This window comes from Pituophis catenifer, unplaced genomic scaffold (genome assembly GCF_029215685.1).
Source record: "Pituophis catenifer annectens isolate HBS135680 unplaced genomic scaffold, rPitCat1.0.hap2 SCAF_3, whole genome shotgun sequence".
Lineage (NCBI taxonomy): Eukaryota > Metazoa > Chordata > Lepidosauria > Squamata > Colubridae > Pituophis > Pituophis catenifer.
In genome coordinates, this window is record NW_027256883.1 from 93,792,359 (window position 1) to 93,864,447 (window position 72,089).

Here is a 72,089-nt window from a genome sequence, read left to right on the forward strand (position 1 = left end):
GTTCACCTGGTGCGCCAGTTGCGCCCTTTCCTAGACAGGGATGCCCTCCGTACAGTCACTCATGCTCTCATTATTTCTCGGTTGGATTACTGCAATGCCCTCTACACCCGGAGGCTCCAGCTGGTCCAGAATGCGGCCATGCAGGTTGTTACGGGAGCATCCCGTTACTCCCATGTAACACCTCTCCTGCATGAGCTGCACTGGCTGCCGGTGGCTCTTCGGATCCGCTTCAAGGTGCTGGTATTTATCTATAAAGCCCTTCATGGCATGGGCCCGGGGTACTTGCAAGACCACCTCCTACCGGCCTCCCACCGCCCAGTGCACTCACATAGGACTGCCCTTCCCCGGGTGCTGTCGGCCAGACAATGCCGGCTGGCGGCCCTCAGGATGAGGGCATTCTTTGTGGTCACACCAACCCTCTGGAATGGGTTACCCACCGGGCTCTGGACGGCCCCCGACCTCCGCACTTTCCGCGCCGACCTGAAGACATGGCTTTTTCAGCAAATTCCCTGATCTGCCGCGAGGTTTTAATTGTCTGGGGATTTTAGATTGGCTTGTTTTAGCACTATTTTATTGTTATGTTGTTTCTATTCTGTGAGCCACCCCAAGTCCTACAGGAGAAGGGCGACATATAAATTTGATTAAATAAATAAATAATTCTGCTGTACTTCCTTCTGCTTCTTATATTCAAGTAAGTATACTCAAGTCTTATACTCGCAGGAGGCATCTGCTTGAGCTGCCTCTGAATGTTATCTAGTTTCTCTGGCTTAAAAAATATTTTTATAAAATGTTTTACAGATGGCATTTAGATCCCAAGAAATTATCCTGTATGTATCCTAATGTTCAGCCAAAATGTTGGAGATGTGATTGTTTAGATGCTACATATTACCATGTTTGGTGGAATTGTAAGAAAGTTAAGGCTTTTTGGATAAAAATATAGTGGGTTATGCAGAATGTTTTGAAGAAAAAAATTCAATTTTCTCCACAATTGTTTCTATTGGGTATAGTAAAGGGTTTTACATTGGATGAAACTAAGTTGATATTGTACATGATAACAGCAGCGAGATTATTGATAGGTAAATATTGGAAAAATGAAGCTTTACCCACTATTGAAGAATGGACTCTGAAGATGGCCAGTTTTGCAGAGATGGCGAAGATTTCAGCATATTTAAAAGATCGCTCACAAGAGACTTATGAATGGGAATGGAAAAAATGGATAGATTATGTGCAGAACAAATATCAAATTAGGAAGTATCAAATAGCTTTTCATTGAAAGTATTATATAAAAATAGAAATGTATGAATTTTGTGAAGATAAAAAATTATAAGGGGGTTTGAGGGGTTCAAGTTTTATAAAAAGGGGATTTTGATGGGATTATACTCTGTGGAAGTCAGGGGGGGAGGGTTAGGGGGGTTTGGGGGGGTTAGGGTGGGGTGTGGGGTGGGTTGGGGGGGGAAAATGGGGTGAAAATGTAATTGTAAAACTTTTGCAATAAAAAAAATATATATTTTCACTTCCTTTTGCTTTGGTAACAGTTTTTGTCAAGGTCATCTTCTTTGCTTTCTACAGTTAAATTGCAATAATGAACTTCAGAGCTGTCACTTGACCCATACTTGAATTGTTAAGCATGCTCTAGCAGGAAATTTCAGGATTGTGAGCAGCTGGACATGTGTTCTCAATCTTTTCTGCCTCCCAGGTCTTCTCTTAGCTTCTGATGAGACATTGCAAGGCACCTATTCCAGATTGGCTGATATCACAAAAAATAAAAGATATCTGTTAGTTTTGAAAATAAAACTGCAGTACTCACAATTCTTTTAAATTCTTTGTATCCATTGCTACAGTAACTGTGAGCTTCCAATAATTAGTGTAACTCATATTTAGATGCCTGTCATTATAACAACCCAATGATAAATGCAATAATAACAACTACTCTGTGTGTGTGTGTCATTATCACTTTACAAGAAGTATTTTATGTGTATCTTAGCTTTAAAAAAGGATCAATAAGTTAATACTTAGCAATAGCACTGATACCTATATACTACTCCATTGGACTTTACAGCACTCTCTTTTACAATGTTTACAAATGTTTGTAATTAATAAAATATAAAGTTTACAATGTCAGCACCAACAATTTGAGTCCTCATTTTACCAATCTCAGAAGGATGGAAGGCTGAGTCAATCCTGAGCCAGTTAGGATTGAACTCCTGATTGCAGGCAGAGTTTGCCTGCAATACTGTGTTCTAACCACTGTGCCACTAGGGCTCTTAAATTCTTCTTTAAGTAGAAAGTATGTATTGTCTACAGGGCATAAGTTATAACTATAATTACAAATTTTTCCCATAGGTGGTAAAGATGGATTATGACTAATATGGTAGGTAAATTATTGTTTACAGCATTTTTCTTTAAGATTTTTTTTAAAATTATATTTCTTGTGTGGTCCTTGATGCTCTCTAAGCTTGGCTGTTTTCTTGCAAATGTTTCTTTACCAAACTAGGCAACTTCATCAGTGTCAGTAGGGAGGTGGAGTTTGTTCACATTTTAAATATTTGTGAGTATTTAAAGTGGTGGGTGTGGTCTTGGTTGTTCCTTGATTGGTCTGTTTACTGTTAGGGTTTTTTCATCCGAGCTGGTAGCTCTTCTATCACCTAGCTTCTTTAATTATGTCCCAGTCAGTATCACCTTGCAGATACATCAGACTTTCAGACAGGAGATTTTGCTCTTCCCCACCCCCCTCATATTCACCTAGCAAGTGGCAGAGGCAAGCAGTTTTTGGCCCATCTTGAAAGCTAAACAGGATTGCCCTGATTAGTATTTAGAGGAGATGCACTCTGGGAATCCCAGGGACATTAACTGAAGTGGAAAATTAAAGAATTATCCCAGAAAAAGGCACTGCAAACCACTGCCATAATCCTGTCAAGCAAACTACATTGCTACAGTCACCGGAAGTCAAGCTCAGCTTGAGGATGTCTTTACTTTACTTCAGATACACTGTCAATAATTGATGGATTTTCTCCTAGGTGTGTAGAATCCTGCCTATTAGCTGAAAGAAGATTTATAAGGAAAGAAATGGATCAGAGACATGCATAATTGGAAGCTCTGTGACATCTAGGTTAGCCCTGTAAGTCACTATTTATGTATCTAACCGCTAACATTTATACAAGGCATAGTAAATCTTAATGTTAGCATTTTAAGTTAAGGTTGTTTAAATGTGGATCTGCACTAACATAACTTTCAAAAATGAGGCATGTGAGTTCAATTCCCATTGGGGGAAGGCACAAAAATAAAGCAGGATGACTTACCAGTTTCTGCCAATCCAATAATTTCTTTATTGCTAACACATTCTTCAAACAAAATGACGCCTATGCATATGGACATTAACAGATGGAGCACACCAAAATCAAACTGACTATATTATTGATACAAGGAGGTAGAGAGTTCAGTTATAACAGCAAAGATATGGCCAAGGACTGATTCTGGGACACATCACAAACTGCTTGCATGCATGTTCCACATCAAACTAAAGCAGAAGAGGCCAACTAATTCCAATAGTATGATCTTCAGCACATACTCACCATTTTCAAGGGATCATTTTGAAGTCCTGAACTTTATTGCTAGAGAACTAGAGGAACTGTGGAATGAAATGAAAGAAGCTGTTAAGGATGAATGTGAAAAGAGACTACCAAAAAATAATAAGAAGAAGAAACCAACCTGGGTGACTTATTGTGTCTCAACCATGTCAAGCTGTGAAATGTCGTTAAGAAAATGGGAATCCCAGAACATATCATTGTCCTCATGAGAAATCTATACATGGGACAAAAAAAATCACAATCCAGTGGAACATTGTGAAACTGACTGGTTTAAAGTCATTAAAGGAGCAAGATGCATGTGCACGGCCACACATACAGACATTCACACAACCAGCCTATGTGAAGAATATATATGAGGGGTGGATTGGGAGAAGGTTATTGTATTTATAAAATTGGACAAAAAACATCAGTAACCTGTGTTATGCTGATAACACAACTTTGTTAGCTGAAAATGGAAATGTTCTGGAAGTTCTAATAATAAAAATCAAGGGGCACAGTGAAAAAATGAAGCTATGATTAAATATAAAGAAGATCATACTAATGACAATAGATGCAACAACTAGCCTTAAAACTATCAATGGAGATATTAAAGGTGGATACCTGGGGATACCTTTGTGGAATCAGCTATCAACCATAAAGGAATCAGTGATCAAGAAATAGGCCACAAAGAAGAAGTTGGTAACAATGAAAGCCTTGGAAAATATATTCTGGTGTTGTGATATATCTATACCTATAAAGATCAGAATTTTGCAGGCACTACAAACTGTTTTTGGAAACAAGAGCTGTACTTTCAACCAGTAGAATAGGAAAAATATTTGCATTTTTGAACAAAAGCTGCTGTCAAAGACTCCTATAGATAGCCAAGAAAATAAGCAAGTGGATCATAGGAAAAATGAATTCAGAATTGTCATTTGAAGCCTAAATGACTAGACTCATATTATCTTATTTTAGGCACATTATGCAAAAACCTAGCTCTCTTGAGAAATCTGTAATGCTTGGAAGGTAGAAGGAAAGAGAAGGTAGAAGGAAAAAGAAGAAGAGCATATCCAGCAGCAATGTGGATGGTCTCAGTTGCAGCAGTGATGAGTACATTGTTGGAAAACCAGAAGGAGCAGGATAGGAACAGATTATCCTGGAGAAGGTCTGGTTATATGAACACTGGCTTGATGGCACATCAGCATTCAATCAAAAACAATCGAGAAAGTTGTGTATAAATAGCTCATGTGTTATCAAGCTGTGACAACACACAGCATTTAGTGTCTGTGTTACATCCTCATTCTGTGCACAATAATCATATTACTCATCTCTTCAAGTTTTGAAAATTTTCCTTTAAATCTAGAGTTTTCCAAAGTTGTTTTCTGTCCAGATATCTAGATAAACTCACTACAGACATTTTTAAATAAAAAATATTGTGGTTCAAACTGCCTTCAAATTTTTCTACCCTAACAATTACTGTTCTTAATGCAATTTTTCCCCCAGTTATAATTGTCATCATCTTTTCTAACAATCTTTTCCTGTATTTGATCTTGTTTTAGTGCTCTGTATTGCTATTGCTTTCTAAGGAGATGAAAGGAGTAGTGCGTTACTCCTGCAGTCTTTTAAACTACCATTTTATGTAATGCTTAATACACTCTATGATCTTTCCATAAGAAACATAAACGCAGAATATATATTGCAGACACACCAACATTGCCTGAGTCCTCTGATAGGTTGTTGTTGACAAAATCCTAGTGTTGTAGTAGACATCATGGAATAGGAAGAGGTTCAGCCTTCTATTAACTTGTAATAACTTCCAGCAATTTCAACTGAACTTGCGAAGAAGATATGCAGATTTGCTTCTACTTCATCATGTTTCGGTTCTTTTGGTCCAGTTAAGTAGAACGAGCACTCTTACCTTCACATAAGACTTATTCTGCCTCAAGATGGTGCCTTCCAGATGTTAGTTGAGAATTATGGAAATAAAAGTCAAACACATCTAGAAGCTACTTAGTTAGGGAAAGCTAGGATATACTTGTGGCTACTATTGTTTCTGCAACTACTGCATAGCAACCCTTACTAGGTTCTTATATGAACCATCATTTTACCATGCACTCAAGATGTTTGTATATAGGATTTGACCGGAAGTGTTGCGGCGAGACAGTCGGGGATTAGTGGGCTCTGATGAGTTTTGCGAAATCCCAGGCTGACAAACCGCTGCAGAGGGGTCTTTGGACCGGATCTGTCCTGTAGGGACAGGGAAGAAGGAGGGGCACCTCGGAAGACCAAGAGGAACAGGCAAATTCCTCGGAGGTCAGAGGAAACTATCCCTGACTCTGTGGTGAGGGGCGGCGGCCATTGTGATCACCAATTAAGCTGGGGCAACCAGATCAAGCACTGAGCAGGAGTGGAGAAGTGAGCAGAACATTGGTGCTGGGTGAGTGACAGCTAAATCACAGGCAGAAGAGAGAGAGAGAGAGAGAGAGAGAGAGAGAGAGAGAGAGAGAGAGAGAGAGAGAGAGAGAGAGAGAGAAAGGGACTATTTTTAAAATAACTATAAAAGTCCAAGTGGTTTAACAGCGGCTAATAGGCGTGGAGAAAGAACGGAAGAAGAAGAGTAAAGTGGAAGCTACAAAGTGGAAAAAAAAAAAACCCGATTAGAAAATTGTGTGCTGGATTCAAATATTTGGAGAACTTAAAAAAAATAAATTAGAAGAACTGACAACCCGCAAGATTTTTGCCTAATTAGTGAACCTTAAAAGAAGTTTAAAGAGGAAAGAAAAGCAGTAGAAAGGATTGGTTAAAGATTTTAAATTGAAATTAATTTGGAAAGTAAAGTTGGAATTTGGACTGTGTAAATTTGGACCGAGTTTTTAAACTGATTTGCAAGAAGAAGGAAAATTAAATAAATTTTGTTTGCGGATTGCAAACAAAATGGATATTTTTCTAGGTTGCTGATTGCAATTGTGGATTATAGAGACCCATCTTTAGAAGAAGAAAAAAAAGACCATTACAATGCTGAATTTCTGTTTTGGAAAAAAAAGAATAATAAACCTTGAACTTTGAAAGAAACAGCTGTGAATCTTTAAGGAGGCTTGGTTTGACTATCAGTGTGACTTTGACGATTAAAGGAGGATTACAACGCAATTTGAAACTGGAATAATATTAACTGAAAAAGTACAAAATGGAGGAATTTAAGGAAATGATGAAAACAATGTACTTATCTGTTCTGTCCCCGTCCCCACACACACACAAACAGCCAGCCGGGGGTTAAAGAAGTACTCGGCACACACAAGGTTCGTTATCAGAAACTTAGCAGCAATACGATAACCGTCTGCCAAGTGCTTTACTACAAGAAGAGGGAGTGTTCCTCCACCAGATAACACCAACTAATACACACAGTTTTCAAAACAGTCCAGCTCAAACATGAAACCTTCAGCAGATCAGGCGTTGTACCAAGTGACTAGCCAGAAGTTAGCTTTGTCCGTCACAGAGTCTAAATGGCCACCACACTCTCTTATATAGCCTGTGGGGTGTGGTCCAGTGACTCAGCTTAATCCCTGGCACTCCTCCTCATCTGCTGCAAACGTTTATCTCGCCTTCGTTGGCGTGGATCCAGGAATGATTTATCACCCACATCGCTGTCATCGGAGACACCTGGCTCCTGGTCAATCTCCTTTCCCTCGGCAGACACCTGAGGCATTGCCAGAGAGGAGGGGCCTGGAGAGGGAGGCCTGGCCGGCTCCTCTCCTTCATGTTTGGAGCCTTCTTCCTCCAATAAGATGGGCTCGGGGATCGGAGCCACAACATTATCATTGGAGATGGAAATAAGTGAAATGACTATAATATTGCATGGAAAATCGAAACCTGATGAACTAAAAAATGACTTAGAATTTATTCAGATGGACAAGGAAATAATTAAGAAGCAAGAAAAAGAGACTAATAATAAAGAAGAAGACAAAGACAAAGAGATTGACTATGGAAAACTAAATGATTATGGGGCTAGTAATAATAAAAAGGAGAATTTCAGAGATTACATTAAGATTAATAATGGAAGAAACAGAAAAGGGGGAAAGAAGCAAAGAAAAAGAGGGTGGAATAGAAAGAATATAAAAGACTTAAATGATTACGCTGGGATTGTCAGTGGGAAAATAAGAAAAAGAGAAAAGGGATGGAAAATAAGGAGAAATGCAGAGAAAAACAGAAGAGTTTATGACTTTAAAAGACAAAATGATTACACTGGGATTAACAGTGGAAAGATAAGAAAAAGGGAGGAGAGAGTTCAGGAATTTAAAGCAAAAAAGAAAAGAAAGGGAAAGAAAAAAATACAAAAATGGAAAGGGAGAATTGTGATATTAACTAAGCAATTTAACATATGTATGTATGATGAATGTAATAATTGGGATAGTCTTAAGTAATTAGGAGAATGGTAATAATTGGAATACTTTTAATTATATATTTGGAATTGAACTAAAAAAGAAAAGAAAGTTGAAATAATATGGGACAATGAACTAAGTAGAAAAAAATCATACTTATTTGGTTTCTATAAAGTTGTTGAATTGTACTATTGGGAATAGAGAGAATTTAAGGAAATGATTTGGAATTGCATTATGGTGTATTATTTGAATTAAGATTTTTACTTAATTGATTTTCTATTGAATACTCTTAATTAATTAGGGAAACTATAACAAAAACCTGAAATAATTGTATTATTTGGAATATTAGATAAATAAATTGGAGATTATATTATGTTGTGTGAATGCAAATTTAGGGGTTCAAATTTTAGGGGAAAAAAGAAAAATTGAATTATATTAGGAATAGAAGTTAAGAGGAAGGGCAAAAATGTATGGAAGTTTAAAAATTGCAATAAGATTTAGAAATATGAATAAATTTAACATATAAGACTGTAATAGTTGTCATATTGGGGGTAAGATTTAGATTTAATTGGTTTTTATTAATATATTGAATGATGTAGAAATGTGAAATAATTGTATTATTTGGTACATTTGATAAATAATTGGAGATGGTATTATGTTATCAATGCAAATTAAGGGGATCAAATTTTAGGGAGGAAAAAGAAAAATTTGAATTAAGTTAAGATGAAGGGTAACATTAGAGTTTTTTAAATTAGAGAGAAATAAATGTTATGCTAAAAATTGAATGTACAAAATTGTGTTAAAGATGAAAAAAAATTGACCGGGTCAATGTTCTGTTCAGAAAAGATGTATTGTATGTTTGTCTGTTTAAAAAAAATTGAGAAAAAAAAGATGCTTGTATATATATTACTTAGGAAGAAAACTAACAGTTCAGAAGAATATATCAGAAAAGAATCATAGCAATTCCATAGCATAGACAGTTAAATCAGCTCCCTTTCAAAAAGGTAAAGAGAAATATATCCAAAATTATGAAATTAATATGACTGTGGAAATTATATTGCCTCTAGGTTGGCTCACACATAGAGCACTTATCTAGCAAAATTCTCTTCAAATTCATATGGTATCCATTAGCATTGCACTTGACTACTGGAAAAATCTAGCCCAAATAAAAGATAATTTTAACTGACATTTTAACACTGTATTTCTTTACTATCTTGCATCCATTACGCATATACTTTGTTCATTTTCTCAGTCCAATTGACTTTAAGTAGAAGATGGTGTTGCTAGCTGGAAATCACAGAACATCCACCATAACCAATAACCAAACAAGATGCATCATACATCCTGCACGCATGCACACACACACAGAGTGAGGGTAATTCAACAAACAAGTCAGATATTGGAAAAATATACCAGTGTTTTTTCTCTATTTATTATTTATTTGTATTGGGTTGCTGTTACTCCTTGCATACATTTACTGTTAAATATATTAAAATATTAAAAGCATTTGTTTATATCAATTTATATGGACTAATCTGGAATCCTCATGGACCTTCTAGCCACAAGGGGACAAGAAAGTTTCACAAAGGCTTGGCAATCTATGGAAAAGCAGCCAATTTAGAGTAACTGATAAAATTTCACACTGATGAGAGAATTTTTACAAAACTATTGGGAATGGAAAAATGTTTCTCTTAACTAATATTTTAAATATTCAGTTATTTTGTGTCTGAACTATCTTGTCATTACCAATGGATGTTAAAATGGAGTAAAAACAGTTTTTAGTTAATATGGTTCTCGTGAAATCTGATTAACTATCATAAATACACAAAAATGAATCAAATCTATACCCATGTAATTCCATTCCTTTTCCACCCTCCTTCAGGGACCCAGAATTAATAAAATTATATACAATTTGTATGGAAAGTTATAGTAACATTACAACACTAAAAGAAATTCTCATCATTTTAAAAATAAGCTCAGTGTCTACTAAGCTACATACAGTACATTCAGACACTAAACTTAGGAACTGAGTTATGAAGACAGTGTACACAGAACAACTGAGTAGCCAGGGGAGGTATCAGCATGTTCAGGAAAACTCCAAGTTTTGAAAAAGTTTAAAAATAGAAAAACAAGTTCTAAATCAAAACTGCCAGAAATCTCTCACAAAAAGAATTGAGTGGGGGTACTCACATCATTCCAGGTTTTGGCTTGCTGGTTACAGGGATTAAGGGAAGAGAATGACTTAAAAGAAGTCATGGGTACATTCAGCACTCAACAGGAATATTCTGCCTTTCAATGTTTGATTGAAACTCTCAAGTCTTTTTTCTAAAATTCAATAATTAAATGTATAAGTAAGAAGTAAGAAAAGTAGTTAAAATGCATGCATGCATACCAGAGGTGGGTTTCAGCAGGTTCTGACCAGTTCTGGAGAACCAGTAGCAGAAATTTTGAGTAATTTGGAGAACCAGTAGTAAAAATTCTGACTGGCCCCACCCCCATCTATTCTCTGCCTCCCAAGTCCCAGCTGATCGGGAGGAAATAGGGATTTTGCAGTAACCTTCCCTTGGAGTGGGGAGGGAATGGAGATTTTACAATATCCTTCTCCTGGAGTGGGGTGGGAATGGAGATTTTACAGTACCCTTCCCCTGCCATGCCCACCAAGTCATGCCACTCCCACAGAACTGGTAGTAAAAAAATTTGAAACCTACCAGTGATGATTACATACAATTGTTTCTACAGGTCTCAAATTGCATCTCCATGAAACCATTACATGGAAGTTAATTTTAATTAACAGACTGGTTCCTTGGTTGCAAATCCAGATGTAGTCATGAGAAAATAATACGTCACAAAACATTTACTGGTCCTGAATATGAAAAATATCTCCAAACATATCAAAGAACTCATCGAGCCATCAAGAATTGTGAGAATACTTACTGAACCAAAGCATCATGGTTCTAGAATTAGAACAAATTTAATATCCAAATTCTGAAGTTATTAGGTTGTTATTCTTTCAGAATTTCTATGGGCTCACTCACTGGGTAATACTCATTTCTTACTCAATAAATAAAATCTCTATTTATTACAGGTTTATTCCATTGCTCCCCTGAGAAATTTTAGATCATACACATTTTCTTATTTACAGAGGCCTGACTCAAATTTACAACTTCCTTCTAAAATAAGTTTGGCGGAAAGATGACAGTGACTAACTCTGATTCAGTGAAATTCGGGAATATGCAAAAAAATGAAACCAAGGTGTCTGGCTCTTCTGTCATATCAATATAAAATGGGAGGAAAATAAGTTTGACTTTACAGTTTTTATCTGTGAAGATCAGCATATATTTACATCTGATATTTAAGCAGTTTTAAAAATGATAGTTATATTTCATTTATTTGAATATATATTTAAATATATACTTATATTTAACATCTAATAGTGTTAGTTAATTAACACAGTTGTTTTTGGTAATATATAACAAGTTATGGAATGTTAAAATTGATGGCTATCCATGTAAATCAAGTTTATCAATAATGCTAAACTGTTTTTGAAATAAAACGGTACATTTCATATTCAAATGCTGTGCTTCAAATTCTGAGTCATAAAATTTGAAGTTCTGGCAGATTTAAAATATTTGAGTGTGTTCCAGCTATTTGAAAATCCTACTGAAGTCATCTGAGTTTACTGCGGTGCTGAGTAAACATGGTTAGGATTTGGCTGTAGAAGGACATTTAGTGGCAACTTTCAAGGAGACATCATCCCCCAACACACACAACACAACACAAGGGAGATTGTTATTCATATTTTATTGGTTTGTTACAAAAATATAAAATCAGGAAAGATTGTTATTGAGTTGCCATTTTGCATTAGAAGTTAGCAGCATGTCTATGCCGGCAAAACAGGATTTTAGCAGAGTGGAACATCGGGCAGAAGTCTTGTGAAACCTGTTCAAGGAAAACATTTTGGAAATATGAAGGGAAGGGAAAGGCTATGCTAATAGTTTGAGCAATGTCCTTCTTTTCATTTGCCAGCTCAGGTTAATTGGTTTGTTTAACATGATATACAGCCAATTGCTGAAACTTTTCATGTCAGTTCGAAAACTTTTCACAATTAAATTAGAAGGAATTTGAATAATTGTTCAAAAACTACCAGTATATTGACCGTCAAACCTTCATTCAGTTTTGTAGAATTTAATCTTGAAGGCCTTTTTAAAATATGAACAGTGCAATGAGATGGGATAGTAGCTCTTTTCATTTAAGAGAAAGACTCCTATAGTTGGCTCTTTTTTAAAATATATATATATATATATTGGTAGCTAAGGGCAAGAAAGTGTTTCAGTGGTAATGTGTCTTGAAACGCAAAATGAACTTTGCTGTCAGTGAAGCCAAAAACGCAGCAACAACTATACATCCAACCACCCCCTTTCTAGACCCGAAGTACATTACAGGCCCAAAGAACCGCTCAATGGGAAGGTTGTGCCTTAAAATCTGCCTCTTTGCTCTTGTTCTCTCTTTTGCTTAGACAAAAAACACCGTCCGCCATCTAAACGAGTTCGTCCATTACACTCCCCCATCAAAACCTCCTGGACCGCGCGTGGTCTCCTTGGGTCACTCTCGGCTGCGTAAATGGGGGAAAAAAATGTCCTTCCTCCATTTCTCCACGGCGAGAGGTAAACCGAGGCGTTGTTTTTTTGCGCTTTCCCCGCCTGCGCAGAGAAGGCAAAGCGCAGGGCCCGTTCCTCCGCGTTTGTTTGGGCGAGAAGGCGCCGTGAGAAAACGCGGGCAGACAATGGAGCCCGCCCCATCGGCGCGCCTCTGGATAGGCTGCAGGTCCAACTCTCCCGATTTAAACCTGGCCTCTGGGAGAAAGGAGAATCTCCTCCGAAATCTTCCCGCCTCCGACGCTGTTTCCCGCCTTTCTCTTCCTAGGACGAGGAGGCAGGAACAGAGAGTCCGTGGATGCCGGAGAGGACGTCTGTTGGAGCTTTGCTCCCGGAACCGGTGGCCTGTTGTTTTCTGTCCCCAGCTGCAAGAAGGAGCAAAGAAAGAGATGAAGGCACGTGGGTTGATCCCGCGCTTCCTTGCCAGGCGCCAACCAGCCTCTACCGAACCACTCGGGCACTCGCCGGGGTTTCTCGTGGGGAAAAATCAAGGTCCCAAAGCCTGTTGGGGTTACTCGTGGCATAAGTCTCACGGAGGGGAAGAACCGGTGTCTGTGCCATCTCAGACTGCAGATTGCTCCCTTTCATACGAGACAAGTCCCTGCACGTGGAAACTATAGCTCACCGCCTAGTTTCCCCCCTGCTGTGCTAGTTTTTCTATTCCCACTGGCTGTTTTTCTTTGTTGTTGTTGTTGTTGTTCTTTTTGTTAAAAATGCTTTATTTGGAAAAGTGTACCGTAGCTAGTCTGAAATGGCAAAGCAGGTTTACCAGGTCAGTGAGAAGATATACCCCCGATTAAAAAAACAATTAAGTTATTTCTTCAGTTGATTTCAATGGGATATAATAAATATATTTTCAATTAAATACGTTACAAGTGATTGCAAGCAGGTTAGAATGTCTCTACCTGAAACCATTATATACATACAGTTGGTCCACTGAGGAAATAATCTTGAACTTTATTTCACCTCCACCTTTACATAAAGCAGCATTCGTAGTAAAAATAAAAGATACTCCTCTTCATTATGTATGACCGGGTTTGCTCTTTTGAAAATCTCAGTGAAAATAAAACTCCGAGGCAGTTCAAGGGATACTAGCACAATTTTAAAAGTGCTTCACCTGCCATCCTTTTCTCAGCCCTTGATAACTGATGGGCATGGAATGAGTAATCCTTTGTGTAAACTGATACAGTATCTCTTTTAGAGTATTTGCTCAGATAAGTTTATTCACACATGCAAGCCACTACTTGGAAGCAGTTGACCAAGACTGAGCATGCATGTTCAAAGAAAATAATTGCTTAGCTAGGAACCCAGAACCATCAGAATATGTATGATAAATATGGAAAATTCAGGAAATTTGGGGCTGGGATCCAAACTCCAATGGAAGAAGGCTCTTCCCTCATTTGAAAAAAAGCTAATATTTGTCCTTTGTGTTCCACAGAGTATTTGAGAATACGTATTAACTTCAATTTCAGAGCTGTGAGATCTGTTCCATCAAAATATTCCTCCAATTTTACATCTTTATGTCTTTGTCTTTTTCCTTTCCTGACTCACCTGAAATAATTCTAGTTCCATTTACCCGCAATGAGTCTTTGGGATGAATTTATTCTTATCCCTACCAAAGTGGGTTTATTAAGATTTTATTACTCCTGGACTGAACTGAAGCTTTTATTATGTTGTAAAATTTTTATTAATGTATATTTAATAAATTATTTGGGTTATGCTTTATAGGTTAAAAGTAATAATGTCAGAAAAAAGAGGGTGGAAGAAGACAAGATGTGAAGAACAAATTCAGAACTACTTTGAGGTACCATCTAGCTGTCTCTCAAATGACTTTAATATCTTGTTATCCAAGGATTTTTTTCCCCTAGATATTTGTAAAACTGAGAAGCACTAAAGATGCATTATGCTTCTGTGTTTGATTTTTAAATCCTCCAGCATTCATCCTAAAATTATTTACTTTGAAATAAGATCTGCTAATTCTGTGAGCTTGTTTCAAGTGAGTCATTACTACAACTTCTTTTACTCATTTCCTACATTAAAAGCAGGCATGTAATGAGTGCATACTTAGTGTTTAAATACTGCTTTTTCCAATAGCTCACTAAAGTTTCAGCCTGGCCCCATATATCTGTCAGAAAAGACCAAGGTCAGGGAACCTGTTTCACAGTTCTCTCCCAGAACAAGTATTCTGCTTCTAATGTAATATTGTCATAAGACTTTAGAATTGAAGGATGGCTTGGCTTATGCTGACTTCATCTGTTGGAAGATGAAGTCACTGTACTTATGATGGAAAGACAACCCAGTCTGATGCATCAAGCTTACTCCTCACTTTCCTGACAGAACTTTGCAATTAAGAAATAAACTGAAATATATATTTTTTTCTCCAACTTCCTAATCTCATATCCTTGTAAAATTATTTATTTTATCCTAGCTAGATGGCAGCATCTAGTCAAACTTTGCTGGTCAGAAACAACTAAACTGGGATTTGGTTAATATTTGGATGGGAAACTACCAAGAAATACCATGGCTACAGAATAGATTGGGAGATACATACATACATACATACATACATACATACATACATACATACATACATAACTTTCATGCAAATGTATTAAATGAGATGATATAAACCAGTCAATGTGGCTTTATTATCTTCTCAAATGCTATAATGATATACAATGATAAAACTGATTTAAAACTAAGCTGACATATTCTCATCTCTGACTGAATTATATCAAGACTTTAAAGAAGCAGTTTTACCAATGTCATATGTGTATCTAAGACTTCCTTTATGAATAAACTGGCTATTTAATTCTCAGCTAGGTCACACCTTTAAAAACTACTTGTATATGGATTAGAGGCAATGTAAGTACTCAATTGATAGGAAGAAAAACAAATAAAGGCAAGTCTTAACACAATTGTCAACACAAGAAAAGTCAGACCAACTCTACTTTTGAATTTATTTAGAATCCCAACAGTAATCTTCCAAGGAAGAAATGATTTGGTTTGATCAGAGTGGCAGCAGTGCACAAGGATGTACAGTAGGGGACAGTTTCTTCTATGTGTTTCATTCTACCAGGGTAAAAGGCAGTGGTGAAATCCGAACCGGTTTGCTACCGGTTCTCTGGTCACGCATGTGCACTGTGCACCAAACACATTGTGTGCACACTATGCATCAAATGCGCGCTCTGCCTGTGCGCATGCACAGTATGCGCCAAAAGGAGGCTTGGCAAGATAAGTAGAAGCGAGGGGATCAGCTGTGGTGCACGATTTAGCTTCGCTAGAAAGCAGGATATCCTGCTTTCTAGCAAAGCTAAACCGCTGCACAGCTGATCATTGCCCTCCCACTCTGTTCTACTTACCTTCCCAAGCCTCCTTTTGGCACGTGCGCAGTACGCGCCAAAAGGAGGCTTGGGAAGGTAAGTAGAACAGTGAGGCGGGGATAAGCTGTGGTGCGTGATTTAGCTTTGCTAGAAAGCAGGATTTCCTGCTTTCTAGCAAAGTTAAACCCTGCTGCACAGCTGATCGTCGGAAATACCAGTTTGGAGGAACCAGTAGCTTTTTAAACGGCTAGTTCAACAGAACCCGTAGCTTTTTTTTACTACCGGTTCTCCCGAACCAGTAGTTTTTATCACTACCGGTTCGCCCAAACCGGAGATTTAATAGAAGATAGATTTAATAGATTTGATAGAAGGGGAATGTAGCCATGAGGGATATTTAAAGCAGGACATAGAACATAAAGTAATAGAGCTGTAATGGGACCTTGAAAGTCTTCTAATCCAATCCCCTGCTCAAGCAGGAGACCCTATATCATTCCAGGCAAATCTTGAAAACCTCCAGTGATGGAGCACCCACAACTTCTGGAGATAAGCCATTCCATTGATCAATTGTTCTCACTGTCAGGAAATTTCTCCTTAGTTCTAGGTTGAATCACCCTTTGGTAATCTTCCATCTGTTACTTCTTGTCCTGCCCTCAGGTACTTTGGAGAATAGGTCAACCCCCTGTTCTCTGTCAGAGCCGCTCAAGTATTAAAACACTGCTATATCACCACTGCTCTGTCTCTTCATTACACTAACCATATCTACATCCCTCAATCGTTTGTTTTAAGCTTCAGTCCCTTAATCATGTTGGACCCTGATATTGTATAGCTATGAATGAGTGCAAATATCTGGGAAGATAAAAGTGGACAGATATTCCTACAAGGTAAGAATTGTTTACTGATAGTGACATTTACACTGGGATATGCCTTTATTAGTCGGAAAACTGTACTAAGGTCTGCTGCATTGGGAAAAGAACTTTAGATTAAGTTGTTTAATTGTATACGTTAATGGGGTTAGAGTTTTATTAGGAGAAAGCAGTATTCTTGGATAGTTATTGTTTTATTTACCATTTTAAGCTACAGTTTTATAAACCTACAGTTTTAGGTGCATTAGGACAATGCTGGAATGGTCCATTTGCAAGACACTAAATCACAATACCAAATATTACTTAGATATTTTCCTCTTATAGAAGCCAAGCACAGTGCTTTCAATTATTCGCTGCATTCACTTGGTGGTTGAATTTGACTTTAAATTAGAAAGGAAAAGGACCCTATAGACAGATTTACAGACACACTTTGAAGCACTTTGTTAGTTCCTGAAACACGAGAGTTGGGTCTTACTTTGATGCTACCAAATGGACAGTAGAGTGGTTTGAGTGATTAATTTTCCTTAAATTGTTTCCAATTTTGGTAGTGACAGTGGGCTGATGTGCCTACCAATATAGCAAACTGATGTGGTAACCAGATATTTCAGATTATAACTGCAAATAGAACATGTCTTGATAGAACATTGTAAGCAGATAGGACATATAAGGAGATTAGATAAATTGAAGCCAAAGGAAGTCTATGAGAATAGACATAGTAATAGACATAGTAGCACTATGAGAATTTGGAAGACTGAGACTGAAAGAGCTGTCCTTTGCCCCCAACATTAGAAGGAGATGTCACCAGGTATATCAGAAATGCAAGGGGTGAAAATCGAAGAAGAGCTTCAAGTTTTTGCAGCTTCAGTCCTATACATGGCAGTATGCATCATTAAATTGTAGAAAGGTCACCATTTATTCGATCAGTAGGGGGTGGATAGCCTTGGTTTTTCTAGCTAAAATTCAGGAATGGATAGGCAACCCCAAGCATATTAGATTTCAAAAGACACTAGAAAGATGGTCCTATGAATGAATCATAAAGTCAGATTGTAAAGTCCCAGTTCCCCCAAATATACAGAAATGTTTAGCTACACAGTGGTTGAATATTTCCTCCATAATTAATTATTTTTGGCAGCAAGCATTGTGCTTTGGGGTGGTGCATTTCTAACGGGAATTATTGACCCAATTTGAAATGGGCAAATCTTAGCAAAGTTTTAGGAAGCAGTTTGCCTCCTAGGAAAACCCACCAGAAAAGCAAAATGACCTCTCTGCTATTACTATTGACAACTGAGGATACAGATTTTTGTCATGCAAAAGTTGGGTGTCTCCTTTCTGTGTTATTAATGTATATTAATGAACAGTCTGTGATCAACCACCACTTTTGATCAGTAACTGAGTTCTGATTGCCTTCAGAGTTTATACATCACATTGATTCTGAATTGGGACTACAGCCATGGCAACTGCATTTTGCTTCAAGAAGATTCATTTTGTGAGATAATGTTATTTGGTGCTTTCAAAAAATATATATGGCCCCTGCATCATTGATGATTCATGCGGCCAAAATGGATAGTTTATGAAAAGTTCTGATTTTTGACAGGAAGGTTGCCTTCCCAGGAACAGGTACAAATCCTCAATTTGGTCCTATTGTGGAGTTCCAGGTGAAATGGAGGCTGCAGGGTATTGTAATTGGACCTTGTTGAAGTGGCACTCATAGGCATGTAAGCAGGCAAGCAATGGTGACATCTCATGACCCTGCCATCTAAAAAAGTGGGTCAGCATCATCGCCAAGATTAAGGCCCTGAATGGCCTTAGAGGAGGATTTGGCAAGTGTCTTAAGTGCGGTGGCTGAAGATATATAGTCTAGTAGGAGATGCCACCCAGAATAAGATGAAAAGTAAGGGGGTAGGTGTGGAGATCCCAATTGTTTAAACGGAACTCAACATATGTAAAAAAAGGGTTTTAGAAACTTTTAGAATGTTTAAAGGATTGGGCACTTTTTGCAACATCCAAGAATTGCAAAAACTTTATGAGAAGCATGACATTAATTTGTTGAATAAAGGAGATCTGCATATATTTAGACATTTGCCATTCTGCAACTGTTGAATAAACCAAGTTAGCACTAAAAGCTCTTTTATGGTGTATGAGGGTTCTTGGGATCTGTAATCTAAGATTATAGATAATAGGGCAGAGAGACGCTCTTTGGTCTTGAATATCTCATCTATTTAAATTAGGCAATTTAACAGGTAACAATATAGGAGAGCACCCCTCAAGTCAAGAAGGGATGGCCAAAGTGTAGGAACAGATTTAACACTGCCTTGATTCATCCTTAGGCTAATTGTAGAACAAAAATTGGGCAGGGGGCAGGACTGGAAGACCTCCAAGGTCCCTGCCAAATCTATTCTGTATTCACACCAGCACAGATCTCAGTAGCAGTTCTCCTTGCATTAATGCAAGTAAGTGCAGTTTCTATATTGGTTGGAATTTACTTTCATTTTAAGTTTTATAGGACAAAGGGAGGAGTGGGTGATTTTAATTTAAATGTATTGTTAGCGTTACAGTTGGTAAGTATAAGTAGTCTTTGACTTATGACCACAACTGAGCCCAAAATTCCTGTTGTTAAGCAAGACATTTGTTAAGTGAATTTTGTCCCATTTTATGACCTTTCTTGCCACAGTTGTTAAGTGAACCACTGCAGTTGTTAAGTTAGTAACACTACTGTTAAGTGAATCTGGCTTCCCCATTGATTTTGCTTGCTAGAATGTCACAAAAGGTAATCACATGACCCCAGGACATTGCAACCATCATAAATATGAGTCAGTTGTCAAGAGTCTGAATTTTGATCATAAGACCATGGGGATGCTGCAATGGACCGAAGAATAGAATAGAATAGAATTTTTTATTGGCCAAGTGTGATTGGACACACAAAGAACTTGTCTTGGTGCATATGCTCTCAGTGTACCTAAAAGAAAAGATACGTTCATCAAGAATCATAAGGTACAACACTTAAGCATCAAAAATAGCCATAAGTCACTTTTTTTTTGGTGCTGTTGTAACTTCAAACAGTCACTAAATGAACTGTTGTAAATTGAGGACTACCTGTACTTGAAAGGTATATTCCAACAGAGGTAATCTGGAAAATTATAGTGAAGCACAAAAATTTTGCATAAGAACCTTCAGTGTTATAGATTCAGATTTCACAATGTTTATATTGCGTTAGAATTTCCAGGACCTATAGGGTAAGTCCCTATTCAGAAAGTGTTAGAGGGGTAAGAGTAAGAAAATGTTATGCCCAAAACTCATGACTGGTTAGGTAATAAGTGGCAGACCCCTTTGTCAGATTTTTGCTGCTTTCCTCATGTGTGAGGGCATAATTGATATTAGGCTCATTGATATTAGCAGATTGTTTCTGCTGGCTCCATTTAAAAACAAATGGCACTTCATTGATTTTGTACACATTGCCTGCATCGTGGAAGCCTTTCAAATAAAACAGCAGCCTGGCATAGCAGTATCCTCCAAGCCTGGCATCAGAGCTTTCCCCCAAGCAGTTTTGTACTCTTGCCAAGTTTTGTGGATTGTGCAAATTGCAAAGCCCAGCAAAATAAATATGTTTTCCACTGAGTTTTATCTAGAACAGATGATACCAATTGGAAGCTTAAAAAGAAACATACTTTGAATTTATGGAAATTCATCTTCCTATCTAATCCCCAAACAACTAGGAGACGTTTAGGGAAAATCAAAGAGTCTTCACTGCTTGTGAAAACCTTTGCTTACTGAAGTCAGTGTGCATAAGTAAACTCAAGTCAACATAGAGCAACCTCATTTAACTTGGCACTTCTCTCAGCTCAATGTCCCACCCCTAAGCCTGTCCTGCTTCAACATTTACCAGCAGTAAAGAAGCAAGGCTTACTGGAAATACCAAACAGTTTGTGGCACCTACTAGATTTCCACAAGTGAGGAAGGACACTTTAAAATGAAAAAGATCTCCTTATAGCAGGAAAAATGCACAAAAGCTATCCACCAAGATACCATGGATAATTTGTATAAGGCTGATTTTTTAAAAATTATATTACAGGAGAACAAGAAAGGGAAAATGAACCACATTTTCTTTAAAATAGTTGATCTCTATTAATTTCCAAAACCAGTTGGACCACGCTGTTAGAAAAAAAAAAAAAAGCTCAATTTGATATGAACATTTCAAAGATACTAACATTTCAGTATTAACATTTTAGGTAAAATTATTAGTTTTAATAAATTATGCTTTTTTCTCCTCCAAACTAAACAGAGAAATTGAAAATTCACAAATATGTGAAATACTCAAGTAAATGTTACTCACACAACCTTCCTTCCAAATGAAGATTATCTCCCTGTGAATAGGGTGAAACCTCCAGTCAAATCAAAAGCATTTTTATAATCCAGTGAATGTGCAAACTGGGCCAGTGAGGTAGAAATGTTAGTCAGGAAAAGCTAACAGAATTCAAAGCAGAACTATTTGAAAATATGTCCTTCAGTGAGATTTACTTCCTCATAAGAAAAAAAAAATCTGAATCTATGAACATGGAAGAGAAGGAAAAGAAGCATACAGGAAGGAAAGATCCATAAAACAACAAAGTAATATCTAATATGCTTAGATTTTAAAAATAAATGTATTGTTTATTTTAATTCAAATATTTTTAAAAAGTAGCAGTTCTCCTTGTTTATTGGCAACGGAACTTTAATAGGACTGACTAAATCTTGATATTTTTATTGCTGTAGAAAATGTCTTTCTCTTTGTGAAGATTAATGGTGGATTTGTTTCATGAAAACAATAAACTTCTGTATATTGCAATTATTATTTTTTAAATCAATTAATTCTTGCATTTGTGAAGAGATGTGGTATATTCTGCAGCTATTTATTTTTCTTTCGTGAACTGCATAAATAAACATGAAATACATGCTCCAATGCTACTTTGCTCAATGCATTATAAGGGACTAATGTTTAGGAATGACTAGAAGACTGAAGTTTTTGCTAGACTGCTTTTCTTTTATATAAGCAACTGACAATTATAGTCAGGTATGTGTGTGTGTATTACATATTTTTGTACATATTTATAATTGAGGAAGGAATGATTTTATTGTATTTTCCAAATATGCTCATAGTGTATTAATGTATTAATGTGTGTTAATGTATTAATACTGTTGCCTTATTCTTTAGGTCAAGAGTATTAGTCATAGAAAATGTAAGAAATAATATACAGACTTTGTTATGTAGAATCATGCTTAGATTTGCACCATACAGTTCAAATTACTGTAATAGAAACATTAAGAGATGAGATGTATGAGAATTGACCTGCTTCATTTTGACTGGGACAAGCTTCAGCTTACAAATACTTTATAGTACTATCTGGAAGGCAAGAGCCATAGAACACAACACAATCTTTGCTCAGGCAGCAATGTTTTTTTATATCGGCACCTTCCTTTTTATGTTCCTGTTTCCAAAGTCTTAGAGACTACTTTCACATGTGCAGGACACTTCATTTCAGTGCCATCAATCAGTGTCAATTATCTTGCAGCCTAAATGACACTTCAATCTAATACCCTAAAAGGGACCACACGCAGCTAGTGACTATTGCATAATAATTGTAAGGAAAATAAAAGGTGTAGCTGTTTTTTGAGAGAGAGAGAGAGAGAGAGAGAGAGAGAGAGAGAGAGAGAGAGAGAGAGAGAGAGAGAGAGAGAGTAGTTCTGTGCAAGGGATAAGAAAATATTTAGGTAGGATGGAATTTCTTTTTCCAGTCAGAAAGCACCTCCAATTATTTAACTTCTGATAACTGAATAGTAACAGCACTTTCAACAGAAGGAAATTCTTTCTGGTGAGGATAACAATAATTGACAAGAAATCACAGAGGGTTTGTTTGCTGAAAGCAAGACTCTGTTTCAATGAAGTTAAAAGTATGGAACATTTTCAAAAGACACTTTAAAAAAAAAAGACCTTCACCTGCCATGTTTTACTCGATACTTGTTAACTGATTATCTGATTGGCTTCCAATGAATAATACTTTGTGTAGACCAATGCAGTATTTCTTTTAGAATGTTGCTGAATGATACTTTATGCATACATAATAGCCACATCTTGGAAATAGTTGACAAAGACTGACCACGCACATTCTAAGAAAGGTATAGCTCAGCTAGAAATTCAGAACCACCAAAATGAATGATAAGCATAGGAACTACAGGGGACATGAATGTACAGTAGAACATAATGTGCATGAAGTCTTTTTAACCCCTCTTGCCACTGCCCAAGAAAGCTGTGCCTCCCTTTCATCTTTGCTTACCTTCTCTGGAGAGATGTTTGAAAGCCACAGTGGAAGCCAGTTCTGTACCATGAACAGCTACTCCAGGTCCGTGGTGATGAGCCAAGGGGTTACCTTGGGTCTGCCAGTGGTGATGAGATGGACTTAAGTAGCTTCCTCCTGGCCCTCCATAAACGCCAGGTTGGTTTGATGATGGATAGGCACAAGGGGACAGGAAAGGACTCACAGCCGAGAGCCCTGGAGGGGGCTGCAAAGAAAAAAAAATGCATGTGGAAAAATGGGGAGCTTTAGGAAGAGAGGTCATACTCCAGCATGGATTTGCCATTCCTGCTCTGATTCTAATTACATGAATGGGGAACTAAATTAAATTATCTTTTCAAGTTCACTTCACTTCCAAATAAGGATCTAGAGAATGAAATTAAATTGAAGAGGAATGCGAAAAACCTGCACAGCAAAACATGCACTAGTAATTCTTGATCTCAGTTCATGCAGTTCATGATCTCAGTTTGAATAATCACGGAAGCTGGTGCAAGGAAATATATAGATTATTATCCCAAAAAAGGGTAAATTTTATGAAATTATAAAGCTAAATATATCAATAACAATAACCAGAAGCTGCTCTAGGGTTGTGCCTGTGTCATTTCCTCCTTTGGCTTACAAAGCAGAAGCCTCAGTTGTTGCCAGACTAATTTACAATATTTTAAATCTGATATTAGGAGTAATCATTGCTATAATCACATTAAGTACATATAATTTCAATTCAAAGGTGAAATTAGTCTTTGTTGGGGGCATCACCCATTGCTTTTAAAAGCAGCCAGCAGCCCTTGAGGGACAACGCTGTGCGTATTCTTGGTGCAAGGACAGAAATCAAGTAGGGCTCCATTCCCTCCACTTCAGCCGGGTGCCATCAGCCTGCCAGTCCCTAATATGAGTTCGCTTTAAAGGGAGAACTAGATTAGAATAATCTTGTGGGAGTTTTTTTTTTTATTGCAATTTGTTTTGTTTTCCGGGATCTTGGCTCAATACCTGTTTACTGCTATTTCAGAAACATAGTTTTCCTTATATGATAAAGATTTTACAGGATAATCCCTGCTTTGCTTCTCCTTTTTCCTTTCCCCCACGCCCCACCCCACTCCACTTCCTGGCCACAGACACAGCCCTGTGCAGCCCTTCCTGCTATTGTATTCCCAAAGGGCTGGACTGTTACCTGGGGGTATTTAATGTCTGCTTCTGATGCTGATTTGTCAAGTGCATTGACACCGTGCCCAGCAGGAGGGAAGGTGGTTCTATTCACACTTGGCCAGTCTTCGAGTTTGGGAGGGTAGGCAGAACCATCTGTCCCAGCTAGAACACCTAGGATGGGAGAGATTGGGGGATATATTAGCAGCCAGAAAAGTGATGGCCTGTCCCAAGACCCATTGGCTCCCTTATCCACACTTACTTCCTGGGTGATAACTCACCTTTTCAGAGATCTCTGTTAAGCTCTATGAAGTCTCTAGAGGTCAATAAAAATAACCCATTAGGCTCCAGAGACATTGCCTGGGCCTCACATCAAATCAGAGTGATGTGGGCTTTTTAAGGATGCAGGTAAAGAAGAATCTCATGCCAAATTGCAGAGGAAAAGATAACATCAAACATTTGCTTTATTAGAGAACTGGAAAGAGATTCAATGGTGATCTCTTCCTTGCACCCCACTCCACTCCCAGAGTTTGCTTCCCTTCTCAATTTTCCCTGAAGCTAAAGGGTTTAATGTTCCCTAAGGCTAAAGGATTTGTATAAAATGGATTTTTATTTTGCCCGCACTGCAATGCCCTAGCCTTGTATAAAAAACTAGCAATAAATTCAATCCAGATTTATTTATGAAAAACTAATTCCCTTATCACTGCTGATTCTGTTTGGGTGGGAAGCATTTCAACAAAACACATCAGTGGATGGAAAGGAAACTGAGTTTACAGAAGACACTTAGGGTCACAAATGTCTTATGACTAACCTACATATTGAATTGGATCTGCACAGTAGGTAAAACTCAAGGTTGGAAATGAGAGAAGAGACAGTTAAAACTGCAAACAGCTTTGGCCAGCATTTCATTTAAAACATACTTATCCACCTCCGTGCCTATTTCATTACATGAACCAGGTTTTTTGGCTCTCATAACATTTAGGAGACTCTCAAGAGAGTGTTATTATAAATGGAAACAGGATTATAGTGAATTAGATACAAAGACCAGATATGTCCAAGTGCTTTTGGAGTGAAAGTGGGACGGAGTTTGTGTTTGGCATCTTTTTAATAGAGTTTTGGCATAGTTAGAATTAATTTACAGGAGAAGCTGGTACTGTCTGATCATTCTTTTTCTCTTTCTTTCTTTCTTTCTTTCTTTCTTTCTTTCTTTCTTTCTTTCTTTCTTTCTTTCTTCTTTCTTTTAGCAAACTAAGCCTAAGCTATGTGAATAGGTCCATTATATTGATTTTCTTTGATTGTTCTGGTTGAGGATGATGGAACTAATTGCAACACATCCAGATACCACTGGAAATACCAGAATCAAAGAGCTGATGGTATAATCTCTAGTATCTTTATTTATCGATCAGCCCTTGGGTCATGAATAAGGATACCTGAAAATCTGTAATCTAAAACGTGGATGGCACTTTTGAAAACATTACACAATTATCTATTCAAAGATGGGTTATTGAGTTATATAAAAGAACTTTCAAGTGCCTCTCACTGGTTTCATTTTGAAGCCGCAAAGTAGAACATTCTCTTCAGAAACTCAACAATTAAATTAAATTAAATGGCAACTTAAGGTTTCCTAGTAACAAAACAATGTAGATAACTACAGTCTAAAAATAGAAGACTCCCTAACACTAGCAGCCTCCTCTTTCTAAGAAAGAGTTTGTGAATACTTGGGATCTCAGTGATTGTAAAATCCATAAGAAGACAGAAATATGGAATGTAAAACAACTGAAAGACAAGTAATAGTATAAGAAGTGGAAAAGAAACCCCCTGTCAGATATTTGATCTTTCAGAAAATAATTGTGATATGAATTTGTTTCTGGAGACCACTTTTTCTTTTCTTTCTATTTTTCTAAAGGGAGAGGGGAGTGTAAGGGCTCGGAGTTTGTGGTTGGCAATCTCTCATCGCTACGAAAATATTTTCCACATTTTTTCATAAGAAGTTCAAGATGTCCAGGCCTTTTTTGCAACAGCAGCCAGAGTTCTGTCTGCTGAATTTTGTCCTCCCAGGTTGTTATAGCAGCAGCAAAAGCTCCCAGGAAGCAATGAGACATTAAGCAATGAGCAACTATGAAGATGGGATGTGAGAGCCACTTATTAAGCCCTACTTGGTTTTGAAGCTTGTATAGAGAACGGGTTCAACAATCTGAAGAGGTCATCTTCCACACCAGGCCTGCATGGCCCAGGGATCATGTCCTCTTATGGGGGAAACAACACAGACACATAAAGGACTGTCTTTTAGAATGGCCTGGAGAAGCAAGTCATTGCAAGCTGCACAATTATTCTTAAGGAATAGTCAGAAGTTTGACAAACTAAATAAAATATGTTCTTGAATTTGGTGTGCATATCAAAGGCATACATAATTTTGTTTAGAGCAGAAATGAATAACAAAACTACTAAGAAATATATAAAATATAATTGTGACTAATGCAGGCTTATTTTAGAATGAATATATTCAAAACTGGTTTGTTAAGACTTCCTGGGAATTCCAAAATGTGAACCGAGATACACTCGAAATGTCTCTAGTTATAAGCCAGATCTTTTCTTCTGCCTGCAGTGGTGATTGATGTCCTATAATAAAACCTATGAACTTAGAATAAAGGCTTCACAGTATGCATGGCCTGTGGACATGCTCTAGGAAAAAATGATATTAATCAGAGGTATTTCTCAAATTTCTTGGGTAAATTTCATTTGCCTTCTAAGTGACACTTGGTTTCTATGAGTGATAAATATACAGTCTTGATGGAGTTTTCAGGAGTTAAATAATTAGCCACCACATGCCTCATAGTTGGGAATAAACTCATAGTTGGGAATTGTGCACATGCATAAGACAAATAGAAAGGCACATTGTTTATAGTATTTTCAGAGCTCCAGCACTTAAATATAAAATCAAAGCAAGAAAACCCAATAAGGATATCCCAAATTTGTATATAATCCGTCCTCTTTCTTAATTGAAAATAAATTCACAAAACAGATCTACGGTAGAACATAGTAGTTTTACCTCCCTTAAATCATAACTCTCTGTCTGCAAATCAGGGACTGCTTTTCTTTTGTATTCTATAAATCGCCAGGAAAACCGAAGGCGGTTATTAATGAGCCTGATGGAGACAGCGACTCCGTCCTTTCGGCTGCTGGAAGGGGTGCTTCTACCTGGAGCCCCGCATCGCGCCCCATTCCCTGCTTAGGCCCCGGAGGGCCGGGTCAGATCCACTCACCGCTTTGCTCCATGAAGGTGCGGATGCCTAGGATGTTGCTGACCGAGTGCGCGGAAGGCCAGGAGCGGGGGAGGCTGACGTGAGCCGCGGAGACGGGAGCCGCTCCGGCGTGGCCGCCCATCTTAGTGCCGGAGGCTGAGACGGCGCTGGGGTAAGGGTACTGGTAGATGTGGTTGTAGGGCAGGGCCGGCTGCGGGGCAGGTTGTTTGCTGCCGCCGCCGCCGCCACTCGCGTCGTAGGGCGCGCCGGGCTGCGAAAGGCTGCCGATCTTGTTCCTCAGGATCCGACTAATGGAGCTCACCGAAGGCACGTTGTACTTGTCGCAGACGCCGTCGGCCAGCAAGCGGTCCCGAATCTCCCAGGCGAAGATCCCCGGGTCGCCCTGCTTGTAGTCTCGGATGTGCTTCACCACGTTGGGGGTGGTGACGCGGGGTTTGCTCCCGCCGATGGCGCCGGGCAGGATGGAGCCCGTCTCGTTGTAGCGGGCTAAAATCTTGCTCACGCAGCCGTGAGACACCCGCAGCTGCCGGCTGATGTCGCAGGGTCGGATGCCGAGCTGGGCCAGCTCCACGATCCGCAGGCGGATGGCGTTGGGCAGCGGCCTCCCGTTGACAAAGACGCCGCCGAGTTGGTTCACTTCGCCGTAGGTTTGCTCTGGAAAGAGCCGGAAGAGAGAAGGGGAGCGGGAGCTGACTAAGGGCTTGCGACCCAGGCGAGGGAAGGAGGCAGCGCTGCAGCGGGACGGTGGGCCGAGAGAGATTGGGAGGAGGGCGCCGGGGGCTCTTACTACGCCTAGGTTCAGCGAACGGATCTAGAGACTCGCCTGGGGCTACGGGAATGGACTGAAAGAGCCTTGGAAAATCAGTTATCTGAATTACCATAGACCGATAGATATTAGTTACACCTTATATATACCTGTGTGTGTGTGTGTGTGTGTACGCATATGTATGTGTATACACAGATAGATAGATAGATAGATAGATAGATAGATAGATAGATAGATAGATAGATAGATAGATAGATGCTAGATAGATAGATAGATAGATAGATAGATAGATAGATAGATAGATAGATAGAGTAACTCATGGAGTATATATCTGTGCTAATATATATAATAAGGAATAACTCATGGTATTCTCTGACTATTCCTTTTAAAGGGCAGGGCAATATAGTTTAAATGCTATATGTGGACGGAAATCTAATAATTGGTTAGAATAAGTCCTATTCCCAAACATGTCTTTCCAAAAGTTTATAAATAAATTTTAATTTGAACGTATCACTTGAATTCTGGCAACCTCTCAACAAAGTTCATTTTACAAGGAATGCCAATTCCTGTGCTTTCCTATATCAACCCCTGCGTTCAGGTACATCTGCTGCCTTCACACCTCTAGGTTCTCCACCACTTTAGTCCCTTCATTGGAGGGCTTTTCTAAGCGGGTGTCAAAATAACAAGTGTAAATATTAACCTCATAGTTTAATATAATGAATCCTCATGAGTTTAAGAAATTTCAAATATGTGATGTTAACCAAAGCCAATGATATTAATGGGTTATGATTCAATGATACGAACCTATGATCACCTGCGGAAAATGATTACATCTGAAATATAGAAATAAATTCCTATCATTGAAAGATAATCAGAAATATATATGATTCCTTAATAGGTTGAAATAAAAGGACAGAGCTCCTTCAAGACAACAAAATTAGAAATATCTGAATAGCCAAATAAACGAGCGATCTTTTAGGGTGCTTTTGATTGCAAATTAAAAAAAAATTTGTGGAAAACAATTTACCCACAATATCTAGCACCATATGAACTAAATATATTTAGAATATATTTAATCAGTCTTATACTGTAAGATGGCAAGCATATTATATTCTTATTTTGAAATATGTCTACATCTTAAATAATTCTGAAATGATGTCTTATGCAGTATGATAAATTCTTATAATGGTCATATGAGTACTATGTACAATCTACAGATTTATATTATTTTTACGAAGTGGCTAAAAGAAAAGGGCCCAACTTAGATGAGTAAACCTAAGAAAGCAAATGGAAATGCAATTGCTAACTGAAATCTCTAGGTTAGGAAAGGGTTTTCCACCGAATTGGAGTTCCTGGAAGAAGAAGGGAAGTTCTCCGGAGACAACTCTACTCTCTACTTAAAACGGATTTCTCATCCAAACCATCTCTGTTTAGCCGCCACACCGCGGGCACTCTATCCCGCATGCCCCCTCCCCCCACTTCTGGAGGCAGGAGCGCCTCCCCACTTCCTACCGCGGCTGAAACTGCGCCTTGCCAGTCGAGAGCAGCCGGCATCCCTTTCTAGCGGCTGGTCCCAGGTCCCTAGAACCGAAGAGGCCGAGGAGGACTCCCCTCCGCCTGCAGCTGCCTCCCTGCCAAGAGCAGCGCGACCGCTTCCTCCTCCTCCTCCTTCCACCCCGCCGCCCGAGCGCCTGCCTGCCCGCCCTTACCCATGGCCGGCGAGAAGTGGCGCCCGCCGATGTCCGTCCGCCCGGCGCATAGAGAGGTGAGCCGCGCTCCCGGGTCAGTTGGGAGTCGAGACCGGACTACACCCGCGCGTGGAGCTCCACGTCTGCTGCCGGGAGGGAAGCGGCGCAGCCGGTTTCAGTTCGGCTCAACTTGACGCGTCTCCCACGTCAAGCCGGAGGTGCCGCCGATGCAGCCCCGGCCCTTCATTGGCTCCTGCCGGCAGTTCCTGGTCCAGCCGGCCTGCAAGGGAGGCCCCGGGAGGTGCTGCGGGGCAGGGCTTGGCTGGGTTCCGCCCTGGCGGGGCTCGGAGCTCAGCCCCCTCCAGCTGACTCCGATTCAGAGACCCTGGGCGCCACAGCCAACGTCCCCCCCCCCAACTCCCCGGCACCAAGAGGCTCCTGCGGGGAAGGGAAGGGAAGGGAAGGAGGGAGGGAGGGAGGAGTGCCCCCCTTCTAACTCTTTTTCAACAGGGGGGGGGGCTTGAGCAAACTATCGTCCCTTGCGCTTTTCTTCAAGGATAGGAACAGACGTCCATTTGATGGAGCCCCGTCTTTGGCGGCCTTGCAAAGTAGGTAAGGTGATCAGTAGCCACCTGCAGGGCAGAGGAACCTCGACGAAAGCCTGCAGCGCTCCCTTGCACCCGTTGCTGCGTCTCAGCATTCATCGGATGACCATGAGGTCCGAGTGGAGCCCCTCATTTCAAAGGGGCTTTGGAACTATCAGGGATAACGGCCTTTCCTGCAAAGGCGCCTCACTTGTTTCTTGGGTTCCCGAGTTTAAGATGCGTTGAAAACACAAAGGAGGACGCTTCGCATTAGTTCACTCCTCCACCCATGGAGGTAAAGGCAAATAGCCCCTCGCCTGATTCTTAGTCTCCACATCCCACCACCCAGCTCCACTTCGGGCATATCTACTCACACCCTGCAGAGATTAGTGTCCATCAAGCTACGGAGAGTCGGAAAAGATACTATCACTCCAGGAGATCAGTTCAGACTTCCTGCCAGATAATGACCACCGGGTCTTTCTTCACTCCTCCCATCCCCCACCCCCACCCTCCGCTCCGTGCAGGGAAGTTTGACCGACTGCGAGGCTGCAAGTTAAAAATTGCATCCCAGCTCAATTCCTCAGAATAACGGCGGCTTTGATAGGTCTCCAACTTCTTGGCCGTTTTAATCGTTTCTCATCCTCCGAAGCACAATTTAAAAGTCATCTTTCTCCTGGGAAATTATACTTTCGGACTCTTCAGGAAATGTGGATGGAAGGTTATAACCATCACCGTTACCACCAGCACCCTGGTATTAAACATTTGAAACCTCAAAAAATGCATATTCGTTAAAGTGGAAAGGATTCGGAGCTAACGAGACGCCCTTTCGAGCAAAATCTCATTAATGCAAATTACCCTGGAAGTAATAAGGGTACTTACTGAGAAAAACCATATATCTATAAGGCCCCTCTTTTTCTAAAGGATCTAGGTATAATAAAACAGGGGTTTTGGAGCCTCTTGTAGGTGTTAACTTTGCTTTATTCGCGTTACTCTGGTGTAAGAGCCGGGTGGAATTGAGATTCGCACTCCGAGGGTGCCCGCAGGACTTAATTTTCCGCGGTTGCTTTGGATAGTAACCCAAAGCCTCCTCACTTGCACGCTTTCCCGTGTGCAATTGCTTGATTAGTCTGGGACCGCCTAACCATCCTGCACTGACCGCCGGCCACGAGAGACAGCCTTGTAGGACTGCGGGTGGCTTTCGGCAGAAGCTAAGGTTTCTGCACGGAAACCTGGTGGATGGAGCTTAATGAATTGCGGCATCCGTGGGTCACCGTGGCGACCCGTTGCCTGGGACACTAGCGCGGGTTATCTGGAAATCAGGATGGGGACAAGGAGATGGGAACTGAAAAACCGAGGAAATAGACGGACTGGAATTTTCTATTCAGACAGGCAGGTAAGAAAGAGAAAAAGAGAAAGATTCAGGTAAGCAATTGTGCAACACTGAACTTGTTGGGAACGCTAATGGGCGAGGGTTAGGGCCACGGATTTCATGTGTAACCTTTATTTGACAAGACGCGCGAGGACTGGTCTTGTCACCTGTCTGCCTCTAGAAAAGTCCTTGGGCATTCGAGATTGACTCGGTGACGGTCCCTAGATCTGGTGTAAACTTTATTTACATGCATAACTTACGCAGATGAAAGGACTGAAAGTGGCAAAATGTTCCAGTCGAGGATATCGATTATTTATTTTTGCAAAGCACACGTATACAGAGAGAAAAAGAGGGGCTCTTTTTGAAAGGAGTCAGAATGAGGGTGGGAAAGCAGAAATCAATATACTGAGCATCAAAATAAAATTAGCCAGGCCCGAAATCCATCCTCAGCAAATTTCTTTCATGGTGACCTTTTTCACGCCAGTAACGTGCTTGGCAGTTTTTTTTCTTTTTCCTTAACAATTATTCCTATTGCTTTCCATTGAAGGCTTGAATAGCATTGTAGACTTCGAGGTTTCCTTTTCCTTCCTCGGAGGATAATTCAGGGCTGCGCCTTCAGTGGAATCTATGCCTTCTCATTAAATGTGCACAAGATTTGCTCAGAATAATCCTTAGCCTAACTTCATTCTTTCCATGTTGCAATCCAGCCTCTTCTTCCCCCAATTCATTTTTATTTCGGACGGTGTCGTTTTTCCTCAATTCCCGGTTTATTACCTGGAGAGTGTGATCATCTAAGGCTGTAACATCAAATCTGCACTTTCTTGCCTTGAACTGGATCGTGACTTTGACTTCGGTCTAGACAAGCACCGGACTGAGCTTCATTTGGACTGTTGTGAGTTGCGGGCATTGGGCGGAAGGTCTTTCCGACAAGGTACGATTTCATCCCTGAGTGTAATTCCCAGGGCCAGTTTCCTCCAGCCCTTTTGGCATTAATCAAGTCAGAGAGGACGCGTGAGAACTCTGGAGGGTCGTATTCTCCGTTCTTTGCTTCGGTCCTCCGGAGGCTTCCCTGGGAAAACAGCGGCCCTGATGCGCAAAGCAGGCCCTCTCGCTCTGGATGGTTGGCAGGCCTCCCCGCCCTCCTACCGCGGCAGAGAGCTCCTCTTGCCGATCGGGACCCGATCAGCGCCACGGTCGCGCGAAGTTGCCCCACAACTGAGAGCGGCCTTGGGAAGGTGCGCCGATTAAGGCTTCCGCGGTGGTTGCTTCCCTCCCGCCTCTCCGCTTGCCTGGCGGATAGCAGCCTGAGAAGGCCACGGGCTCCCCCTCCTTCCCGCCGCCGCCCAACCGGCTGCTTCTTACCCATGGCCGGCGAGGAAAGGCGCCCGCCGAAGCTCGCCGGCCGAGCATATCGAGAAGTGAGCCGAGCTCCCGGACCACCTCAGAGTCGCGGCCGCGCTAAACCCGCGGCCCGCGCTCCAGCGCTCCACATCGGCTGGCCGGGAAGGGAGCCCCGCGGCCTCGTTACAGCTTGGCTCAGCTTAACGCAACTCGCAAACCGAGCCGGAGGTGCCGTCGATGCGGCCCCGGCCCTTCATTGGCTCCTGCCGGCAGTTCCTGGTCCAGCCGACCTGCAAGGGATGTCCCGGGAGGCGCAGCGGGGCAGGGCTTGGCTGGGTTCCGCCCCGGCGGAGCTCGGAATTCAGCTCCCTCCAGCTTACTCGGTCCCAGAGACCCTGGGCGCCGCAGAGGACGCCCCCGCCCCACCCCCCCGGCTCCCTCCGAGGGAGGGAGGATTTATCCCCCACTCTAGCAGCCCTGTCTTTTTTCCCTGGGTGTCGTTTTCTCTATTCTCCCGGGAAAGAAGCCATTTTCCTTGGGGAGACCCCCAGTGCTGGCATCCTGCAAGGTGGTTGGAATTGTTAGCAGTCACCTGCGGGACAGGTGCAGGAATCTGCCCCCACGCAGAGGGACACAAGAACGAAACGGTTGGAATACGAAGGTGCTTTATTTGTAATGTATCAAAAAAAGTTACTCCCCAAAATTCCTGCCCTTTAGGAATTGCCTTCTTGGAATCCTTGGAATTCCTTTAGAAACTGCCCCCACCTCCGTGGCAGTTCTGCTCCGAGGTTCCTCCGGGCTCTGTTTGATTCCCCGCTTCTTTTCACACAATAGCAGCGGGAGAGGTGATCCGGTGATGAGAGCTGAGCAGTCACTCATACGCGGTGACACCCAGCTTTACTTCTCCTTTTCATCAAATATAGGTGTGGCAGTCAGTGATCTAGTCTTGCCTGACAAGATAATATACCAGGTGAAGTCTAATAAACTGAGACTTGATTAGACAAGTCAGAGATAATGCTTGTGAGTGGTTCATCTGTCTGGCGAAGTGGAGTTCACCCTATTTGGGAAAGGGACACACATAAACACACACACACACACACACACACACACACACACACACGGAAACGCAAACAAAGCTACTTAGTGTGAGTATTGCTGGATAGTTACTGACCCAAATGACCTCATTAATTGTTCTGCCTGAACAAAACAGCTTTCAACCATTTTTTCACACTCGGGTAACCACCAATCTAGCTATCCCAAATCCTTCAAACCTCGTGGTCTATCCCAGCTGAGAGGAAACCTGAGATATCCTGTCCCAATGGATCAATTGGTGAGTATCTTTGGTTTCTGCGCTATCACAATATCTGGTTTAGGCAGCCTGTTTTTATTAAGTTAGGCTGATATTAAGGAAACATGTAGACCAAGATAAGCCTTGCAACATTCATTCATATTTTAGTAATGACTACTCTGAACTGTTGGAATGTGTAGAGCTGCTGCCTTTGAATATGACCCAGATACTTAACCCTAAAGAGCAGCTAGCCAATAGTTGGGTCTGATTGCCCCACTCCTGGTTGCCCTTTTCTATCAGCACTGGTTCTTAGTCGTGGCCGGGCCCCAAAACTAAGGGCTTGCATAAATACGAGAAATGAGTAATAATTCCAAGGTCTTCCTACCAAGACTCTGAGATTGTCATTGGTCACGCTTCCTCAGATGCCCCTCCCTTCAAGAAAGCAAGACAGTTGGCATCTGAAGAAAGGGCTGTTTTAGTGATGTCACTTCCTCCGTGGGACTCTCTTCCAAAGGGGCTGGTCCGGATATCCTGTTCATTGGGCTCTTCTTTACAGTGGGTGAAATGTGTTGGGGAAGGAGGAAGAGGGAGAGAGGGAGGGAGAGGTCAATTTAATGTGCCTTTTAAGTGATAGCTAATCACCCAACATTTTGGTGTCAGAAAGTATGATCCCACAAAATCCAAATATTATTGTATGAAACTAATTTTTGTTATAGGCCTTAAAATTATTTTTTTACGAGAAAATGCTTTGCTTCAAACCTTGGAATTGTTTTTCTGCCCCTTTTTCTGCCTATAATTCCTACTTTCCACAGAAGGGATGTGTAATGTGCCACCTATTTTTGGGGAGCCCTTTGGTGATTTATTCCCAGGACTCTGGATTGGGGGCGCTGGGATTGAGAGCTTTCCTCTCCTTCGCTTCCTGCACGAGTTGATCTCCCGCGGGCCTTGTGGCAGCTCCTTTTTCATACGCAGATACTTGTTTAGCCAGGAACTGTCTAACCTTCCCTGCACTGATAAACCGGCGACTTTCGGAGGAAGTTACGGTTTCGCAAGGGAAACCTTTCGGAAGAGACTTAATGAGTTGTGGCAACGAAGGGCCACTGTCGGAGAAAGGATTTCCAGGGACGTCAGCGCGAGTTGTTTGGACATCCGGATTCTCGAACAAGGGGGAACTGAAAACCCCAGGCGTTGCATAGCAAGCATAATTTACGGACATAAAATGACTGAAAACGGCAAAATGGTCCAGGCAGGTTTCCCCACACATAGAGAGGCGTATGCGTCTCTCCCTCTGTGTGTGTGTGTGGTGGTGGTGGGGTCTTTTTTGTAAGGGCTCAGAATGAGGGTGGCAGAACCGACGTCAATACTCGGTGCGTCAAATTAAAACGAGTCAGGCCCGAGACGCATCCTCGGCAAATCCCTTCCTTCCAGACTGGGCTTTTGCAGGCCTGCAGCACGTTCGGCTGCTTTTCTTAGCGATAATTTCCATTGGTTCCCATGGGTCTTACGACAAAGAAGCCTTGAATAGGATTGCAGCCTTCAAGGCCTTCTTTGCTTTCCACGAGAGAACAAACGGCTCCATCAGCAGGGAGGATGGTCCAGGGCCGCAGCCTTCAGAGGAACGCATTCCTTCTCATTACGATCTTCTCTGATGGACCGTGGGCCCTTCAGAGCACAGGATCCGGAGTAGAGAATCTTGCACGCTTGATATCAGGGTGGGGCTTTTTTGCCCAGTGCTGTTACTGTCACAGTCACCTCGCCAGGCCCTTCTTGAGCACAGTGGCTCTCACTGTGGACTCTACGAGCACCCGATTGTACGCAGTTGAAAGATTCCATCTGCCAAGTGTTGTGCAGAAGTTCTCACAAAGAGCTGGCGATTTCCACCGCCAGCCTTTGAGCATTATTCCCAGGACCAGTTTTCCTCGATTTTTTTTTAATGAAGGATGAGAGCTCTTAGTTTTTACTCTGCACCCCATGCGTGCCTTAAATTGCAGCTCTTCCAATTCTACGAGGGATTCCACTCCACCCCACCCCCAGTGGCAAAATTTTAGGGCACTATTTTCCGGTGCAAGAAATACTAATCTATTTTTGTATTTTCCTTCTTATTCGGGGAAGCCTCCTAGGTGGATCATGAACTCCACTGAATGTTGACAGCCGGTGTGGGACAGTGGCGGCTCTCTGCGTAGGAGTCCTGGATTCCAGGCTGAGCTCTAGGAGAGCCCGTGGTCCATTTGGCTGCCCAGCCTGTGAAGTTGAGGCGCGACTCAAATGGGGCGCCTCACTCAGAGATGACCCGGATCAAGAGCTCTGGGATTCGAGCTGCCGAGATGGTGGCTTCAGTCAAGTGAGGGGATTGCAAGCAAGGAAAGTCTTCTCTCGGAGAAATCCAACTTTTCTTATCAGCGCTCCAATAAAATGTCTGCTTTCCAAATAGATGAATTCGGATCCTCCCGATTTTCAATGACATCTCCAGAACCGTCGGATGAAAGTGTTCCACCCTGTCAATCTCCCCTTCGATTAATTTCATTGGAAAGTCAACGAAATCGCATCCTAGGCACGTTTTATGAGAGGACGCCACTCCAAGGATTTGCTATCAGGCAGCAGGAGAGCGAAGTGGTTTCCCCGAAGCCTGAAAGTCTCTGGAGTCAAACAGAGGCAAGAACGGCCGCTGTGGCTCCCGAGCCTTTGCCGCGACTGCTGCTTCTTCGCCATCTGTAGATGCCCTGGACACGCGTCACCTAAGACAGCCCAATTCTCAAGAGAAAACTATCCACCCCACCCCCAACCGGCATTTTCAGCTGGCCAAACTTTGACTTGGCTCCGCGATACTAGGATTTGGAGAGGGCGGAGATGAGGGCGCTCCAGCTTTGGCCCCTCCAAGCGCCTCTTTAAATGCTCTTGAGCTCAGCCGGCGGGGTGGGGGGGTGGGGAGGGCTCCGGGCTAGAAGTCTGGCAACCGGTCTGTCTCACCTGAGCACTACCGGTCCTCTGAACCAGGGTCCTTCGCTCACACCAGTTTAATTTTTTTTTTTTAAATTTGATTTATATGCCGCCCTTCTCCGGAGACTCAGGGCGGCTTACAATGCGTTAAGCAATAATCTTCATACTTTTGTATATTTATACAAATCAGCTTATTGCCCCCACAAACTGGGTCCTCATTTAACCTACCTTAGAAAGGATGGAAGGCTGAGTCAACCTTGAGCCTGGTAAGATTCGAACCTGCAGAAATTGCAGGCAGCTGTGTTAATAACAGGGTGCATTAAACCACTGTACTACCAAGGCTCTGGTAATTAATTAATTTAATTAATTAATTAATTAATTAATTAAACAATGTTTAATTGTTTTGCAGACATTTCTGGTTTTTTTTCTTACTGGTTGAACTAGATTCAGCACCATTTTCATTTCTTCCGCTAATATAATTGTACAACTGTATAAGGAAGAAAGCATCTGCTCCAGAACATGATTTTTGCTCCCTCCCTTCCTTCCTTCCTTCCTCCCTCCCTCCCTCATTAATCATCGTTTTTGGGCTATCCAATCGGTTCTGATGGACCGCGAGGGCAAATCGCGACCTCCCTAAAAGGACGAATAAAAAAAAAATCATGAAAAATCATTTCATGTGATCTTTATAGTCGCCAAAGTAAAAGGGGTTGCAAAGAACAGTTGTAAAGAGAAGATGTGAAAGAGAAATCGGTGATTTCCCCGACTAAATTCTTCCCAAGAGGGCATAGCTAGAAATGATACGAGCAGAGAATAGCAGTTTTTTGTCGCCCTCTGTCGGAAATCTGGCTCACTCCCTAGAAAACACGGCTCAAAAGAGACTTTCTAGAACTAACTTTATGAGAATCCAGAATCCTGACGTGAGAGAGAGAGAAGGCTCTTCCCCCCCCCTTCTCCTATCTCTTCTGGATCGCTGCAGGCAATTCCAGGCATTTCTCGAAGGCTCTTTTAATTTCGAAAACCACCCCATTCGCTGGCAGAGTTGCCAAATGCAAGAACCGTCCAGGGTTTCGGAGGTGCTTTGCGAATCTGCGAGGAAGGTTCGGGAAATGGGGAACTCGCTCCGAATTCTCCTCTCAACCTATTGCCAGAGCATGGAAGACAAAAATGCCTTCAAATCCCAATGAAAGAGTTTAAGAAGAGTGTGTTGGTGCTTCCAAAACAAACTTACTTAGGTGGGCAACCTGTTTCCAGTTCTAGGAAGTTCCAGTTTCTCTCATTCTCTTGTTTCTCTCATTCTCTTAGGCTGGCTACCCGAACTGAATGCTCAAGAGCTCAATGTCCATCAATCTTTAAAAGCTAGTATTTTCTAGCGGTTAGTGTCTATGGAGAAACATGTTCAATTGTAGATTTTGCTGAAGATTACTGGAAAATAAAACCTCTTTATAAGCAGAAGGAAGATGCTAGCATCAACTAGACAAGTATAAGGACTATTTTGTTTAAAATGGGACTACATGAATCTGTTGTTCTGATCCAGGATTGGAAGACTGTAAAGTGCTACCAGCTAGGGAGGACAAATAAGTATGGTGTGTGTGTGTGTGTGTGTGTGTGTGTGTGTGTGTGTGTGTGTGTGTGTGAGAGAGAGAGAGAGAGAGAGAGAGAGAGAGAGAGAGAGAGAGAGAGAGAGAGAGAGAGAAACTTTAAGGTCTGTGATGTGCAAGATTATCCTCAGAACAACAAGTTGTGCTGCTGCACTCTTGAAGCTTTTCTGTTTTACTGCTGCCCATCTTTCTACATCAGGGACAAATTCAAGAATACTTTTGCCTATTTTGTTCAATGCAATCAAAGTCCTTTCATGCAAGTCACCTTCTCAAAGAAAGACCTTGGTATCTGTGAGGGAAAGACCCTGCAAGGACCAATTGCTCCAAATAAGTTTCTCATTTAGATCCATAACTCTTAAATCCAACAGAATCAGATTGGACTCCTGGGAGATGCCTAGATAAATGCTTACCACCCAGTCCTGGGAACAATTGTCTTTCTAAAAATTCTCAAGGTAGTTTACAGGAGACAAATAAAGCAGTTTAAACAGATCTGAATGATTCTCTCTGGTATGTATATGTGGAACAAATTGTGTGCCCCTTTCCTTAAGACTGCTAGCCTCCCTAGTTTATTTGGAAGGCATTGGGTTGGGAAAAGCTGATACAGAGACAGAGACTACTTTTCCACACAACAGCCAATTAAGATGAACTTCATGGAGCTGAAAAATGTGATGCTAGCCATGGGCTCTGATGATCTTAAAAGGAGGTCAGTCAACTCCATGAGATAAGAGAATAAAAGGTCAGTACCCATAATGTTCTAATCTATGCAGTTCTAATGCTAGGAGCTTGCAGCAGAAGTAGAGACTGGCCAACTTTGTCAAGTTACCAACAGAAGTTTGCTAACCAAGGTATTGCCTTGACCTGATTTAGTAGAATTCTTCTGTACTTGACTACTGCTGCCTGGTCTGAAATTCTTTTTTTTTTTTAAATATCTTTATTAAATATTTACAGTAAAATTAACACACAATAATGATTGGAAAGCAATATAAGAAGTGAAATATAGAAACACATAAACACAAGACTAAAACGAAACAACAAACATGACTAACCGAGAGTTAAGCTCACTCTCCAATTAATATTAACTAATATCATCCTAGCCAAACATTTCAATGCAATCACGTTCTTTTAACTATCTACAAAACAATTGTCCTGTTTTTATCAAAATTATAAAGAATTATATAGCCTAGTAAATATCTAGTTAATCTAATTAGACGATCTTATCACCCTTCTCCTAGGTTTAACTTCTTTTGAGCCAGACAAAGCATCTGTCCCAACTTCTATTATATACTGAATCTTTCTTGTCTTTTAAGATATACGTTAGCCTGTCCATCTCAGCACATCGGAGAATCTTGTTTATTATCAGATGGTCAGGCGGCGTATCTGCATCTTTCCACAGTTGAGCAAATGCCATTCTCGCCACTGTTGAGACATGGACAAATATATACCAATCCTTCTTGTCAATGTCTGGTCTGAAATTCTTGATAGGAGAATTTGTCCCACTACAGAATCAAGGTGCTCTGTCCATTTATCCTTGTGTTGGCTTAAAGGAATGCCAGCAATTCCTATCTTATCTCTTTGGAGAGACTGAAAATTAAGAAAGTGATAATTGGATGGGGACTCGGCACTACATTGACTCTTATTTTTGTAGCTCTTGGTGCTCTCTGAACTATCATAGTTTGGTAAGGAAACAACTGCAAGAAAACAACCAAGCTCAGAGAGCACCATGGACACCACAGAACTGGACAGGGCTGTCACTTCAACTATCTCCCTCCCTCCTCCCTCCCTCTATTATTTATTATTCTGAAAGCGGGGATAATTTAAAAGAAAATCTTTGTTTTTACAGAGCATTATGTGGCATTTTATAACTTTCCCAGAAAATTTTGCAGAGGAGCAAAAGGAGAGATTAAATAATGTCCAGTAACTATAGACATATTTGCTTTATGCGTGGATAGTGTGTACCAAGCAGAATGCCTGAACTTAGAGAGAATGATGGTCACCTATCCCAGGGAGAGGCAATCTGCCGTGTCTCTTTCCTTATAGTGCCCTGACTTCCTTTGTCCATTGTTGCTGAAAGAGACTGATCCAGCATTCTATCATTATAAAGCAGGAAATACATGGAAATAATGTAAATTGTATACAAAATGTAAGCCCTAGAATAGTTATTTCTAAATAACCCTTGCTGCCTGCCAAATCCTCCTCCTTGAAAACCTAGGGGAAAGATCTGAAAACCTCAGCTCTGTCCAGCATGTGGCATGACTCTACTTTGCTTCATTGCTGTTCTCATTGCAGCCCTGGCTTAGCAGATGGTCTGTGCTTATTAAAAAATGATGCATGAACCAGAGATCTTCAGCAATGCCTGCTGGAATTAATTTGCTGCAACTGTGACAGAGGAACAATGCTAAGTTCCTATTTGGTTCTTATGGCAAAATGCATCAGACTATCTGAAAGCCTGAAGGGGGCTTTATATGGAAGGAAGCTTTTTTGGGCCCTCTTACCTACTTCCACCTGGTGATGTGGAAATACATTCAGGTTTTAAAAGATTGCAGAATTAGGGTGAATGACCAGTGACAAGAAATGTGCAGGTAATAACAGCTGGGATAGTCACTGGTAGCTAAACCTTATTATTTTTCTTCCCATCAAGAAAAAAAAAACAAGCAGGTGGATGGAGAACTCTTCTCCACAGCACATTAAAGTTTAATCTAGCAGTCTTTTAGCCACAAGGAAACTATGTCAGCATAAGACTTGCTGCTCCCCACAGCCAATCCCTGTCCTGTTGTGTAATAATTGTGTCTTGGTTTGTGTGAGTAGGTAGCTAACAAAGGGCTTGGGGGGAAAAAGCAGGTGCCTCTAAAACTTCCCATCACTCAGCAAACAAACTAGGATTTTTTTCCAGGTCTGTATGTGCCACATTCCTCCTTTTGTCCTTTGAAGGGCAAAGGGATGCAGTTTCAGGGATGCAGTTTCTGCTCAATGGGTGCAAGCCATACAGACCAGAAGAATTGTTACTGTATCACTGGGGATTTTTGTGTACAAATAAATACAGATAGTCCTTCATTTACAACCATTTGTTTAGTGACTGTTCCAAGTTACAACAGCACTGAAAAAAGTGACCTATGACCGTTTTTCACACTTATGACCATTGCAGCATCTCCATGGTCACATGATCAAAATTCAGATGCTTGGCAAATGGCATGTATTTATGACGATTGCAGTATCCCAAGGTCTTGTGATCTCCTTTGTGAGCTTCTGGCAAGCAAAGTCATTGGGAAAGCCAGATTCACTTAACAACCATGTTGTTAACTTAACTGCAATGACTCACTTAACAATTGTGGCAAGAAAGTTCATAAAATGGGGTAAAACTCGTTTAACAAATGTTTAGAATAAAATAACAGAATTGGAAGGGATGTCAGCGTTCCAGCACTGACATATTAAGAAGAGGAGAAGCTTGAACTTTTGCCTACTTAATTCCTTTGAAGATTCTGTTTCCTCGGAGATGGGGGGAGGGGGGACATTCTTGTGATCTGACAGAGATGGGATGAGGAGAGTGGCTTGGAAGATAGCCAATGAGATGCAGAGAATTGGGGATCGGAAAGGGAGGGCTTGGGGGGCAAAGGTCAGTGCTGAACGCGAAAGAGCCAGGGACAGATCACTATGCTCAATAAAGAGAAAATTTCCTCAAAGATCGGCAGTTTGGAAATTCATTTATTTTGAGATAGCATCGAAACTTGACAAGGGACCTTGTAGGTCATCTAGTCCAACCCCCCCACCCAAGCAGGAGACCCTACACCATTTCTGGCAAATGGCAGTCCAGTCTCTTCTTGAAAGCTTCCAGTGATGAAGCTCCCACAACTTCCCAAGGCAAGCTGTTTCATTGGTTGATTGTTCTCACTGTCAGAAAATTTCTCCTTATTTCTAGGTTGAATTTCTCCTTAATGTCTTGTTTAGCAACAGAAATGTTGGGCTCAATGGTGGTCATAAGTCAAGGACTATATGTAAATCAACCAATCAATCAATCAAAATGCTGCCACAATTAGAGAATTCTAAGTACAAAGACTCCAAACAAAAAGTCCACTTTATGCCTTCTTTGAACCTAAATGTGTTTCCAAGATCTGCCTACAGCATGATTCCCCAATTGCATCCCCCCCCCCAAATGTCTATAAATAAATAAATGTGCTGATCTGAGGTTCATGCCATCACTCTCTCTCCTTTTCTCCACAACAGGGAAGAGTTTGGAGAGATAAGCCAGCAAACCATCTTCTTAGTTCCTGCACCAGAAGAAATGCTACAGACAGATTTGCAGCATCCCTTCTTCAGCTACAAGACAGATGGTTTCCCACTGGGAGGAATTCCATCCTGCTTCCCAGACAATCTGATTTTCCCCATCCTGCCCTCCACGGTTACCCTAAGTGGTCCACCTAAGTTGTGACTTTGTCATCTCCTGTGGCTGGACAAAGTTTTTAATTGTGTTCCCTTGCCATGGAAAGAAAGTGTGGTAAGGGAAAACAAGAAATGTTATGGGGCAGCCAAGTGCATCTGGTTTTGGTGTTTCCCCATTGGCTAATTGGAGGGGGCCTAACTGATTCAAGAAGGAGGAAGGGAAGACATGTGCCAAGCACCATGAAAATCTATTTATGGTGTTCTCTTGTGTGGCCCCAAATGATGGAATACATTCCATAAGGAGATGTTTTGGGCTTTCCTTCCCAGTACTGTATTTAGGAAGGTGGCAAAAGCATGTTTTTTTTCTTTTGCCAACCTTTCAATTGTTCGCCATTTAAATGAGTGAATTTTGGGTTTTGATTTTAATTGCATGAATTTCATTAGTTTATATGTTTTGTACTATTTAAATATAATTTGAACTTGAGGTCAAAAGTTTTACCCTGAGTGTCAGAATAGTGTATAAATATATAATGAAAATTATTATAAAACATTGTCTTAACTGCAAACTATTAATTTTTGATTTAAGATATTCATTAAAGTCCAATCAATTGACCTTAGAAACAACACATCTGCTCTAAATATATTAAATAACATTAAGTTTCTATCTTTGTGCTGACCCAAAGTTTTGAAATAAATTCAGCAAATTACTATTACAGATGGCTGGTTTTTCTGTCTTTTTTTCTTGTATTTTGGGGGACGATATCTTTGTATGAGCATGAATTTGAAGTTTGAAAAGTAAAAATAAACTCCACATGCCTATGGTAGTCCTTGACTTACAACCATTCATTTAGTGACCATTCAAAATTACAATGGCCCTGAAAAAAGTGACTTATGACTGTTGTTTTTTTTTCACATGACTGTTGCAGCATCCCCATAATCACGTGATCAAAATTTGGATGCTTGGCAACTGGTTCATATTTATGACAGTTGCAGTGTCCCAGGGTCATCCCTAACCTTTTGTGATCTGATCAGCAAAGTCAATGGGGAAGCCAGATTCACTTAACAACCATGTTACTAACTTAATAACTGCAGTGATTCACTTAACAACTGTGGCAAGAAAGATTGTAAATTGGAGCAAAACCTGCTTAACAAATGTCTCGTTTAGCAACAGAAAGTTTGGTCTGAATTGTGGTTGTAAATCAAGGACTATCTGTATATTTTTTTCAATTCAGCTCCTTTCCTTCTTCTGTCATTATTCTATAGGAAAAAAATTCCCCCCCCCCTTCTTTTCCTTTCTTTAAATGTTGCTACAAGGATTTGTATCTAATGTTTACAGCTAGCGCTTGAATCTAGTGAACCTCCTGGAACTTGCTCCAGACAGACTCTGGAGATATAACAAGTAAACAACTTCTGCCCTACACAGCATGACTCTAGATTTTGAGGAGGAGCTCGGGATTGAAATGATGGTTGGACTCTGTGCATTCTGACAAATAGGCCATCAATAGACGATATCTATGTACTGTGCAAAAGAGACGATCCATAAGGCAAAATGGGAACAAAGAACCCAAATTACCTCCTCACCAGCAATCAACACCCAGATGAGCTTCGATTAACCTCAGGCCAACAATCCAGAAGTAAACAATACCCCAATCAAGGAACTGCCAAACAAGCTAAGCAGCCCAACCAAAGAACCACCAAAACCACTCACCAACACTGACAGGGCAAGCTCTGTTGAGAGTAAACCCCACTCATGATGTTACCTGGTTTGGGTAATGAAAATCTGCAAGAAAGCAAAATCAGAGTGTACCAAAGATCCCTCATTGCAACCATTGCCTCTGTTCCAGGTGACTTCCAAGCACTGGTTTAGCTCACCTTGAAATTGCTATGGGCCGGGTGGACTGGCTTAGAAAAGAAAGTCTGGTTTAATTCTAGTACAGTTAACAACTTCCAAAACATGCCTCATTCATGGACACATGGCTGGAAATAAGACGAAGACAAAGACATGGGCACAAAGGAAAAAATTGCTGATGTCAAGGAATGATTCTATCATGGCCAAAAGCGAGTTGGGACACATTCTTAGATTTTGTTACAGCCTTGTCTTGCCCTTGCAGTTAGTGTTGACAACTATGCACAACTGAGGCTGAGAGAAAGCTTTACCTATTACCACCAGAATGTTGTTCAGCATCATCTCATAGCAATTATACCAATTGGCCTGTCCTTGAGAATATTTGTCTGAAATGATTGGATTTAATGGGATTAAATCCTATTATTTTAAATTGCTGATGATAACTTTTTTTTCCAGTTTGAGACATAATGAAAGCATTAAACATTTCATATAATTTATTGTCTACAGTCTAATGGATTTGTATCAACCAGTCTAATGACTGCTTCTATTTAATTTTCACATGTTTAATTGCAAGGAAACACTTCAACACCACAGATTGAAACAAGCTACCAGCTTCTCCTTGACTGTGGTCTGGCAGGGCTCCAAACAGCACTGAAAGCAACCTCATATCTTTAATTCTTGCCACACGGCTTGCTTACTGCCCTCGGGAAATGAGCTAAACAATCCAATGTGACCATTTGGAACATTTTCAGTAATAAAAAAAAAAGTCCTGATGAAAATTCACTATGTCAAATCACAGTGGCATTTCCATTGATGCAAATATGGAATTATTCTGTTGGTCATACTGCATGGTCTGATAAATGAAAATGGGCAATATCTTAAGGATCATAGTTTGATAAGAAGGACCAAGGCCCTCAGTGAATGGATTGGTGTAGAAAAGGAAGGGTTAGGAAAAGACGTGGGAAATTGTGATTACAGGTTACAATATGGATTGGTTTAGATAAGACTTAGAAGCAAGGATTAGAGAAGAACACAGAAACAGAAGTCCGCTCCCTCCAAGCTCTTGAAAACATTCCTACTTAGTTACATCACATCTAATAAAAAGAAGAGAAAAGAATTAAGGAAAGCAAACTATCTAAGCTTCAAACACTGTTTCTGAAGGATTCTGATAAATCATAAAGGCTAATTAGATGATATAGTTATCAATCTCTCAACTCCCTGCCCTCCATCTCATAGGATCATTTTGTTGGTAGGTACAGCTTTTCCAGGAAAAATAAAGATCTGTTTCTGCCTTAAAACAATGATAGTTAACAGTGTGGAGAATAAATGTGAGTAGAAGAGGAAACAGGAGATTGAAACACACCCAGTCATAAGCATGAGGGATCATGGAGCTATTCTCTAGGTGCTTTTCTAGCATGCACTGATACTTACTCTCTGACTCATGAGATTAGGTTCAAAAAATATCCCAAGGCACTAGCAGGAAGGGCACATTTTCTACTTCCTCAGTGTGAAGGTTTGGCGACTGCTAAAGGGCTGTTTTGTATGAGACAGCAGCAATGAAACTGGATGAGGCCTTCTCAATGCTTGCTTCATTTGCTGCTGCTTCTGTAGCTCTAAATGGATGCCTTCTGCGTGGTTTCTATTTTAACAATGGAATTAATGTGGAATGGAGTTGATTGGGGCTGTTCAGAAGCAGAATGAATAAATGAATACCGCAAATGGGATTCTCCTGCAATAAGCAGCAGATTTCCCCAGAGAGCTGTTTGTGCTTGACGCTACATCTCTGCCATTAGTTTCTGGCTAATGCTGGTAGAAGTAAATCAAGTACTTCTTTCTCTAACCTCACGTCTTCCTAATTGCAGCATGAAGACATCTTGGCAATTTCTTCTATGGGGCATCACATGCTGCCATGCTCAGTATCATCTTCTTCCCAATGCAGAGGCAAAGTAGCATTGTTTTTCAGGGTAGAATTGGTTCCTGAGTTTGTTTCACAGTAGCCCTGTGCCCAAGCCACAAATGTGGAGTGCTCAGAACATAAACATAACTTTTGCTTCAGTCTATCAATAACATCTCTTTTTCGCAGGAATTCACCCTTTCAGCTTCCATGAAAGCAGAGAAACTTTTCATGGATAGTACAGATGCCCATGTGATCCAGGACCTTGATAACGCTGCCTATTTCTTATGTTCCTAGTTTTAGCATTCCCTCTGGGGCTGTATCTATACATTCAGAGCCAGAACAAGTTCACCAGGAGTGAAGCTCAACTAGAGGGAATTTTTATATTGCATCCTGCTGCTTTTCAAACTGATGCAGCAGATGATACAGCTTGCTTTATATATTTCCCTCATAACTTCCTTTTCTCCTTTCACTTCCCCCATTTCTGGACAATCTGAAACAATCTGCAAAACTGGGGGAAAGTTAGCAAAGCTTGTCTCATAGCATCTACATGGCTGAAGTGGCTTCCAAGGTCACTATTATCCCTACATGTTATGTACATCACTTTGAGGACATATTTGGATCAAAAGGCAAGATGGTAATCAAATAAATGAATAATTTAGAGGAATTCAGTGAAGAAGTGACAGGCACAAAATGGACAAATTCTCTCTCTCTCACACACACACACAAACACAGTTTCGGGCTTCCGGTTGACGTAGTAGTGAGATCAGACACGAGGAGCGGGTCTCCATGCTCCCGTGCCAAGTTCTCCCCACTGGTGGGATTCAAAAGGAGCCAGAGACACCTTGTAGGGGCAGTGAAACAAAGAGGGATGCCCTGTGTGGTCGTGGAGAGTTGCAACTCTCCTGTCTGACCCAGGGTTTTTTTCCCCTCTCAGCCACGGTGAGGAGAAGAGGCGGCCAAAAGATAGCTGCCACAAAGCTGGGACAACTGAGGAACAACTAAGACTGGTGGCTGGAGTGAAGTAGGTGAACAGTGACTGGAACTGGGGGAGAGGATTCCTTTTTACTTAAAACCTAACCCCAAGGAACAATTTAGAAATATCTGCTCAGAATTGCTTGTTAAAGTGGTGATTAAGCATTCTGAGAAAAATACCAGACTGGAAGGAAAAGACCTAAAGAGAGGAAACAATAAATTTCTAAAAATACAGAAGATAGGACTCTTAAACTGGGAAGACGTGGTAATGGGAAGGCATTTTAAAATGCTGGAAATTTTTACTTTAAAAACCTATCCTGTTTCTATAATTGAATTACAATTAAAATTATGATCAAAATATCTAAAATTAGACTGACTAGTGGCAACATTGAAATTTAAGTTGAGAGCACCACCTGCTGATGAAAGGAAAATATACAAGTCTGGGAATACTTATATGAAGGATTGTGAAAATAATTACTGGGTTACATTTAACTACCCCACGACTACTGGAGACTCAATAATGAGAACAAGGAAGTTATTTAATTAAAGTGACCCCTGAATGTTATGCTAGAAGATTGAACCTTTAAAGGGGACGTAAAGAGGCTTTTGATAACTCCTGGGACTATTTAAATGGAACTGATTGATTTCCTGTGGGATACAAAGAACTGTGATCAGTGTACTTCTTGAAGGGCAATTTTATGTCTGAATAAATGGTTCTTGGACTACTGGACAAAAGTGGGATTTTTTAAAACAAACAAAAAAAATAAGATGCTTCATAAGGAAGAAATGAGTGGAACTTTGAAGGAGATAGCATTGATTTTCCAAAGCACAAAGGACATCATGGAGAAAGGATTTAAGGAGATTAAGGAAAAAATACTATATGAGGGATGATGAGTAAAGAACTAGATGCTCAGTAAAGGGAGGAGCTGACAGAAGGAATGGAGGAAAAGATAGAAACAAAGAACCAGTGAACAAAAGAAGAAGACAAGGAGGAGATAATAATAAAAATAACAGTGATTAATGAATTAAACCAGGGGGGAAATATTTTAAGAGAGTTGAAAAGAGAATTGGAGATACAGGAAGATACTTTTGAACGGGAGATAGGGGTTTGGGCAGATACTTTGGAAGCTAGGCAGTGGAAGAGGGTAGAGATGGGAGAAATACTTAGATTGTATAGTCAAGACGTAGATGCAGATGCAAGTTGATAAAGATCCAAGAGAGGAATATGGGAGGCAAGTCAAAAAAAAAGCAACTAAAATTCTGAAGCGGACAAGAGACAACGGTTAGAAAGAAAAGGGTTTCTCATTTTTCTTTGATGTTTTGATTTGCTTTTCTTTTTCTCTTTCTTTCCCTTCTTTTTTAGAATGGTAGCATGATTAGAAGTTAGGTAGAAATAAGAGAAAGGGGAAATATTTGTATACACATATACAAAGGTTCTGATGTGCGTGCCTAAGATTGCGGTTGTGCCCTGAAGCTCTGCGGAGGGATGGCCGATATCGGGCAGATTTTGGGAGCCGTGGGGCCGCTTTGACCATCTATGGCCATCACCCTGGTAAGCAGAACATTATGCCAGCCAGGAGAGTGTTGTAACACTCTCGAAATCCATGGGGCTGATGGAGGGGCGGCATTGAAGTGCGGCAGCTGCGGTGGCTTTATGGGCGGCGGCGGCGGTAATAACAACTTGCTCGTTGGCTGCTTGTTAGCTGGCCCGGCTAGTTTCCTGAGGCTTCCCAGCGAGAAGATCAGCTGGGGAGCTATGATGCCGGCAATTTAAGTAATGTCGGCTCCGGCAACAGCTGAGGCAGTGCCGGCATCGGCTGCAGCGGCGACAGCATGGGCGTGGGCGTCGGCGGCGTCGGCGGCAGCATGGGCGACCCTCTCTCCGTCGGAGCGGGAAGCCTCACGGGGGCGAGGACAACGGTGGATGGACACGGGTGCTGGCGGGGGCATGGGCGGCACCCGGTCAACTCCTATGGGGGTGCTGACAATGCCATGGACGGCGGTGCAACAGCTGGCTGAGAGGATAGCCGGTGGCCAGGCAGCAGCGACCCACGATGATACCCTTCCAAGGCATGTTTATCGGCCTGAGGAAACGTGGACTGACTTTTCCTGGGCCTAGGACTGGCGTTATTTAATCTATCTACCATCTTAACTATCTTTGTTCACTTACCGCATAGAGGGGGGTAACTGTGGGGATGTACTGAAGGAACTGGTTCAGAACTGCATTTTCATCACCGGTGGGGCCATTTCATCTGCTTCTTGGCCAAGTGGAGCCAACCACCGTGAGAGGGTGGCTGTTGGAGGCCTACCCCCGGTTGGTCGATATGCCAAGATTCCTACCTGCTGTAGTGAGAGGACAGTGGGGACTTATTTGAGACTCTTGAATTTCCAGTTACAACCAGGATTGCTTCCCCATTTTATACCAGCATGGCGGACTCCCTAGCCATATTTATCACCATCCCAAAGCTTGGGCCTATACTGGATGTATTTTACAACCAATCTTCTAGCGCTGCGAGACTCCCCCCTCTCGCAGGCCTGGCCCTCCACGTTATCGAGGGCCTATCTTGATGACGGGCTTTGGAACCCCAAGAGATGGCATGCAGCGAAGAGGAGGTTGAGGGGTTTTTTAGCTAAATTTTTAAGGAAAATTTTAAGGGGACCTGGGAGGGAGGGAGGGGGTTGTAAAAGCGGACCTGGGGGGGGTCCAGATAGCGACTGAGCGGGATGATGGGTCGATTAGCTGCAGCAGAGGAGTCGCAAAAGGAAATTTAACCGGGGAGCAGCGGGACAATAGGAAGGGCTGTGTAATTGAAATAATGAGTGGGAGGGGCAGGTATGATGGGCATAGGGGGTCATATCAAGTGTCGGGGGTGCGCATGTGCTGTCTCTGAGCGATTGTGCACTTCGGCCCCCAATGCGTGACTCGTGTCCTCGGCTGTGCAGAGTCTCAGGCCCAGGGTCCGCGGCTGATGTTGTGTAATGCCAGGTCGGTGGTTAATAAAGCCCTCCTCCTTTGTGATCTTATTTTGGAGGGGGGTGCGGACCTGGCAGGTATTACGGAGACCTGGTTGGGCCAAGAGGGGGGGTTCCCCTCGTCGAGATGTGCCCGCCAGGTTTCCGTGCATTTCATCAGCCAAGGGCCCAAGGGAGGGGTGGGGGAGTGGTGGTGATTATTAGGGAAAGTCTTTGTCTGAGGGAGACCACTGTTCCTCAGATAGCTGGATGTGAGTCCCTTTGTGTGAAGTGGGGCTGTGGGGTGCAGATGGTTTTGCTGACTACATACCTGGCTCCCTGCCACGTGGCAGCAACCCTGCCTGAGCTACTCGACGTCATTGCCGGGGTGGCGGTTGATACCCCCAGACTTATTGTCATGGGGGATTTCAACCTTCCATCTGCGGGTGAGGCGTCAGAGGTGGCTCGGGAGTTCATGGCTTCCATGACAGCCATGGACCTGACCCAGTTAGTTCAAGGCCCCACTCACATAGGGGGACACACTCTGGACTTGATTTTTATCTCTGGTCAGTGGTTGAATGATCTTGGTAGAGGGGACCTAGATATCAAACCCTTGTCATGGACAGATCATTCGCTCCTCCACTTAGACTTTCCTATCACCTTCCCCCACCGCAGGGAGATGGAACCGACCAGATGGTTCCGTCCCAGGCGCCTGATGGACCCCAAAAGGTTCCTGATGGAGCTTGGGTCATTTCCTGAGACTCTAACACACGACTCAACTGAAGAGCTGGTGGCCGCCTGGGAAAGGGCGGCCTCTGGAGCTTTGGACCGCGTTGTGCCTTTGTGGCCTCTGACCCGATGCTGATCTCAATTGCTCCTTGGTTCTCTGAGGAGCTGAGAGAGATGAAGCATTGGAAAAGACGCCTAGAGAGCATTTGGAGGACTAGTCAATTGATTCCGACCAGACACAGGTAAGGTCTTATATCAAGACCTACCTAGTGGCGATAAAAGCGGCAAAATCTAACCATTTTTCCGCTCTTATCGCATCTGCAGAGAACCGTCCAGCCGCCCTGTTCAGGGTGACCCACTCCCTTCTTCGGGGGGAGTGCGGGAAGATCCCTTGCAGGGTTGTGCTGAGGATTTTGTGCAATTCCTGCATGATAAAGTCGCTCGGATTCGGGATGGCTTGGACTCCGATTGGATGAGTCCACAGGAGGAGACGAGGGCAGGTCTTGAGAATGTTATCTGGGAGGAGTTTGATCCTGTGACTCCCGAGGATGTGGACAGGGTTCTGGGCAGGATTAGTGCCGCCACATGTTTATTGGACCCGTGTCCCTCCTGGTTGGTACTGGCCTCCCGGGAGGTTACACGAGGCTGGCTCTAATTCCACGAAGGAATTATAAGTGCTTGTCTGAGTGAGGGTGCCTTTCCTGCCGCCTTGAAAGAGGCGGTAGTGAGGCCCCTCCTCAAGAAGCCTTCCCTGGACCCAGCTGAATTAGCCAACTATCGTCCTGTCTCCAACCTTCATTTTGTGGCGAAGGTTGTTGAGAGCATGGTGGCACGACAACTTCCCCGGCACCTGGATGAAGCTATCTATCTAGACCCATACCAGTCGGGCTTCATGTAGGGGTACAGCACAGAAACGGCATTGGTCGCATTGGTGGATGATCTCTGGAGGGCTCGGGACAGGGGTTGCTCCTCTATCCTAGTCCTATTAGATCTCTCAGCGGCTTTTGATACCATCGACCATGGTATCATGCTGCAGCGGTTGAGGGGGTTAGGAATAGAGGGCACCGTTCTGCGGTGGTTCTCCTCCTTCCTCTCCAACCGCTTGCAGTTTGTGTTGGCAGGGGGGCAGAGGTCGACCTCAAGGCGTCTCGCATGGGGAGTGCCACAAGGGTCGGTCCTCTCGCCCCTCCTGTTCAACATTTATGTGAAGCCACTGGGCGAGATCATCCGTGGTTTTGGGGTGAAGTGTCATCTGTACGCTGATGATACTCAGCTGTACATCTCCACCCCAGACCACCCCAATGATGCCCTTGATGTGATGTCTCGCTGCCTGGAGGCCGTGCGGGTCTGGATGGGGAGGAACAGGCTCAGACTCAACCCCTCCAAGACCGAGTGGCTGTGGCTTCCGGCGCCCCGATATAGTCAGCAGGTGCCATCACTGACTATTGGGGGTGAATCTTTGCCCCCCACAGAGAGGACTCGCAATCTGAGTGTCCTCCTGGACGCACAGCTGTCTTTAGAAGAGCATATGACGGCCGTGGCCAGGGGGGCCTTTTATCAGGTTCGCCTGATTCGCCAGTTGCAGCCCTTTCTGGACCGGGACGCCCTGCACACGGTCACTCACGCCCTTGTTACCTCCCGGTTGGACTATTGTAATGCTCTCTACATGGGGCTCCCCTTGAAGAGCACTCGGAGGCTCCAACTGGTCCAGAATGCGGCTGCACGGGTGGTTATGGGCGCAACTCGTTGTGCCCATGTGACACCCCTCCTGCGTGAGCTGCACTGGCTCCCAGTGGTCTTCCGGGTGCGATTCAAGGTGTTGGTTACCACCTTTAAAGCACTCCATGGCATAGGACCCAGGTACCTTCGAGACCGTCTTCTGCCACCAATAGCCTCCCACCGGCCAGTCCGCTCCCACAGAGAAGGTCTCCTCAGGGTGCCATCGGCCAAGTTATGTCAGCTGGCGACACCCAGGGGGAGGGCCTTCTCTGTGGGAGCCCCAGCCCTGTGGAATGAACTGCCCCCGGAAATACGTAAGATCTCCGACCTTCGGGTGTTTCGCTGCGCACTGAAGACCCTGTTGTTCCGCCAGGCTGGCCTATCAACATAATAATTTTAAATTGGGGTATTTTAAATTTCTGGGGTTTTAAATTGAGCCAAATTTATTTAATCATTTTAATTTTTAACTGCTGTTTTGTCTTGTGTTTTTAAATAGGCTGTACACCGCCCTGAGTCCTTCGGGAGAAGGGCGGTATAGAAATAAAATTATTATTATTATTATTATTATTATTATTATTATTATTATTATTATTATTATTATTATTATTATTATTATTATTATACCTTTATATAATGGAATAAAAGTAACAATAAAATGGGAAAACTAGAGATTGAATGATGGTATTATTAAGTGTTTTAATAATATTATGATTGGCATTGCAATAATATATTGAAACTCTGAGCAATTAAATAATGAAAGAATATACTTTAATATAAACATGTGTATTACTATCAGAATTATATAGATTTGATGATTGTAAAGAATATGATCAGAATAATTTTGTATGTCTAAATAATATTGGGATTGATATTAGAATTGTGTATAGAAACATTGAATAATGAAATAATGAATGATTGTATTTTAATACAAATAGATGTAAAGAGTGAAATATGGGAGATAAGTTAAAAATGAACAAAATTCAAAGCACCAAAGTGAGTGAGAGATGTTGGATAGAAAGAAAATGTTTTTTTAATAAAAGGGTGACATGATTAGAAGTTAGAATAGAGATAGAAATAAGAGAAAGGGAAGATATCAGTGTATACATTTTTACATAATAAAATAAAGGCAATAACAAGTGGGAAGCTTAGAAATTGAATGGCATTATTATGTATGATCAAATAATATGGTGAGTAGCATTAGATCAATATATAAAAACATGGAATAATTAAATAATGATAAACTATAACTTAATATAAATGTGTATTATTATTAGAAATATATAAGTTGATTGAATGTAATAACTATGATTAATTCTACTAGTTTTATTTGTATTAGAATGTATGACACCCAGGTGCCACACTGTTCATGCATTGATATGTTTACGTAAAATAAAATTGAAAACCTGGGGAAAAAATACACACACACAGCTTCTCCAGTATCAAATTTATTTTTATTAATTTATTAGGCCATAACATGCTTTTCTGCCATGTCATAATTCATCTAGCTATTGACTAGCAGAGCCTATTAGTGAGGCTCCTCTAAACCTTACATTTGCCTAGAAGATGACTTGGGACACTGACAGCAAAAATTTGAAGCAAGCAATAAAAAGATGTACCTTAGAACAGCCATGTAAAAATTATATGATAAATGAAGAAATTAGTCTGAGACAAAATTCAAGTCAATGAGAAGCATAGATGGAGGACAGCATTAATATTTGACATGGAATTCATTAAGTCTTTACTTGCATCATGCATCCAGAACGAGTTGACATGATTTAAGAAGGAAACAGGCAAATAGGAAAGAATTCAGAGAGAAGCTATAAATATGATAAACAGTTTTGAAGGCATGTTATAAACTTGAAAGAAACTTGAAAGATTAAAGGAATATCTGTTGACAAAAATTTGCTCTTACCTTTCACCTACTAAGATGTTCCTTCAAAATTATGCTTTTATTTTATCACCCAGAGACAGAGTTGTTTGAAGCAATAAATAAATTCCACAAATAAAAATAAACCACTAAATAAAATTATTTTACCTCTTATTGATTATTAGACATGTATCAGAACTCAGAACAACAGACCCTGTTGAATAACTAAATTGACAGAATTCAGGTCACTATTCAGTGTACTGATAAGGAAGGACCTGTAGTTTATCAAATTGTACAGACATGTAAGTATTTTAAATGAGAAAGAATAGGCAAATATTGAGATCTGGTTGGAATTTTGAGCTCATGTGTTAGGTACTTTATTAAAGAGAACGCCACAATGGGCATAGACAATCATTAAACAATACACAAATAGTGAACTGCTAGTACACGATCCACCTGCCCATCTAGCTTCCCCAGAATATTGCCCACTATCTACCTTTCTCTCCCCCCCTCTCTTTTCTGAGAAGATAAGCACCATTTTTATTGCCTATGGAGACTTGGGAACCCTGTAATGCCAGAAATGTACAGTAGTTAGCAAAAGTGCTAGCGCTTTGCTTAGCAGAATGCCACTTCTCATCTACTGCTTTTTAAAGGTAAAATAAATTAGAAAAAAACTGAGTCAGATGGGATAGGACAAACACCAAAGGAACAATCCAGGGCATGTAGGATAAGGGTATGTGGGGTGTGTGGGGGCATCATGTTGCCTACTCGTGCTTGAAGCCATAATGGATCAAAGTATTCTTCCTCACCACTATAAAAGCTTCTAAATGTAGCATTCTAGCTAGCTTAAGTGCCAAGGGGACTAGCCTTGCTGGTCACAAGCCCTTAGTCAGTGTCACAGGAGCTCAGTTTGAGAAAACACAGCACCTTTATGGCATTAAAATAAATAGCAGATGATGACAGAATTAATCAGAAGAGATACAGTAATGACATGATAATGTTTTTGATGATGATATGTTAATTTGTTCATTTACACTTGGTAATTTGTTTTATCTGTACATTACTCCTGTCTTTTTTTTAAAAAAAAAATCTCATCTGATTGACATTATGGCAATTATACTGTTGGTCATAACTAAGTTTTCAAATTGCTCCACAAAATAATTAGCTTATGTAAAACTCGGAACAGATGAGAAGAATATATTCAGGTACTGTAAAATATATTCCCCGTCCAGAAAACTGACCATATTTAACTTTCTATACAGTTAGATTCAGAATTTCCTCTGAATGAAACCTTATTCTTAAAAAAATGGCAATTACATGGATATCATATTCCAGCTTGTATTTAAAGCACATTTCCACTCCCTGTTCCTTGTTTTTCCATGTGACGTTGAAACCATATTGACAAACCAGAAGGAACGGCTTCTGTCAAGAGATGAACCTAAGACAGGCCTCCTCTCCCTTCCACTAAACACCCAAATCAAGGTTCCAAGTCCTCTAAACCAACCAAAGGGTTTTTCACCCACAGCAAAAACTACATCTTCCTAATAAATATCATTGCTACTGACAAACAGGTTGCTACTCTTTTATGAGACATCAGATCTGCTTACTGAGTCCACTGTCTTCCTTTGACCTTCCTGGCTAAGAGTTCTGCAAGCACACTTGGAAGAGCTCAGTTGTGCTTTGTTGTGCAAATGAAAGAGGCTCTTTGTGGATCAGAGCTTGTGGTTTGTCCACTCTTCAGTTATTAAAATGGACTATAAATAATAAAATTTAAGAGAGTCAGATGTAAGGTTCCTCAGTTAGGAAAAAGAAATCAAATGAGCAGGGACTTGGGTGGGTAAGATAATACCTGACTTGGCAACAATACATATGAAAAGAATCTAGGGATGTAGCTGATCTCAGGATGACTATGCGTCAACATAATGACATTGTTCTAAATAAATCAATCATCATTTTAGGTTGATTCATGGGAAGGATGATTGACAAGTCCTAGGAGCTAATCCTTTTATTCTATTCTATATTGATTAGACCCCACCTCAAGTACTATATCCAAATCTGAGGCCACACTTTAAGAATGATTCAAAGAAACTAGAACAGATGCAGGAAAAAAATATATCAGCCTGAGCCCAAGGTCTTCAGATGTCTGAACATCTTAGGATAAGAGCAAAGGGTTAAAAAGGTGGGTGGGCTATGCATTTCCACTCGCCCCATCTCCCTGAAACATATTGCTTACTGCCTCCCACTGTACTTAGTCAAATATACAATATACAATATATACAATATACACTTAGTCCAATATACTGTTTTTTGTTTTTTGTTTTTTAATTTGATTTATATGCCGCCCTTCTCCGGAGACTCAGGGCGGCTTACAATGTGCTCAGCAATAGCTTTCATCCTTTTGTATATTTATACAAAGTCAGCTTATTGCCCCCACAACTGGCTCCTCAATTTACCTACCTTAGAAAGGATGGAAGGCTGAGTCAACCTTGAGCCTTGGCGAGATTCGAACCTGCAGTAATTGCAGGCAGCTGGTCTTAATAACCAGCTTAATAACAGGGTGCCTTAGACCATTGTACTACCAAGGCTCTTGATCCTGTGATCCTCCTGTCCTGTTTATGCTCCACCCCTACATTCCCCCTCTACATTCTCTCTGCCCCCATCCCAGAACCTCCCTGAGATCATCTGCTGATACCAACATTTCTATTACGGACTCTCCACTTAAGCATCCACTCTCTCCTCTCCTCCACTCTCTCAAGGACTACATTTGCTATGTCTTTATCTTCTCAACTTTCTTTGCCCCCTCACAATGCCAATCTACAATTTTCCAATGCCACTGTCTTCTGTAAGTTAACAATAAAGATGTGCTCCCCGTTTTAACCTCTTTATGTCCAAGGTGTTTTCTGTACTACTCACTTGAATTACTATCCACTCAGCCTTGAATTAGCAGAATAAGCCATCATGAACCTCACTGTCCTCATTTCTGGCCTAAATTCTGCTTCTATTGCTGCAGTCACCTGCCATTCCTCCAAGGCCTAATATATCTTATGTATCTTGTGACTATCATTGAATGCTGGTGGTTTAAGTAAGAACAGATTACTTTAACATCAGCACTGCTAAGGATGATTTAAACCCGTCTCACTTATGAACTGGGGATGAGATGAAGGCAATGTCATAGGGCCATGACAGACAAATGATGCTGCCAGGACATGGCTGCGTGATGGTTAAGTGTGAGTGACAGAAAGTCCTATATCTGGTAACTAAACGTGATTTGATTTTCCCAAAGTTAAGCTCAAGAAAAGGTGATAATCTTGCGTTAAAAAGAAGCATGATGAAGATTATAAGGAATACATATCTCTGTATAATCAAATATAACATAACAAGTGTCATTACTATAATCTATCAACTAGTAAAAATGAACATCAGTGTTTTTTGTGTGAAGAATGCAAAATTCTTTGAACTTGTTATAATTTTTGAGAATTCATTCCAAGTCTTTCCATTTTCAAGAAATTGATTGATTGATTGATTGATTGATTGATTGATTTCTATGCTACCCATTTTGTCAAGGCAACTCTAGGCAGCTTACAGTCATACAATTAAAATACCATTCAAAGAATTAACAAATTAGAACAATAAATAAGAACCATACAGTTCAAAATTCAGATAAAATTCGATCTACCACAATGGATAGGAAGGGGGGAAAGTGTGCATGGGGAAGAGGTGTGGTTCTGACCTAATCCATTAACCTTGTCCAAGATGCCATTCCCCCACTGGGGATCCAGGCCAGCTAGCAAAGCCAAGTCTTCAAGCCCTTTCAGAAAGTCAGAAGGGTGAGTGTGGATCTCACCTGGTGGGGGAGGAATGTTAGAAAATAAACATGCAATTTTTTTTACTGACTTTTTTTTTCTGGGATTCATGAGCTAGATGTTGTAGGCATGAATGTAATCCTATTTCTTCTTGTTAATTGCAATTTAGTTTAAATTCCTGCTATATTTAAAGTTACTGGAAAATCTAATCTTCCTTAATAAACTTTCCTGAAAGAAAACACGAATGATAAAAAAATATATCAATCGTCCTTCTTTTCTTCTATTTCTTTATTTTTTTTATTTTTTATTTTTTTGCCAATTCTGTGCTATTCTTTCAGTTTTCCCCCATCCCCTATCCTCTCTGTACTTCAACTTCCCACTTATGGGCGGTTCTTATCTTAATCAAACAGAGGTTTCTTTACTTAACCAACTGTGTACATTCTGTAGCTTCTTAAAGCTTTCATCCCTAAACCTCTGGAATGTACCTGACAACATCATACCATCCATCCACTTAGGATCATGGCTAAAAGCCCTACGCATTCAAAATAATGCTAAGTATGGTAAATACTGCATTGAAGCTACAATTTTACACCTTTCACGTAATAGTGAGTGCTTATGCAATAGGATCTCAGTAGTCAAGGATGGAGTTGGCTATAAGATTACCATCTTCTTGAACATAACTCATAGGACATAATTCAAAATAAAGGAGTATCGGATTGTGTTGTAATTGTTTCTCTTATTAAAATAGTCCAGAGTTTAACTTAAAGACAAGAAATACCTACAGATAAATCACCCTATTTTGGTTGGACTCATGTTGTAGTACTGCAGTACAGCTGTAGCATTTTTCATTCATTTCAACAAGGCTTGTATAATGTCTTTGTGGAATGTTCTCATGGTTTCATCTGTGAATGTTTTTTTTAATAATCATAAAATGATGGGAGTATTTATTCTATAGAAAAACAGTCTCAACCTAATATTGTTCACCTTATGATGACTTCTTCTACAAATATGTCATCCTTCAACATCTTTTTGTCCAGAAAATCTTTGTCAATAGATGTATATACATTTGAAACTTGATGATATCAACCTCAGCATAAGGAAAACCTGCTCAGCCTGAAATGCAAAGAAATTTTTTTGATTTGTTTGAACTGGGATTGTAATGATCTATGTTTAAGCTTGTTCATTTCTACCCTTGTGTTGCTATCAACATAATTCATGCAGCTACCTGTAATACTGCTAATACAAATTATCCATTTTATTCAGAACTCAGTAGTAATAATATAGTATGTGTCTCAGGCTTTAATTTTAATACTTTCCTATTCATTTAAAGCGAGTTTGTACAGGACAACTGCCCAATTGGTAGTGTCCTCATAATTAAAATCCTATGGCATCTCTGGACCCCTCCATAATTGGATTGCTGCGTTCCTGTCAAACAGACAACAAATGATCAAAATAGGGAGCGCCCTATCAAATCCTGCACCTGTTAATAGCGGTATTCCCCAAGGCAGCATTCTAAAACCAACACTCTTCATACTATACATAAATAATCTTTGTGATCATACTATAAGCAAATGCGTTCTCTTCGCCAATGATGTAAAAATATTTAACACCACCGACAATGCTGTTACCCTTCAAAAAGACCTTGACTTTGTGTTGGAATGGTCAAACAATTGGCAACTCCAAATCTCAACCAACAAATGCTCTGACTTACACATTGGCAAAAAGAACCAGAACACAAAATACAAGCTGAGTGGACACGACCTTGTAAATGACCCTCACTCTGTCAAGGACCTTGGAGCGCTCATATCTAATGATCTAAGTGCCAAAGCCCATTGTAACAACATTGTCAAAAAAGAATTAAGAGTTGTAAACCTAATCTTGCACAGCTTCTTCTCCAGTAATATCACACTACTAACCAGAGCATATATTTGCTAGACCAATTCTCGAATACAGCTCATCTGTCTGGAACCTGCACTGCATATTGGACATTAATACAATTGAATGTGTCCAGAAATATTTCACAAAAAGAGTCCTCCACTCCTCTGCTTGCAACAAAATACCTTATGCCACCAGACTTGAAATTCTGGGCTTAGAAAATTTAGAACTACACCGCCTTCAGTATGACCTAAGCTCATAAAATTATCTGCTACAATGTCCTACCTGTCAATGACTACTTCAGCTTCAACCACAACAATATACAAGCACACAATAGATACAAACTTAAAGTGAACCACTCCAAACTCGATTGCAGAAAATATGACTTCAGCAACAGAGTGGTCAATGCCTGGAATGCACTACCTGACTCTGTGGTTTCATCCCAAAACTCACAAAATTTTAACCTAAGACGGTCTACTGTTGACCTCACCCCATTCCTAAGAGGTCTGTAAGGGGCATGCATAAGCGCACCAGCATGCCTACCGTCCCTGTCCTAATGTTTCCTCTATTTGTATTTATTTTATGTATCCAATCCATATACATATACTTATATATATTACCTAATACGTTCTTGACAAATAAATAAAATAAATAAATATAGGAGGGCATTTTTCCAGTACATTTATCTGGTTACAGTTGTGTGCTGCAGTATTTGAACCAGATGTTTTAAGGAATGAAAAAACTATATGAATATGAAGGCCAATAGGGGTTAGTGGTTAAAGTTTTAGACCAGAATTTAGAAGAGCCACATTCAATTCCAACCCACAACCATGGAAAATCACTAGGGGTGTTTGAGCCAGTCATTCTCTTACCCCAATCTACTAAGTTTGTTATTGTGGGACATACTGGAAGAGTCAATGTTACAAAGATGTTGGATGAGGAGACAAGGATTCTAGTCTACCATCAGCCACAGATGCTCATTGGGTGAATTTGGAGCATTCTTTCTCATCCCAACCTATCTTACAGGGTTATTGTGAAAAAGAAAATCAGAAAAAGCAATGCTATGTATATTGCCTGAAGCTCCTGAAGAAAAGATTGGGTATCAACATAATATCCAAACAAATAAATAAAGTACCCATTTATTCTCTACCTGATCTAACAAAAAGGACCCAAAACATATACTGGCAGAGCAATTCCATATATTGTTTACTTCAGAAGAACTACATATAATTACATTTTATGATTATTACGTATTATTATGCATTCGTTCAGAAAAGTTTCATTCCATTGAATGAATGAATTCCATTCCATTATATATTCCATATTAGTGCTAAGCAGTATTCTTCATTAATCAAAATTGCAGTCTGGTTTGAGTGATTACAAACTGCAGATTACAGCTAAACATCCTATGCTTTATATATATATATATAGGAATCAGCCTATGGAATATACAGTAGTTCTGATCAAAGTGAAGTTAAAGTATACTTAACAATTAAATATAATCAATACAGTTATTTGCTTGGCCTCTGTTGTAGTTATGCCTCTGTTATAGCGGAATGTGCTGAAAGGGATTTTGGATCTAAAGTGAGACTCCTTTATTGCTCTTCATTAAATGAGTACTCAACTTGATGTTCACAAGGACCCACAACATCTTCTGGGATTTTCAGTTGCAATCCATTTGGAGGACACCAGATTGGGAAAGGCTGCAATAAATCATCATAATGTATTATGTAAATACCAGGTTGTGTTTTCCATTATAATAGGCATTCAACAAAACCTAATGTAGGAGCCTGAAATATTCATGTGCACAACACAGCCCTTGTTGCATATCAGTTTGTAGAAGAGCTGCATGGCTACCCTCCCCCTTGCCTTTTAACATGAAGCAGCTGTGCAAGTGGAGTAGCACATGAGTTACTTTTCAGATCACTGAACATCTTAATTTAAAAAAAAATGTTCCCAGCACCCTTGATCAAGAGGCAAATCTCTAGTGATAGAAAATTAGCTTGCTCAAGTGAAGTCGTCCCCCTCCCCCACTCCCCTGCTTAGTCTTGCACAGAACCCTATCAAGTTTCTTGGAATACAGTTTGAAAAACTCCGGAGCAGGGTTGACTTCTTCATAGCACACCCCTTGTGAGATGTGATACCATTCTTCCATGGATTTGATTAGCAGTTTGACTATCTTCCTTCTACGCCTTCGGTCTGACCTAAGCGTAGTACACAAAATTATCTGCTACAACGTCCTACCTGTCAATGACTACTTCAGCTTCAACCGCAATAATACACAAGCACACAATAGATATAAACATAAGGTAAACCATTCCAAACTTGATTGCAGAAAATATGACTTCAGCAACAGAGTGGTCAATGCCTGGAATGTATTACCTGACTCTGTGGTTACTTCCGCAAACCCCCATAACTTTAACCCTAGACTGTCTACTGTTGACCTCACCCCATTCCTAAGAGATCTTCTGTAAGGGGCATGTATAAGCGCACCAGCGTGCCTACCATCCCTGTCCTACTGTCCCCATTTATTCGTATCCTTATCCTGTATTCATAATCATGTTTATCTTATATGTATTTGACAAATAAATAAAATTAAAATAAATATCTAGATGAGTCTCCGAATCTCGACAAAGATTCATAGACTTCACCTCCCAGAATTTCTCATGCTGGCTGGGAATTGTGGGGGTTGAGGTCCATGATTCCTAAAGTTGCAAAACAACTATATTTTTAGCGGCTATAGAGGCTATATTTCTCCTTTCTGATATCTCCATTTCAGCAAGGGAGTCTGACCACCATCTTACCCAGTTATAGCTCATAATGATTGCTAGGCTAGTTTTATCATTTTATTTGATCACATGAACTATTTCATTTTATCATACAAAATATTTAAATATAGAAAGAAATGAATTCACTCATCCTTCAATAAATTTTAACTGTTTTCCTACTTTTCCTTTCTTCCATCACAAGAATATTATTCCTTTTTGGAGGGCGCAGGGGGAGGTATTTAAAGTGGAAAGCTGTTTTCCAGTACCTTTACTTGTTTCATAGCACATGAAATGTCCTACCCAGCAATCAATGTGTACTGATTCAGAAATGTACTACAATCCTCAAGAGAACTTAAGAGGATTGCAAGTGCCACTCAGTAACCCCTTCAATGACTCTGTGAAGGGACTCACTATATTCATTCCATAGCTGAGAGGCTAGAGAAGAAAGTGCTAATTCCCTGAGGATCCAAAGGAATAATGAGTAAGTAGCAAGTGAGGTGACAGTCCAGGAAATGTTCTTTATTTCAAAGGGAGGTTCTCCAGAAGAACAACTCTCTTTTGCTCATCTGGACTTTGCTTTTCCAGCGGTCTTTTATAGGAAGCTTCCCTCATGAATGGAATCATTCCTGCTTTACTCCTATAGCACCTCCCTGATCTAATTATAGAACTGACTCTTGCAGGGAGTTCATGTGCTATTGAAAGAAGGGATATGCAAAGTTTGTATAACTCAGAATAAATGTTTTCTTATGACTATGCTGTTGCACATGGAGAAAACTCAGTAAAACCATAGCTTACATTTCTGGTGGAGTGCCATTTTCAGTTCATACAAAAACATTATGACCCAGTTTGTACATGCAGAGATGGTGTGAACCAATCTGGCATTGCTCTTCGTGGTGTATTATTTACGCTGGTTCATTCATTCACAAAGGGAAGGGGGTGACATAGTCATTATAAAACAATGAACACAGGCCTATGACTGAGGCCATTGAATGTGAAGAACTGACATTTGCTATCATTACACAACAAAATCTTGGGAAATTGTCTTCTTTTTTTTCTCTTTTGTGTTTTCTCATTTTTTTTCCTTTCCAATTGGTGCATAAAGTACAGCAGGAAATATGGATGTCAGTTTTACTTTGCTCCTTATATATCTGTGGAAACCTAAGACATGTGCTCATAATTTCTTCTTCGATTCTGCATTTCCCAGAGCTGAAATGCTGCATTTATTTTTGTGAGCACTTCTAACAACTGTGAACACTGAGCTTTGTATTGGAAAGGTAAAGCAGGCGAGAGGACTGTCCTGACACCTTCAAATGTCGAGATTACCTGGTGAATTTTTCTTCTTTTTGCTTTATGTTCATTTGTATCTTGAATATCAGTATATATCAGCATATCAGTAGCTAGTCAATCTTGTTTAATCTAGAAAACTAAGTATTTAATATGGGACATCTGGGAAGTCTAGGGCAGTCACCTAGACCGGGAAGCTGAAAATACCTTGGCCCATCATTTCAGCACTTGTCATGAAAACTAATGGTTGTGTCCCTGAAAGAACCAGAAGCTCAACTGACAGACACTTTACCATATGGCAAGTGATAAAGGGTCAGTAGGGTCAGTAATAGAGCTTGAGTAATTTACCACTCCTATGTAGAGCAGATTTAAGCTGCAATCAGATTCCTACCTCCACTTGATAATTGGCAGCTTGTTTACTTCTCCAGCATTAGTCCTAAAGTTTATTGTACAGTAAATAGAGGCTGCTAAGTTATTCTACGCCACTCTACATTTTAGCAGAGTGCCAGAGAAATAAATTCAGATTCAGTAGATATATCATTGAATCAGAATAAGTTCAACTATTGTAAATTCCTACATATTTTTTGGATTTCCTAAATCAAGATATTTATTTATTTACTTAAAGAATCTGTAGTACCGGTAGTTACTTCAGCAAAAAGGGGACAAAAAGCTACATAAATAACACAGGTTATATAAGCTCAACCTTATATCTGTGACAGGCATGTTGAAGAATGTTTATCAAGGTAGAAGATGTTTGGCACACCAGAGATCATGACCGAGTAACTATAATATGATAGCAGCTGTCAGCTTGCATAATGGAAGCCTGGGGAAAGCTCTGTCTTTATGATACTTATACTGTATTCATTTGGAATCAAACCAAATCCATAGGAGCAAGAATATGACAGACAGCAAATCCAGATGTGATGGCAATAGGTTTGTTTATTTAATCTTGGCTTTGCCTGAGTCCTTTAGAAGAAGAAAAAAAGGAGGTGGCCAATTTTATCTGAACAATGGAGGTGCAGTCAGAAGTTGTAAGTTAACTCTCTGATGCTCATCTATCTGGTAGATTTTTAAATGCAAGTTAATCTTATTTATTTAATCACTTGATATTGCCACATTCTCAAAAATGAATCAGGGCAGTGTATAATTGAAACAATAGAACCCTAAAAATAAACAATAATAATACAATTTAAACAACAAAGCTCACCAAAGACAATTCAACAATAAGGCTATTTTACCAGCCAATTCTCAAATCCTCCTAACCCAATGCCTGGAGAAAAACCAGATCTTCAAGGCCTTACAAAAGGCAGGCAGATTGGGGCTATCTAGGTCCTAGATAATGCTATACAATTGCAGAAATAGAGAAGACATATCTGCTGAATCCCATAAGATGACATTTCTTAGGAGAAGGGATGCCGGCACTATCAGATATAATTGGACAGACAGAAATGATTGGAGACAGGTGGTCCTGCAAGTAGCTAGGCCCTGTCCTAAAAAAGCTTTATAGATTATAATAAGGCCTTTAAAATGTATTTGGAAGCCCAGTAGCAATCCATGGAATTTGTGATATAATAATATTATATGGACAAATTGAGGAGTGCCTATAACTACCTGCACTGCTGCATTCTGGGTCAGCTGGAGCTTTCAATTGGCCTTCAAGGATAGCCCAATATAGTGTCTGAGACAGTGATCCAAATAGGAGATACCAAGGAATGAATGACTGTGAGTAGAGCTTCCTGGTTCAGAAAAAAATGCAGCTGGTATACAAAATGGATTTGTGTGAAGACCCACTGAGCTGCAAGAATGGCTGGAAGGACTCCAGATTTGCACTCAGTTTATATGAGAGAACTAGAAGTGAAAATCTCCAAGATCCAAGGGACTTCAAAATCCACAGCTGCTTAGTCCTGATAGATTGAGCTTGAGCCTGAGATACCTCATCCCATGCCAACAGATGATCTCACCCGTTGGATTCATTTAGATTCAGGAATAGGATCTAAGAATAGGGAAAGCAAGAATCAAAGATTGGACCTCTTCATCCCCACATACCATCAAAACAAATGGAACCAGCTCTGGAAGAAGAAGGAAAAATCACAGGGATAGCAAATTGAAATTTCCATGTAATATAAATTAACTCCTCTCCAAGCCCAGCCATTTAGCTGAGCAACTCAGGCAAAGAAGTCAGTGTGTAACAAAGAAGGTAGTCAATAGAAACAATCTCATCTGTTCGCTAAAGCTCAGCTACACAAACAGGACCTCACATTCAGTTATTTGCAGATACCTCTGGAAGCCACAAGGGACTCACTGATAACAATACCTAGCTCTAACCCAAGGACAACACTGGCCCTGGGACTGTGTCTGATGCCACATTCAAAACACAAGTGTGTGTATGAAAGGGGAATTCCCCTCTGAGCCCAAGAAGTTCTTGGTAATGCATGTCAAGTCAGCCCAGCTATCCATAATAAAGTCTGTACAAGAAAAGCCTTATTAAGGCTGACCTGGGATTAAGCAGCAGCAGCCTAATCCAAAGGAGTTGGAAAACAGATTTTATTCAGGGAGATTGAAGACAGTATAAGATACTAAGTGTGCCTTCCCCAAGAGCAGGTTGCCATGTTTCCCACAATATCTCCCTTTGCCCCTCATCACAACTACTAAGTCCCCGTCTTTTCTCTCTCTAAACAAATCAACTTCATGAAATGGCTATCTCTCCTTCATGTCCAAACAATCTCAAGAAATAAGTGTCATTTGTCACTTCTGCCTGGACTTACTGACAAGACTTAGTGAGCCTTGGTTTGCTTCTGTTAGGTATGCAGCACTATAGACTTCAGGTCTAACCACACTAGCTGTCTCCTCAACCACATATCCCATCATTCATACCCTACCCCCCCCCCCCGATTCTGTACCCACTTTCTGTACCCAGTCTATACTTTCAAGGGGGTAAAAATAGCCCACTCCCAATGTTATACCAATCTGGAGTGACCTAACAGGGATATCGTTGTCTCTATTATCTCATATCCAGAGGGGAAACAAACACAGTCATGTCCAGTCTGAGAAACCCAGTCATGATTCTGGTGGTACAGTGGTTAGAATGCTTTATTGAAGGCAAACTCTGCCCACAGCCTGGAGTTTGATTCTGACGGAGCTCAAGACTGACCCAGTCTTCCATCCTTCCCAAGTCAATAAAATGAGAAACCAGATTCTTGGGGGCAATATGCTGACATTGTAAACTGCTGTAAAGCACTATGAGGCAGCATATAAGTCTAAGTGCTATTCAGGGGTGAAATCTACTTACCTTCCGTACTGGTTCAGAAGTGCGCGCTCTGCTTGCAGCTTTAAGGCTTGCTGCAAGGCTTCCAGGGTTAAAACTTGTGGTTCTGCTGGAGCTGTCAAAGATTGTGGTTTGGGTGGTGGAATAGGGGAGCTCACAGTAATTTTAACCCCAGCAATCTTTATTTGCTTAGAAGCCATTTTCAAATTTTCAGTTCCAAATTAAAACTTTTACAGCAACCACTCCCAGAAGTTAACTCAATTTCCAGTTAATTTCAGCCTTCAGTAAATTTAAATTTCTCTACAGTCCAATTTAATTCTTCTTTCTTTTGAGACCAGTCTCGTTTATTAGCAGCAGAAACTGTCAGCGCAGATGAGTACTTTGAAGTTAACTTTCGCTACACACCCAATTAAGGCTCGGCGCCATTTCCTTTCACTTTCTTCCCACAGCAATCAAGAAGGAAGTATTCAATACACAGGAGTTAAAGTTTAATACTTGCAATTGGAGTTCCTCCTGTCTTTGCTCTGCCTGCTTTGTATCCAAAATAGTGTTAAAATGTAGCAGGGATGGTTGCAGCGTCTTGTTCTGCTAAATGCAGAAGCGTCCCGGGTCCGGAGCTTGTGTCAGGCTTCTAGGGAGCTCTCACCCTTCGTGCCCCAGAATTGTTCCTGGGATTCTTGGGGAGCTCAACCCCAGCCTGGCTGCTCTCTTTCCCCTCTTTTCCCGAGGGGAAAACTTTCAAACCTCTAAACAGCTGTTTTTCGCTGTTTTAGCGGCTTTAACGAGATCGCGGGGCTAGCGCTCCGAAAGGAGCGGCTATCGACGACGTGTTAGAAGAAAAAATTACTTCTGTTCTTGATGAAAAAATAAAAGTGGTGACTGATAAAATGGATGAAGTAACTCTAGAAGCGACAGAAATCAAGGATGAGATTCAAGCTCGAAATAAGGCAATTAGAGAAGTATTTTAAAGGTTTGGCAAGTCATATTGAAGGGTTAGATGAAAGACTAGAGGAAGTTAATCAATCAAATGTGAATTTGGAGAATAAAATGGGAGAAGTTCAGACTCAGATAGAAAAAGCAGACTTAGAGGTGATGATGTTACAACATAGATCGATGGAATTTGCTATAAGAGTAAGAGGCCTGAAAGAAAATACCGAAGAGAATCTGAGAGAGATCTTTGCAGAAGCCTTTGCACAGATAATTCAAGAAAGTAAGGAGGATCTGGTTTGGCAAATGGATAAAATTTATCGCGTTAATTCATGGGTGGCCAGGCAGAGAAATTTACCAAGAGATATTGTAATTTACTTTACAACAAGAAGGCTAAGAAATATGATATTTCAGGCTTCCTACAAAAATAAACTTCAAGTGGCAGGGCAGGAAGTTCTAACACTAAAAGAAATTCCTCCCAAAATGTTGAGAGCAAGGAAGGACTATGCTTTTGTGGTGGATGAACTCAGAAAACGTCAGATACAGTATAGATGGGAGATTCCAACTGGATTGGTGGTGGATTATTCAGGACAGAGATTCTGTCTTAATACATTATGGAAAGCAAGGGATTTCTACTTTAATGTATTGAAGGCTGGAGATTCCTCTTCCCCAGAAACCAGAAGAAGAAAGGAAATAGAGGAAACAAGAATGGGAGTGAAAGAAATTACCCAGGCTCTGGCAGAGGCTCAAGGAGGAACTTTGATTGTTGAAGAAGATTCACTACAACTTATGAGCTCCGCCCAAGATATGGAGTTATTTGGCAAAATAGAGGAGCCAAGGGATCAAAGGCAGACCCAAGCAGCAAAGAAACGCCAAGAGGAATTAAAGGTGCAGCAAGCTCAGATCAAAGCACAAGAAACCACAAAATCAGAAGCAGTGGGAGGAGCTAGACCGAAGATCAAAGTGAAAGATGACCTTCAGCTGATGCTTGAAAAGCTTCAAAGTGCCAAAAATGGCAAGTAAATTTTTAACTTGGAATGTCAATGGATTAAATTCACCACAAAAGAGGAGGAAAATATTTCATTATCTGAAGCAATACAAAAATGACATTATATGCCTACAAGAGACACATATTAGAATGCAAGATCAAAATTATTTAACAAATGCAAGATTGGGGACACATTTTATAGCATCTGCACCGGAGAAGAAAAATGGTATAGTTATATACTTAAAAAAAGACTTAATTGCTAAATTAATTGAAGCAGATCCACAAGGAAGATATATTGCAATTGAAATCTTAATAGAGGGGAAAAAAACATTATTGATTGGACTATATGCATCAAATCAGCAACAAGAAAGTTTTTATAAGACTTTACATGCTAAATTAATACAGTGGAATTATAAAACACATATAATGATGGGAGACTAGAATGGAGTTTTGGATATTAAAAAGGATAAAAAAAGATCTCTACGAAATATACAAACACGTGCTAGATTGCCTAAATCTTTTTTTGATATGATGGAGGATATGAAGCTGAGAGATATTTGGCGTGAGAGGAATGGAGAAGAGAAAGATTTTACTTTTTTTTCTGACAGACACCAGTCATTTTCCAGGATTGATTTATATTAATTTCTAATGAATTCCTTTCTAGGGTGAAGAAAACGAAGATATGTCCAAGAACATTAACAGATCATAGTCCGGTTTGGATGGAATTAGAATATGGAAAGGCACCCAGGAAGTCCTGGAGGCTGAATGAAAATTTGTTTAGATATGAGGAAAATGTGAAAGAATGTAAACAATTTATGAAAGAATTTTTTTTTTATTGAAAAAGTTTTCAAATTCAAATTTTCCCCCATTTTTCTCCCCCCTCCTCCCTAACCCCCCCTCACCACCCATCCCCCCCTGTGACTTCTTCACAACAAAAACCTAATTCATAACAGATTATATAATATTTTACCATCCCCTTACTCCCTCCTCTAAATACTGACCCTTACTTGCTAATAATATTATTAATATTGTTAATTCCCCCTTTTACCATACATTTCAAAAAAAAACATTCTACTATAACATTGTATGATAACTTCTAATTTAGCATAATATTATTATAACTCCCAGTTTAGCAATAATCTGCCCTTTTTCTCCTCCCCAAACTTATATTTGTATATTATTACAACATTTCAAAACAACCTTCCACTTTAAAACTATATAATAAATCCTACTTTAACATTTAATCTTTTGTGTATATTAATATAACATTTCAAAGCAGCCTTCCCCATAAATCCTAATTTAACATTTATTCAACTCTATCCATTCCTCCACTCCCCTAGATATATCACTTAAACATCCCTCTTCTTAAACTAATCAATCAGTAAACTAACCTATTTCCACCCACTTTCCTACAAAATTGCCATGCACAACAATTCTTAATATCTTTAATCCACTGCCCACTCTGCTAAAATATATATATATATATATATATATATATATATATATATATATATATATATATATATATATATATATGTATATATATATATATATATGTCTTTTTCTTTTTAGCTATCTGAGTCTCCCAGTTGCAGTTTGTCAACAGAAAAAAAGCCCTGAAGCTTGTGAATGAGATTTCACACAACCAGAGCTGGTTTTTTCCTATGTTGAAAGATGTTAAAATGGCCATGGTGGGATGAAATCTCTATTCATCGCTTTCAGGCCTGACAGACATTTTATGTT

The 72,089-nt window shown here is 40.6% G+C and overlaps 1 protein-coding gene across 1 annotated transcript; it reads right to left on the reverse strand.

Annotated features, from left to right (window-relative positions):
* Positions 1–12,858: 12,858 nt before the first annotated feature.
* On the reverse strand, positions 12,859–33,326 carry PAX1 (paired box 1). Its single transcript, XM_070941006.1, has 5 exons — positions 33,206–33,326; positions 27,510–28,163; positions 24,275–24,420; positions 23,089–23,314; positions 12,859–12,959 (listed from the first exon to the last, which is right to left on the reverse strand). Exons 1-5 carry the CDS (start codon positions 33,324–33,326, stop codon positions 12,859–12,861), a joined length of 1,248 nt encoding a protein of 415 aa, XP_070797107.1.
* Positions 33,327–72,089: the final 38,763 nt, after the last annotated feature.

Bases quoted from the DNA above. Each gene is read 5' to 3' on its own strand.
- PAX1 (XM_070941006.1), bottom strand. From the start codon at position 33,326: ATGCTCGGCCGGCGAGCTTCGGCGGGCGCCTTTCCTCGCCGGCCATGG. The intron at 28,164-33,205 runs GCAAGCGGAGAG...GGCTCTTTCCAG, and splicing joins CTCAGGCTGCTATCCGCCAG to AGCAAACCTACGGCGAAGTG. The intron at 24,421-27,509 runs GTGAGTGGATCT...CTCCCATCCTAG, and splicing joins CACCTTCATGGAGCAAAGCG to GTGTTCTAGCTGGGACAGAT.